Below are 70,242 nucleotides of genomic sequence, written 5' to 3'. Positions count from 1 at the left end.
AGTAAAATGACTTTCAGAAAGTGGAAAATAGGACAAGAAAGGGAAAAAGGCAACTTCAGACTTATGAAGCACATGACAGACTTCACAACGCTGGCTCTTACCACTGAGAAATGGGTGCAGGTAGGCTGCATGATCTTACTTCCTTGGAGGAGGTTTGTTTGGGGCCACACCTGGCACCGCTCAAGGCTTACTCCAGACTCTACACCCAGAAATCACTCCTGGCAGGACCCTAAGGGATGCTGGGGATCGAACCTGGGTCAAATGCAAGCAAATACTCTCCCTGTCTCGAGCCCCACCCATTTTTTAAAATGTGGAAATTGAGGTTCAGAAAAATTGAACCCAGTTTGAACTTTCCAAATTTCCACACCTTCTGAAAAACAGAAATGGAATTCTAGACTGTTCCTTCTGTCCAGCTCCAGTAAAAGTGACCCTTCAGCCCCAATAGAGTCCTTCAGAAGAAACAGATGCAAAAGTCCCAGCAATAGTGGAAGGGACTCAGCAACTCAGAATTTCACAAAGTCTATTAGAAAGTGGTGAAGAAAATGATGACGCTTGATTTTGAAATATAACGTGTTAATACTTGAACCGTTACATTAAATTGGACCTGCATCAACTACATCTAATTAACATAAGCAGCTTCTGGAACTTCTAATTTCCCTCCTTTGCTGCAAAATTCATCTTCAAGTAGGCAATCAAGAAACTCTCCAGTTTAAGCTGGAGTTAACTCTCCAGTTAAGCTGAGAAGCTTCTGCACCTCAAAGGAAATAGTGCCCAAGATACAAGAGCCACCCACTGAGTGGGAGAAACTATTCACCCAATACCCATCAGATAAGGGGCTAATATCCAAAATATATAAGGCACTGACAGAACTTTACAAGAAAAAAACATCTAATCCCATCAAAAAATGGGGAGAAGAAATGAACAGACACTTTGACAAAGAAGAAATACAGATGGCCAAAAGACACATGAAAAAGTGCTCCACATCACTAATCATCAGGGAGATGCAAATCAAAACAACGATGAGATACCACCTCACACCCCAGAGAATGGCACACATCACAAAGAATGAGAATAAACAGTGTTGGCGGGGATGTGGGGAGAAAGGAACTCTTATCCACTGCTGGTGGGAATGCCGTCTAGTTCAACCTTTATGGAAAGCGATATGGAGATTCCTCCAAAAACTAGAAATCGAGCTCCCATACGATCCAGCTATACCACTCCTAGGAATATACCCTAGGAACACAAAAATACAATACAAAAACCCCTTCATTATACCTATATTTATTGCAGCTCTATTTACCATAGCAAGACTCTGGAAACAACCAAGATGCCCTTCCACAGACGAATGGCTAAAGAAACTGTGGTACATATACACAATGGAATATTATGCAGCTGTCAGGAGAGATGAAGTCATGAAATTTTCCTATACATGGATGTACACGGAATCTATTATGCTGAGTGAAATAAGTCAGAGAGAGAGAGAAAAACGCAGAATGGTCTCAAACATTTATGGGTTTTAAGAAAAATGAAAGACATTCTTGCAATAATAACTTTCAGACACAAAAGAGAAAAGAGCTGGAAGTTCCAGCTCACCTCAGGAAGCTCATCACAAAGAGTGATGAGTTTAGTTGGATAAATAACTACATTTTGAACTGTCCTAATAATGAGAATGTATGAGGGAAATTGAGAACCTGTTTAGAGTACAGGCGGGGGTCGGGTGGGGAGGAGGGAGACTTGAGACATTGGTGATGGGAATATTGCATTGGTGATGGGTGGTGTTAAAAAAAAAAAAGAGAAAAGATATACATAGAAATCAGAAAAGATTAGTACTATATCATTTATGGTATAAAAAAAGCACCTAAAAAAAAAAAAAAAAAAAAAAAAAAAAAAAAAACTCTCCAGTGTTTGCCTTTCATGCAGAAGGTCATCAGTTCGAATCCTGGGGTCCCATATGGTCCCCCGTGCCTGCCAGGACCAATTTCTGAGCATGGAGCCAGGAGTAACCCCTGAGCACTGCCAGGTGTGACCAAAAAAACCACAAAAAAAAAAAAAAAAAGAAAGAAACTCTCCAAATAAAGTCCACGGGTATGCATGGATGCATACAGATATACAACATAAATGAATATTAGAGAGCAGTAAATATTTGATAGCAGTACTTTATTTTGTTTTTGCATGCAAATGTACAAGTAATAAAATAGGACTTCCAGTAGGAAATAAAAAGTCTGCCATATTCAGAATGAACCATCCAAAGTTTCACTTCCCCATCCATAATCCCAAGGGTACAGAATACACAAGTCAATAAAGTTCTTTTCGGCAGAGTATGGTTTGAGCTGCATTCTCTGCACTTGCAATACAGGATGTAGAGAACCAATACTCAGAGAAATCAAAGTTGACCCTCAGGGCCAAGAAGCTGGCTCAAGTGATGAGCTAGTGAGGGAGAACCCAGGGTTAGATTCCTGCCTGGCCTACAACTACCAGCACTTAAGGTGGCCTCTAAAATAAAAACAAAATAAACAAATGAATGAATAAAATTAAAAATAAAAGTAGGGCCCGGAGAGACAGCACAGCGGCATTTGCCTTGCAAGCAGCCGATCCAGGACCAAAGGTGGTTGGTTCGAATCCCGGTGTCCCATATGGTCCCCTGTGCCTGCCAGGAGCTATTTCTGAGCAGACAGCCAGGAGTAACCCCTGAGCACCACCGGGTGTGGCCCAAAAACCAAAAAAATAAATAAATAAAAGTAAAAGGGACAGAGAGGCAGACCAACAGTATAAGAAGGTAGGATACTTGTTTGCCCTGCACGCAGCTGACCTGGGTTCAAACCCCAGCATCCCATATACCCTTGAGCCAACCAGTAGTGATTCCTAAGTGGAGAGACAAGAGTCAGCCCTGAGTAGTGCCAGGTGTGGCCCACAAGCCAAGCAAAAACAAACATACCCAAAATAAGGGGACTTGAGAATGACCCCCCCAGGTAGATCATCTGCCTTAGATGCAGGAGGCCTCAAGTTCAAATCCAAGCACAGTCCCAGAGGTTTCCAGGAAGACATAACTAGACTCAAGTGGATTTCTGCTCTGAACGTGAGGCCTACTGGGTCCTCAGCACTCCAAGTTCTCTCCCCAGCACACCCAGGTGGAACCCCAGGTTCAGCCAGGTGTGGCCCAGAAACTTTTCTTTAAAAAGGCTCAATGAAAGTAGGGAGAAGGGCCGGGCGGTGGCGCAAGAGGTAAGGTGCCTGCCTTGCCTGCGCTAGCCTTGGACGGACCGCGGTTCGATCCCCCGGCGTCCCATATGGTCCCCCAAGCCAGGAGCAACTTCTGAGCGCATAGCCAGGAGTAACCCCTGAGCGTCAACGGGTGTGGCCCAAAAACCAAAAAAAAAAAAAAAAAAAAAAAAAGAAAGTAGGGAGAAGCCAGCTGGAACCTGCACCACGCAGCTGACTGGCTCCCCACTCTTGCTCTCCCAAGTGTCCCACTCCCCCAGGCGGGCAGTGAGCTGCAGGCTGGAATTACATCCCAGACACCCTGTCTGTCTGCATCCAAGGCCTCCTGGGCTAGGCACAGAGCAGGTCCTCTGGGCTCCCCAACCCAGATCAGATTCCAACCCACTTCCCACCCAGAGCACTTGTAGCCCCATCTCACAGACAAGGGTACTGAGACTTAGTCTAGGGGCCCCTCACTGCAAGACCTGGAGGCACAGGAGGTATAGAACCCATACATAAATGGCTGAATCCAACCAAGCAGAAAACAAAGGCTGCTGGGTTCTGAGTGAGCCCTGAGCAAGCTAGAGCGACTCTGGGTACCAACCAGAAAGCATAGTCATCCCCTCTGGTTGCTAGCAGGGGTGCATGAAAGGGGCATGACACCAGTCTTAGGAATCCAGGTACTGAGGCCAGAGCAATAGTATAGCAGAGAGGGTATTTACCTTGCATGTGGCTGACTGGGGTTCAATCCTCAGAATCCCATAGGGTCTCTCCTACCAGGAGTTGATTCCTGAGTGTAGAGTCACCAGGAACCCTGAGCACCTCCAGGTTTGGTCCCAAAACCATACACCACCAACAACAACAACAACAACAAAAACAACAGGTACTGAGCTTGCCTTGCACATGCCTAACCTGGGTTCAATCCCTGGCACCCCTTAGGGTCCTCTAAGCCTTGCCAGGAGTGATCCCTGAGCACAGAGCCAGGAGTCAGACCTGAGCACAGCAAGCAGAGGTTTGAAAAATAGAGAAACCAAGAAACTGGGGGCCGGAGAGATAGCACAGCGGTGTTTGCCTTGCAAGCAACGGATCAAGGATCTAACGTGGTTGGTTCGAATCCCGGTGTCCCATATGGTCCCCCGTGCCTGCCAGGAACTATATGTGAGCAGATAGCCAGGAGTAACCCCTGAGCACTGCCGGGTGTGGCCCAAAACCAAAAAGAGAGAGAGAGAGAGAGAGAGAGAGAGAGAGAGAGAGAGAGAGAGAGAGAGAGAGAGAGAAGCCAAGAAACTCAGGGATGAGACCAAGGGAAGCAACAGGACTGAAGTACGAAGTGTAACTAGCAATAGATGCACCCACAGTGCAACATGGGCCGAAATCAGAGAAAAACGCCCACGACATGGCACTGGGGGGCAGGGTTTCACCCTGACTCTGGTCTGGACTCCTACACTGCAGAGGGGGGGCAAGAAAGCCAAGTCACAGAGAGGACAGAGCAGGGCCCCAGCTCACACCTTACCAGGGAAGCCACAAGGTGAGCTGGAGAAGCACGTGGTCAGCTGCTAAATGCCTAAGAACCCCCCAGCAAGTCCTGGGACAGAGTAGTCCCATAAAAAAGATGAACAAAAAAAAAAATTTTAGGGGCCAGAGCGGTAGCACAAGTGGTAAGGCACCTGCCTTGCCTGTGCTAGCCTAGGATGGATTGCGGTTCGATCCCCAGGCATTCCATATGGTCTCCCAAGCCAGGAGTGATTTCTGAGTGCATAGCCAGGAGTGACCCCTGAGCATCACCGGGTGTGGCCCAAAACCCCCCAAAAATTTTTTTTAAAGGGGCTAGAGTGACAGTACAGTGGGGAGGGCATTTGTCTTGCATGCAGCTGACCTGGGTTTTATCCTTAGCGTCCCCTACGTTCCCCTGAGCCTGCCAGGAGTGATTCCTGAGTGCAGAGCCAGGAGTAAGCCTTGAGAACTGCTGGGTAGGGCCCCCAAAAGAAAGCACAAATAAATAAAAGGTGAACAAAGTGCCATCCAGAACTCAGAGTGACAGAGCAGCCAGGGACCTTGGTCTACAATAAGGCCACTCCTGTCCCCAGGCCAGGCCACACCAGCAGCAACAGAGCCACAAAGCACTCAGCTGGTTTTGGTTTGGTTCCAGAACCATACCAAGCAGTGCTCAGGAGTCACTCCTGGTGGGTTCACGACACACCGTGCCCGGGATAGAAACCAGAGCATTTGTGCTTTATCTGCAGGGACAGGTATGGTGGGCCAGGGAGAGTCTAAATGAAGGGTTGCAGTAGGCACCCAAAGGTCTCCTGATGCTCTGGTTCCTCCTGCAACCTCATAGTCTTTTTTTTTGGGGGGGGGGGGGGGTAGGGGGGTGTGGTGTTAGGCCACACCTGGCAGTACTCAGAAGTTACTGCTGGCTCTGCACTCAGGAATAACTCCTGGTGGTGCTTCAGGATGCATATGGGATGCTGGAGATCAAACCTGAACCAGTTGCATGTATGCAAGGCAAACAAACACCTTCACCCTGTGACACTGCTTCAGCCCCATCCTGAGTCTTAACCTAATGAGAAGCCACATATGGCAAGAGGCGTGGATGTACCAGGGCCAGTGAAGACCAGCAGAGACTGGCTGGAGGGGAAGTCCAGCAATGGGGTGCCCTGGCTCAGACTCTCTGGGGTCCAGTGGGTGCCCTCATCTCCACCTGACAGCACTTCTGGCTGAGGTACCCTACCTTGGCTCTGTCTGGGGTTCTGGCCAAGGGACATGGCTGGCAAAGGACCCTGGGCTGACACAGGGTACCCCAGAGGCCCCAATTACCACCAGATGCTCCTGCGCTCAGAAATCGCTCCTGGCAGGCTCAAGGGACCATATGGAATGCCAGAGATGGAACCCGGCTCCGCCCTGGGTTGGCCATATGCAAGGCAAATGTCCTATCACTGTGCTATCACTCTTGCTGTTTTTGGAGCCAAATCCAGCAGTGTTCAGGCCTTACACCAGGCTCTTCACTAAGAAACCCCTCCTAGCAGTACTTATAAGATCCTAGGCAGTGGTTGGCAACCTGCAGCTTGCAAGCACTCTTTACACTTTTAATATGGCTCTTCTGTGTGCCAGGCGGCCGCTCCAGGAGTCAGGACTCTGCTCCTAGCCTCTGTCAGTGCGCACCCTGTGTGGCTCTCAAAATAAATTTCAATCCTGGTTTTGGCGAAATTTGGCTCAGTTGAAAAAAAAAGGTTGCCGACCACTGTTAGGGTATGCCTGGATCGAACCCAGGTCACCCTCTTGCAAGGTAAACACTGTACCATCTCTCAGAACCTTAATCCTAATGTTTTTCCTAAATGATTAAGTAAAATGAACTTCCCTGAGCTGGAATGCTAGAACAGCAGCTAAGACTCTGGCCTTGATGCAGCTCACCCTGTTCCAATCCCAGAACCCCTACAGAAGTGACTTCCCTTTGCAAACTATTTTCCTGAGGATTTCACTCTGCATTGTGGTCCACTGGGGTCTAAATTTACCACTCTAGACAGACAATCCAAAATCTCTTCTACCTTACTACTCAGAGCTCTAGACCAATCCTTAGAACTGGTCTAGTGAGGCCCAATCTTCTGGAGCAGGTATGGTGAAGTGATTAGGGAGTGGAGGGTCTAATTAATGGTAACTGACCCCTCTACTATAGATATTAAATCTAGTACTAAAGATCTGGAGTAATAGCACAATGGGGAAGGTGTTTGCCTTGTATGTTGTCAATCTGAGTTTGATCCCTGGCTCCCCATATGGTCCCTCAAGCCTGCCAGGAGTAACCCCTCAGTGCTGCTGGGTGTAGCCCAAAAAAACAAAAATTAATTTAATTATGGGGCCGGAGAGATAGCATGGAGGTAGAGCATTTGCCTTACATCCAGAAGGACAGTGGTTCGAATCCTGGCATCCCATATACCTGCTAGGGGCGATTTCTGAGTGCAGAGCCAGGAGTTACACCTGAGTGCTGCTGGGTGTGACCAGAAAACAAAAAATTAGTTTAATTTAATTTTAATTTTAAGGACTAAAATTTAGGGGGCCAGAGCAATAGTAGAGTGGGGAGTGTGTTTGCCTTGCACTCAGCTGACCCAGATTCAACCCCCCACATCCCATTTGGTCCTGCCAAGAGTAATTTCTGAATGCAAATGCAAATCCAGGAGTAATTCCTGAGTGCCATAGGGTGTGGCTCCAAGACAAATAAAAACAAACAACAACAAAAACAACAACATGCAGCTGGGGAAATAGTACCATGGGTAAGACATCGGTTTCACAAGCAGTCAACCCAGATATAGCCCCATATGTTCTCCAGAGCCCCATCAGAAGTAATCCCTGAGCACAGAGCTGAGGAGTAAGCCCTGAACGCTGAAAACCAAAAAGCACTGAAAAAAAAAAAGAAAAAGAAAAAGAAAACAGCTGCCTGGTGAGCTGCCCTCCTATCCTGACCCTCCTCATTACCACACTTCCCAGAACTTCTGAGCACCTCCCAGAGCACTGTTCCAGCAGAGACTCGTACTAGCCCAGCAATTCCGAAACCATTCCTGAGGGGCAAAGCGTGGAGCTGAGGGTCCCGGATGACAGAAATGCAGGTGGACAGAAGGCCCACCAGTGGGAACCACACGCTGCACCACTGCAATTTGGTGCTTTAGTTTGCTCCACTAGGAAAAAAAAAAAAAGAAAGTGAGGGTGCAGGCCCAAGGCCCAAGGACCCCAGCAGCTTATAAATTCACGCCCTTAACAAGGGCAGCTTTTAACAACCACATAAACTGAGCCCAGCAGCCCAGGTTCATACACGGCCAAGGGCAGCTCAGTTCACCCTGAAAACAGAGGCCAGAAGTTTAGGAAAGACACCCCTGGCTCCCGACACGTGAACTCAAACAATAGGGCCCAAATTCAGTCCTTAGTACTTGGAGCCAGAGTTTTTCTCTCAGCTGTGAGTGAGTGAGTGAGTGAGTGAGTGAGTGAGTGAGTGAGTGAGTGAGTGAGTGAGTGAGTGAGTGAGTGGGTGGGTGGGTGAGTGAGTGGGTGAGAGAGAGAGAGAGAGAGAGAGAGAGGAGCCCCAGTGTCTCTGTGTGTGTGTGAGTGAGAGAGAGAGAGAGAGAGAGAGAGAGAGAGAGAGAGGAAAGAAGAGAGAGAGGAACCAGAGTTTTTCTCCCAACTGTTAGAGAGAGAGAGAGGAGAGGAGAGAGGGAGGAGAGAGAGGAGAGAGATTAGAGAGAGAACACACAGAGGGGGGAGAGGGAGGGAGAGGGAGAGAGGAGAGAGAGAACACACACAGAAAGAGAGAGAACACAGAGAGAACAGGGAGAGGACAGAGAAGAGAGAAGTGGGCAAAGAAAGCCACAAAGCCACCAATGCAATGCGGGCCTGGCACCCGTGTGGGTTCGCTCCCCCAGCGCGCCGCCTCCTCTAAATCTTTACCATCCATCCTCGCACTCTCCAAAAGCACTCTTTCCACCCTTGTCTGCCGCCGCCCCCCCCACACACACACAGTCACCCCGCGACAGCCGGAGCCCCAACTCAACCACGGCTAGGATTTTCCCATGGTGCAACGCAACTTCCCCAACTTTTCCGGGCCCGGAGTTTGTTTGCAGAGGCCGAGCAGGCATTGTGCGCCCCGGGTCCGTTGCAGGAGGGTGCGCGCGCTCGTTCGCTCGCTCGGGGTGGGGGGAGACGGGGAACAACAACAACAACAACAAAAAGGCACCCGTGGGCCTCAACGCCGAGTGGCAGAGGCCAAAATTAAGGCGCGCCAGCCCTGGAGCCCGGGGTCCCTTCTCCTGGCTGGGCCTGGAGCTTTGGAGCTCGGATCCGAGGCTGGCAAGGGGACCCCCAAGCCATCTGAGAGTGCGAGGGGGCTGAAGGAAGGGTCTGGGAGAAGAGCGCGCGGAGGGTGATCCGGGGGGGGTCCGATCCCCCCCACCCCGGATCCAGAGGTTGGAGTGGTTCCCGGGGAGGCAGGCAGAGGAGGTGTGGCATGATCCGGGGTGGGGGTCCCCGTCCCGGGGTGCCGCGCCCCGCACTCACCCGCGCCCTCGGCGCCGTTGAGGTAGAGCAGGGGCAGCAGGTGGGGCTGCGTCTTCTCGAGCGCGGCGCGCAGGTCCGGCACCGGGTCGCGCTCCTTGGCCAGCAGCAGCTTGAGCAGCAGCTCGGCGCGGGCGCCGTCCGCCTCGTCGTCCAGCTGACGCCGCTCGGCCGCGCTCAGCGCGCCCGCGGCCTGCAGCAGCCCGAGCACGGCCTCCAGCTCCGTCATGGCCTGCGCCAGGCTGCGCTGCCACGGCCCGAGCAGCTCGCGGGGCCGCGGCTCCATGGCGGCCCGCAGAGGGAGGCTCCCCGGGGCCCGCGCGCACCGGCTCGGGCTCAGCAGCGGCCGCCTCCCGGGCTCCGGGGCGCAGCCATGTTGGCGGCGGGACTGCGGGAGGAGGCGGAGGAGGAGGAGGAGGAGGAGACGGAGGAGCTGGAGCAAGAGGAGGAGGAGGAGGAGGAGGAGGAGGAGGAAAAGGAGGCGGAGGTGGGGACCGATCGCGGTCCGGGCGCGCCCCGACGCCCCGCTGCAGCCCGGCCGTGCGTTCCCTCCTCCCCCGCCGCCGCCGCCGCTGGAAAGAAAACTCCCCGAAACGATCCGGGGAGCCGCACCCCGACGGCTGCACCCCGCTGGCCTTGACCCCCAGCGAGCGCCCCAAAGGGATGCACCAGAAGGAAGCCCCCCTCTATACACACACACACACACACACACACACACACACACACACACGCACCAGCACTCCTCTCCTCCCCAGGCCCAAGCTGCAGAAAAGGGGGCGTTGCACAAAGAGTCGGGGACCCCCACCCACCTTCACCCCGCGGCTAAGCAGCCCGCACCGGGTTCCCTCCACTGGGCACGCGGCCAGCCCCGGCAATCGGAGACACTTCCCCGCCAACAGCGCCCTGCCCCCCAGTTCCTCGCAGGCTCCTGATTTTTTTTTTTTTTTTTTTTTTTGAAAACTCCTTAAACAAAGCCTGGAGAGGCGGCTCGAGCTTCAAGGCTTCAAGGCCGGCCTGCCTGCCTGCCTGCCTGAGCTGGCAAGGGCATTCGTTTTGGCTTTGCACGCGGAAAACTCAACTCAGGTTCGATTCCCCAGCCCTGAGCCAGCCTGCAATGATTCCCCGAGGGTAGAGGCAGGAGTGGGCTCTGAGCATCACCCGGTGTGACACCACCCGACTCCCCACCCCCAAAATAAAAAACGTATAAACGCCTGGAGATGAGGAAAGGAGGCCTCTAAATGTGTGCTTCTCCAAAGAAGACCTGAGATGTGTGGGCTTCAACATACCCTGACCATTCACCCTGTCACACCCTCACCCCAATTTAATACCAGTTAATCTCCAGAGTCTAAAGGGGGTTGACAGATGGGGCTGCCAGAGGAGGATGAGAGTGGCTCTTCATGGGGTCTGAGAGTGGCACAAGCAGTAGGGCATTTGCCTTGCACTCGGCTAACCTAGGATGGACCATGGGTTCGATCCCCCCGGAGTCCCATATGGTCCCCCAAGCCAGAAGTGATTTCTGAGTTCATAGCCAGGAGTAATCCCTGAGCGTCACCGGGTATGACCCAAAAACCAAAAAAAAAAAAAAAGTGAGAAAGAGTAACTCTTCAGTGAGGCTCTTGATCTCTTTTGCATAGCCTCCCAAGATTCTAGCTACACCACACACACACACACACACTAACACACCACAGAGCTGTGTTAATTGTTCTCTGGAAGATAAACTTGGAGCCTCAAGTTCAAGACAGACTTTATCCACTGTCAAGGCCTTGTGAGCACATCTCAGACCACTCAGAGCTGGGGGCAGAGAGAGAGCACAGTTTCTAAGGGGTTTGCCTTGCATACAGCCTACCCAAGTTCGATATTCGGCATCCCAAAGGATCCTCTAAGCACCAGCAGTGGAGTGTGGTCCAAAAAATAAACAAAACATAAAGGAGTCCAGAACCCACCAGGGCTAGAATGATGGATCAGAGATGAAGGAAGAGAGGGCACTTGCCTTGGGTTTATTTCCCATCATCCCATATAGTTCCCTGAGCCCACAAGAGTGATTCCTGAGCACAGAGCCAGGAATAAGCCGTGGACACTGCTGAGGGAGGGAGGGAGGGAAGGATTGAGGGAGGAAGGGAGGGAGGGAGGGAGGGAGGGAAGGAAGGAAAGAAGGAAGGAAGGAAGGAAGGAAGGAAGGAAGGAAGGAAGGAAGGAAGGAAGGAAGGAAGGAAGGAAGGAAGGAAGGAAGGAAGGAAGGAAGGAAGGCACACCCCACAGCACTCAGGGGTCGGGGGACCATATGGGATGCCGGGATTCGAACCACTGTCCATCCTGGATTGGCTGCATGCAAGGCAAATGCCCTATCACTGTGCTATCTCTCTGGCCCGGGTCCTGGTTCTTTAAAAGGCGGAGTAGCTTTGATTTGAGGGAAACAAACGTGTGTGTGTGTGTGTGTGTGTGTGTGTGTGTGTGTGTGTGTGTGTGTGGTGTGTGTGGTATGGTGTGGTATGGGGTGGGGTGGGGTGGGTGTGTGTTTGAGTGTGTGTGTGGTTAGAACAACAATATCCATATTATTTGCACTTGGGTTGTGGATTATTTCCTTTCCCTTTAGCTTCATAACATGAAAAATCAGTCCTTGGGCTGGCCTGGGTGTGCTCAGGAAATGAGTGTGGGAAGCTTGTCCCATCAGGTTGTCTGACCCAGGTCTGGGGATAAACTCAGGGCTGCCAGTGGGATCAGCTTAGCTCCCTCTAGACGTGTCTGTGCTTTTCTGAGTTGCAGTCCAGACTTTGTGTTTGCTTTGCATACCTGGGTTGGATCTCCGGGATCCCATATGGTCCTCTGAGTACCACCAGGAGTCAGCCATTCATTCCTGAGTGCAGAGCCAGGAATCAGCTCTGAGCTTTACCGATTATGACCCTAAAAACTAATGTCTCTACTCAGGGTTGGAGCAATAGTACAACAGAGAGAGCACGTACCTTGTATGCAGCTTATCAGATTTGATCCCAGGCATCCTATATGGTCCCCTGAGCACCACCAGGTTTGACCCTGAACTCAGGAGTAAGCTGTGAACATGGACTCACAGCTATGAGCATTGGACCAGCCCCCACCACCCAGAATCCTCAAAATAAGATTCTCGCCCGGAGAGATAGCACAGCGGCGTTTGCCTTGCAAGCAGCCAATCCAGGACCTAAGGTGGTTGGTTCAAATCCCGGTGTCCCATATGGTCCCCCGTGCCTGCCAGGAGCTATTTCTGAGCAGACAGCCAGGAGTAACCCCTGAGCATCGCCGGGTGTGGCTCAAAAAAAAAAAAAAAAGATTCTCTACTCAGCTAGTCTGAGTTTGTGACTGAGCAGGGCTATAGGGCAGAGGAGAGTGAGTCCTCTGAGACTGTCTCTTACCTCATCAACAGTGCCCTAATAGGGGCCGGAGTGATAGCATAGTGAGGACAGCGCTTGCCTTGCATGCAGCCTCCCTAAGTGTAGAGCCAGGAGTAACCACTGAACATTGCTGGTGTGCCCACAATTCCCAAAAATTACTTCTCTGCCCATTGCAGAGGTTGAAACTCATGTCACCCCTGATCAGGACATTGATCCTCACTGGATTAACTAGAAATTTCAGGGTGAGAGGAGGAAATGAAAAGGTTATGATTCGAGCCTGCTGAATCCTGAATCCCAAGAGCGCCTGTGACAGAGGCAGGAGGGGCACTGGTTTCCAGTCCTCTGGGTTTGTGCTTGGCCAGCAGGGAGAAAGTCCATCCATCCCTCCCGCAGCAGGAGGATGTGGGGAAAGGCACAATTGGGACCTTGCCTGGAAAATTAAGATCAAGAGGTAATTTATTTTTACCAATGTATTGTTTTTTTGGACCCCAAGGTTCTTTGAACAAGGATTTAGGTTGGGCAGAGCAATAACACAGTGGTAGGGCATTTGCCTTGCATGCGACCAACACCAGACTCAATTCCCAGCATCCCATATGGTCCCCTGAGCCTGCCAGGAGTGACTTTTGTGACCCAAAACCCAAAATAAAATAAAAGGATCTTGGATTGCCCTTTTTTTTTTTTTCTTTTAGTGTTTGCACCACACTCACTATGCTCAGAAATTACTCCTAGCAGTGCTGCAGGGATCCTGTGAGGTGCCGGGGATTATACCTGGATCAGTCATGTGGAAGATGTGCAAGCACTCTCCCCACTGTGCTATCTCTGATGGCATTCCCTGTATTTCCGTAGCACCTTCCTACACGTGATTCTGGGTCCATTGTGCCCCCGAATGCCCAATGAAAGAATGTTGAAGTCCTAAATCCTATACATGTGACATCCTTATTTGGAACAAGGTCTTGGCAGATGTAATCAAGTTAAAATGAGGTTGTACTAGGGGCTGGAGTGATAGTACAGTGAGTAAGGCATTTGCCTTGCACGTAGCTGATTGGGTTTGATTCCTGGCATTCTATATGGTCCCCTGAGCCTGCCAGAGTGATTTCGGAGCCCAGATCCAGGAGTAACCCCTGAGTGCCACTGGGTGTGCCCTCAAAACCAAAACCAAAATAAAGTTGTATTGGGTTAGAGTGGTCCCTCAGCCAGTAAGGGTTATGTTTAGACTTGAAGACTGTGCATGTATGCACACATGACACACAACACAAATCACACACACACACACACACACACACACACACACCAGATTTCTGTGAGGCCAGAGGCCAGCTGGGACTGATGCATTGATTATCAAGGCCAGCCCAAGACCTTCCAGAACAAGATGTTACAGATTCTCCCTCTGAACTGTCAGAAGGTACCAATACTGCCTCTGTACTCTCACCCTCAGAACTCAGGGTCAGCACTTGTCTGACCTTCCACACTAGGAACCTGCTACTCCTGGCTGCCCCTGCTAAAAAAGACTGAGCCAAAGGGAATAAAGATACTGTTCCCCAGCTCTGCCAAGAGTGATCTCTGAGCATAGAGCTAGGAGTCAGTTCCTAAGCACAGAGCTACAAGTGATCCCTGAGCACAGAGCTAGAAACAAGCACTGAGCACAAAACTAAGAGTGATCTCTGAACACAGAGCTAGGAGTAAGCCCTAAGCATCACCAGCTGTAGTCCCCAGACCAAACCAACAAAAATGCTAAAGTGCCCTTAGTGAAGGGAACTCTGAGAGCTGGGCTGTGGGCTTCCTCCAGCCTCTGCAAGTACTGTCCTGCACCCATCCTGTCCTGTCCTGCCCCTGTCCTGCCCAGTGTACTGGCCCTGACTCAAGACCCACCTCCACCATCAGCTTAGCAGGGTCCTGTTTCAGGAAGCAGCTGGGGAGACTGCACCAGATTGGGGCACAGACTTCGCATGCACCTCACCTCAGCTCAGTCCCAGCTCCACATGCTCCTTTGGCTCAAGACTCCAGGCCTAGAACCTCTAGCACCACCAGATGAGGCTCTGGCGGCTCTGAGCAGCATCCTCGGCCATTGCCTGGAGTCATCTGACCTGTCTGCCTGCGGGTTGCCCAAGCATTGCCAGAGGTCACACTGTCCTCAGAGAAGCCAGACCTGTCTGACAGGCCACTACAGTCCGAGGACAGTGCCGGGGGCACTGGCCTTGCTTGTGGCTGACCCAGGTTCCATCCCTGAGACCCACCTGGAGGGATGCCTGAGGTAGAGTCAGGAATCAGCCCTGAGTACTGCCGGATGTGGCCCCAAACCAAACCAAAACAAAACAAGAAAATTTGTCTTACTGGAGTGAGTACACAGCAGGGAGGATGGTTGTCTTGCACATAGCTAACCCAGGTTCAATCCTCAGCACCCTATATGGTCCCCTGAGCACCACCAAGAGTAATTCCTGAGCACAGAATGAAGAGGAATCCCTGAGTATTGCCTGGTATCACCCAAAAACCAAATCAAAACAGAAAAACTTGCCTTACTAAAAGGCGGGAGAAAGTGCAGCAGGGAGAGACTTTGCCTTGCACAGTGCTGACCCAGGTTTCATCCCCTGCGATGTATATGGCCCTTTGAGCACCATCAGGAATAATTCCTGAGCTCAGAGTCAGGAGTCAGCCCTGAGTACAACTGAGTGTGACCCAGAAATCAAACCAAAACTGAAAATCTTGGGCCCGGAGAGATAGCACAGCGGTGTTTGCCTTGCAAGCAGCCGATCCAGGATCAAAGGTGATTGGTTCGAATCCCGGTGTCCCATATGGTCCCCCGTGCCTGCCAGGAGCTATTTCTGAGCAGACAGCCAGGAGTAACCCCTGAGCACCGCCGGGTGTGGCCCAAAAACAAAAACAAAACTGAAAATCTTGTCTTATTAAGGGCTGGAGAGAGAGCACAACAGGGAGGGCGCTTGACATGCACCTGTGTTCTATCCCCGGCATCTCCTATAGCCCCTCGAGGATTGCCAAGAGTAATTCCTGAGCACAGAATCAAGAGGAACCCCTGAGCATTGCTGGTTATGTGTGGCTTGTCTTAGTGAGGGGTCTTTCAGAAAAGCTGCTGATTTTGTTCCTTGCTCTCAGACCCCTTTATTTGTTTTGTTCGTTTGTTTTTGTTTTTGGGTCACACCTGGCAGCACTGAGGGGCTACTCCTAGCTCTACACTCAGAAATTGCCCCCAGCAGGCTTGGGGACCATATGGGTTGCCAGGATTCAAACCACCATCCATCTGCATGCAAGGCAAACACCTTACATCCATACTATCTCTTCGGCCCCTCAGACCCCTTTATTAACATGCTATCTCTCCGGCCCCTCAGACTCCTTTATTAACATCTGAGCTAGATGGAGCCAGAGAGATAGCACAGTGGTAAGACGTTTGTCTTGCACGCGACCAACACAGGATGGACGTTTGTTTGAATCCTAGCATCCTATATGGTCTCCCAAGCCTGCCAAGAACGACTTCTGAGTGCAAAGCTAGGAGTAAACCTGAGTGCCACCGGGTGTGACACCCCCCCCCATATCTAAGGTGTCCAAAGAGACAGCACAGCAGGTAAGCTTTTAGACTTGCTCACAGCAGACCCAGATTCCATTCTTTGAGCACATATGATCCCCCCAAGCACTGCCAGGCAATTGTGATTCCTGAGGTCAGTCCCATAGATCTCAAAACAAAACAAAACAAAACAAGGTGCAGAGTGAGGATACAAGGATTTAGGTACCAACTTGCACACAGTCAACATCCATTCAGATCCTGGCACCTCACTGTGGTGAGTGATTCCTGGCCACAAGCCAGAAGAAAGTCCTGAACACTGCTGAGTGTGAGCCCAAAACAAACAAAAAATAAAAAAAAAAAATCTGTGAGACACCATGAACACTACTTAGTGAACTGTGCATAAACTTTCCTGGGACAAAATCTGAATTTAAAATGACAAGTTTGATTTAGTTTAGTTTTTTGTTTGTTTGTTTGTTTGTTTGTTTGTTTTGTTTTTGTTTTTGGGCCACACCTGGTGTTGCTCAGGTTACTCCTGGCTGTCTGCTCAGAAATAGCTCCTGGCAGGCACGGGGAACCATATGGGACACCGGGATTCGAACCAATCACCTTTGATCCTGGATCGGCTGCTTGCAAGGCAAACGCTGCTGTGCTATCTCTCCGGGCCCTGATTTGGTTTAGTTTTGGGGTTACACCTGGTGATGCTCAGGGCTTACTCCTGCTCAGGAAACCATATGGGGTTCAATCCCAACTGGCCATATTCAAGGCATTTGCCCTTCCTCCTGAACTATCTCTCTGGCCCCCAAGGTGCAAGCCTTGTTGTAAATTGGGAATGAAACATGTATCTGTTTACTGAATGCTTCCATGTAACAGGCACTAGGGTGGGTGGGTCCTGATAAGCTATTTCTTGTGCTGAGAAGGTGTCAGACCTTAGAACACATGCTCATTTGCTGTCAGGGTTCGGGTGGGGGGTACATCCATCTCTGATGCCCCTTCCTTTGAGCCCTCCCTTTAACTTAGGCTGCCTACTTCAGGCCTTAGTTCATGTCCCCAATACAAGATGCCTGTAGCAACCTGCAGGGCCTGTGTCCTAGCTCACTTTTCCTCTCTCCATTCCACTTCCATGGAAATCAGTCTAGGTGACTTTAGAGAACATCAACTAGAAGAACTTCTGGGTCAACTTCCCAAATGAACAACTTCTGGGTCAATTTCCCAAAGTCCCTTGTTCTTAGATGACAAGGAAGTGACCTCAGGGCTCAGTGGACCCAAGTGTTCAGGGGTAGTTCTGGGCAGTTCCTTGTGGTCCATCTAGTGCTCCATCCTCACTTTGTGTATTACAGGAATCGCTCCCTGTGCTGCTCCTTCAAGGGGTCACTGGTCCCATGATATCTCCAGAGATGGACACTAGAGATGCTACCTCTTCACACTAAGTCCTACTGTTCCTTTTCTCTGTGGATACCAGGAACTTTCACCTGATCTTCCCTGGATGCCCCTACCTTGGCCTCCAGAGGCTCTTGTGCCTTTACTCACTGCTCCCTTGTGTCCTTTCTTATAAATGATCAGAACTCTCAGGACCCCAGGGTTGGGCCTCAGTGTCCAGAGCCACTGGATATTGGGACTGTGCTGCGATTCTTTTCCTCCATCCCTCTGGGTTCCGATCGTGTGGCTGGAGCAGGGATCAGAGGAAGCATAGGCTAGGCTGATGGCATATAGGAGTCCTGGCTCCATCCTGCTCTACATGGTCCTCCAAGAACAGAGTTGGGAGTGTTCTCTGGCATTGCTGAGGCAGGACCTTCCCCAAGAAGAAATGAGAAAGGAGTTCTATCCCGAACGAATAAAACTGAGGCCAGAGGGGCCAAAGCAGTGGTGCAGAGGTAGGGCGCTGACCGAGGACGGACCAGGGTTCGATCCCCAGTGTCCCATATGGTCCTCCAAGCCAGGAACAATTTCTGAGCGCATAGCCAGGAATAACCCCTGAGAGTCACTGGATGTGGCCCCCCAAAAAGAAAAACCAGAAAAAGAACTGAGGCCAGGTAAGGCAGTTCTAGCACTTTGTTTGTTTTCCCTCAGGTATTTTTGTGTGTGTGGTGGTGGTGGTGGGGTTACTGCTGGGGGCGAGGCCTGGAGCAACTCAGGGATCGGTTCTGGCAGGCAGATCAAACCCAGGGCCTCCCAGCAACCAGGTAGCTCTGACCCTCTACCTGCTTTCAGACCAGCTTCAAGGTCACTTCAGGGTTAGACTATCCAGGTTAGTCATCAACCCAGATACCAGAGTCGGGTCTAAGCAATTCTCCCTCCTGACCTGCATGACTGGTAACCTAGTGCAGGTCAGCACCTCAATCCTGGGGGTTGAGGCCCACGAACACCTCATTCTCTGTGTCTGGCCAGAGGCCCCACACTTCTTCAGCCCACTGCATCCTTTCCAGAAAAAAATCATTCAGCACCCCCACCCCAAATCTACCTGCTTGAAGGTGTTTTTTTTTGGGAGGGGGGCACACCTGACAACACTCAGGCTCTTACTCCTGGTTCTGTGCTCAGAAATCTCTCCTGAGTGTGCTTGAGGGACCATGTCAGTCAGCTGCATGCAAGGGAAATGTCTTCCCTACTGTGCTATCACTCAGGCCACTACCTATTTTAAGTGCCTCCAGAAGAGACAACAGTGGGTAGGGCACTTGCTTTGAACCAATGGGGATTTGAGGGAAGGAAAGGGAGAAGAGAGGAGGGAGAGAGGAGGAGGGAGGGAAGAGAAAGGAGAGAAGAGAGAGAAAGGAGGAGGGAGGAGAGAGGAAGGAGAAGGGAGGCAAGGGACTTGGGGTACGATTCCTAGCATCCCTGAGCATAAAGCCAGAAGTAAGCCCTAAGCACTACCAGATTTGGCTGATAAATGAGAAGATAAATCCAGGCACCAGTACCCTTTGCTCATTCTTCTTTTTCTTTTCTTTCTTTTTTTTTGATGGTGGGCGGTGTTGCTCACCAAACACCCAGAGATGCTCAGAAGTTACTACTGGCTCTGTACTCAGGAATCCTTCTGGCTTCTGGGGGACTCTAGGGACCATATGAGATTGAACCCGGGTTGGTCGTGTGCAAGGCAAATGCCTTCCCCACTGTGCTCATTCCACACCCACCTTTGCTCATTCTTATTTGCATGGTTTTGTTTCTTCCCATCTCTTGCTCCCTCCTGACTGGCTAATTGCTTTGTGACTCCATTTTCTTTCCTTTTGTTTTTGGACCTCACCCTCACTCAGCAAAGTTCAGGTTAATTCCTGACTTTGCACTCAGGAACTAATCCTAGCAGTGCTTGGGGGACCCTGTGGGATGCCAGAGGGCTGGCTACATACAAGGCAATAATTTTCTCTATTGCTCTATTGCTCTGTCCCCATGTGAATTCACTTTTTTTTTTTAACCTGGGAAATACAATGGTGGGGCCCAAGAAGATAAAAAAAAAAAAAAAAAAAGGGACCAGAGTACCTGCTGTGAAAGCAAGAGATCCTGAGTTTGATGCCCAAGATTGCCTGGTTCCTTGAGTACCCCAACCCACTTATGCACTATCGGGGAGGGGGGCCCAACCCAAGAAGAAACAGAATGGAATGGGATGGTAATTCTATGCACAGATGTTCAGGGGGAGCCTGGATTGTGGGAAAGCACTCAGGGTGACTCCTGACTCTCACTGGGTGACCCAAGAGCAGAGTTGAAGAGCCCTGGACTCACCCACAATGTTCCAGTTTTTTTGGGGGGTCTTTTTGGGCTAATACACAATGGTGCTCAGGGGTTACTCTGGGCTCTGTACCCTGGGATGCTGAGAATTGAACCCAGGTCCGTCCTGGGTCAGCCGCATGCCAGACAAATGCCTTACCGTTGTGCTATTGAACCAGCCCCTGTATTCTCTTCCTTTTTTTTTTTTTTGTATTCTACTTCTTTTTTATTTTATTTTATTTTATTTTTTGTTTTTCTTTTCTTTTCTTCTTCTTCTTATTTATTTATTTTTTTTTTTTGGTTTTTGGGCCACACCCGTTTGACGCTCAGGGGTTACTCCTGGCTATGCGCTCAGAAATCGGCCCTGGCTTGGAGGGACCATATGGGATGCCGGGGGATCCGTCCTACGCTAGCGCTTGCAAGGCAGACAACTTACCTCTAGCGGCAGCTGGGGTGAAATCACACTGGGCAGTACTCAGGGGCACTTCTGCTCTGCACTCAGAAACTGCTCCTATTGAGGCTCTGGGCCCTCTATGTCGGGGATTGAATCCAGGTCAGTCACACACCTCGGCTCCATTTTATTTTTTATTTTCTCCCCCCTTTTTTGGGGGGTCACACCTGGCCATACTTAGGGCTCTGCACTCAAAAATCATTCCTGGTAGGCTCGGGGGACCCTAGGGGATGCAGGGGATCGAACCCTGGTTAGCCTTATGCAAGGCAAACACCCTCCCCACATGCTAAAGTTCTGGCCCTATCCAGTTGCTATTTGAGCCCACAGGAGGCCTACAGACACAGGAGTAATGCTAAGAAGCCTGAGGGAGAATCGAGCTGTAAAAGGCAAGTTTTTCTGAGGACAGGGGAAAAAAGGAGGGTGCAAAGAGGAGGTAGGCAGCTCCCTGTCCCTACCTTGGCTTCTTTCCACCCTGCTCCCCATCCCAACCCCTATCTTTGCCATGACCCACCAGACTCTGCCTGTGGCCTCCATTTGGCTGGGGCGAAGTTGGGGACAAACTCTGAAGCTGCACTGTGCCTGGCAGACAGCTGTGCCCCACCTGGGTTGCCTCACTCGGGTGTAGACCAGACCAGACCAGACCATGGCGCTGGGGTAAAGCTACAGAAAGGGCCAGGATTAAGGAAGGATTGAAGTGAGGAAGTGAGTCAGCCTGCGTGCTCATGTCTTAGGAGTTTTGAGCCACCTGTGTCCCCAAACCCCACTGTAGCCCTACTGGCCTGGGCCATGCGTGCTAAAGGTGCCCTACTCCTGGATTTGTTTTGCACAGGACACAGCTGGATGGAGAAGTGACTGCAGAGAGTGGTTAAAGGGACCAGGAGAGGCGCATGTCCAGCGGTTGCCTTACCACTGCTTTTCTGCAACAACAGACATGCTTTTCTGCTGGCAACCTGTACCCGGTGGCTGATGGAGGGGCTTGCTCACAAGCCAGAGACAGCAGAGCAGCCCTCCACGGAAATGGAGGTGGCCCTTATCTGTCCTGCTCCCTCTGGAGAGCGCCAAAATGCTCACACTGCTTCTGCAGGTCTTTATCAGCCCCCTCACTAGGCCTCCTGGTCACCTCCACACTAGTAGATATTCAGGGTTCTCCGCACTGTGCCCGCCCCTCAGGGGTGTGGGAAGAACTTAAGGGGAGACAGTAGCTCCAGGCAACACATGGGGCTTGCACCCCTCCTGGTCCCTTCAGCCTCGATCTGCATATCCTCAAAACCCTTTCCTGCCTGCTCACTCTATTCCTGCCTGTCTGGCTCCCCCCTTCCCGGGCTGATCCACCTGGTAATGATTTCCTAAGAGTCTCGCCTGTCTCTATGGGGACAGCTCCTGCTCCTGTCTCCATGGCAACCCTTCCTGTTGCCATGGTGACACTGAAGTGATTATTTGGAGACCCTTAAATAAATCACTCACGGTGGGATATGCTTCAAGCACTTGGCTCCAGCTCTTGTGTTTGGAGCCAGGAAGGGGCCCAGCCAGAGGCAGGAGTGGAAGTGGGAGGGGTCTGGGGGCGGCCGTGGCCCTGGACTTCCCGGCAAAGGCAGCGAAGGTAGGGAGACTTACTGGCAGTACAGGGATAGAGGGGCATCGTGCAGTCCCCAAGCTGTGGGGGAGGGCATGGCAGGGAGGACAGGGTCCGAGTCAGCTGCTGTAGAAAGTTCAGGAGCTATGAGGGAAATGACCCACATTCATACACAGAAAATACCAAGAGGCTGAATCAACTGTTTTTATTTTTTAGTTTGTTTGTGGTGTTACGCTCAACTGTGCTCAGGCTGGGGTGAGGGGAACCCTATGGAGTATTGGAGAGGGAACCTGGGGTGACCTCATGCAAGGCACTAATGGCCACAGTTGGGGTTTGTGCATGAGACCATATCTTTGGCCCCACTAATGGGCTAACGGTGAGTGCAACCACCCAATACTGCTTTACTTCTAGAACCTTCTACAGTGCTTGGCATGGCTGAACAGAGTTCATCCAGAACCTGATCTGACCAGGGAGCCCTTGCTGCTGGTTCAGCAGACACCAGGAACCCTCCCTGTGTATAGGTGAGCCATGGGGCTAGGCTGTATTGATTGGTAGTGGGGACAGGACAGTGCCTGCATGTGCTCAAACTTCATGAGGAAGAAATTTCCCCTCTGGTGAACCGTGGTGGAAAAAGTGTAGGCTAACACCCAGGAAAAGGAATCAAGAGCAAGTCAGGCTCAATCAGACAAGTCCAGCCTGGGCTGAAAAAGGAGCCATGCTATGTATGCCTTAGACACATGCACTGGACCTTCCACAACTTTGTCTGCTAGAACCCTGACCAGACAGGAAGGCTGTGACCGAGTCAGCTGTTATTCCTTTGTATAAAATAAGCTGAGGGAGAGTAAAAGGCACTAATTCCCAGGCCAGAAAGAAGTGTTGGCTAACAGAGGCAGAATTTTCAAGTTTTATTTCTTCCCCAGAGGTCCGAAGCAAATTCCAATCTCTCCCAAGGAGCCCAAGTCTAGGACAACCAGGGGCTCTGGTATGCACAGGGAAGCCTCACAAACCAACCTCCCTCCAGGCAGCCTTAGAGCTTGGTGGCATGTCACTAAAAATGATGTTTATCTCTTTAACCATCCAAACCAGCCTTCCACTCAATGGCGAATTCACATCTCTTTGGTTTGGACCATTGACAAACGTGGCTGGATACAGAGAGAAAAACTTGGGAGCTGGGGAGGAGGGACCAACAGGGCCTGATCTGAGGGCATCTGGCCTCCAGTGTCTCTAAGGATCCCCAAAACCCAGCAAGAGACCAATGTTCCCGGGAGTGTGCCCCTTGCTGCTTGCCAATGACAAACCACCAGGGTCCTCCCACTCCTCTTAAAACCCTAGCAGAGGTGGCCATAACCAAGAGCCATAAATAAGGCCCCTGCCCTATTCTGCCACAAGGGCCCTTTGACTGCTCATGGGATATCCCACCCTGTGCAGACCCCCTCCTGCCATTTGGCCTCACTGGTCAATCTGGAGACATTGGACATAAACCTAGCCAGCTTAGGGGCAGATAGGTATGGACAGACCCTGCCTGTCTTGTTTTCTAAAACAAAACACTTTAGAAACACTCGCTCTGACCCCTCCAGAGGGAGCCAATAAATATATCAGTCAATCACCAACCAATATCCACACCATGGCACAAAGCACTGGGCATCCTGGCTGGGGAATGTCAGCCAGGATAGGGCCTGGCTCTTGGGGAATTGTGTGGTCCCACTGAAAGCAAGTGGGAAGGATGAAGGACAGAAGGCAGCTAGGCAGTACCCCCCCAGTCCAGACCGGTTTCTAGAACAGATAAGGCTTGTTTATCCAGCACATGAGACCCGGTGGCTGCTCCACTCTGGGTCCCCTTTCCAGATGGAGAAGAGGCCATGGTGGAGGCCAGACTACGTGACCAGGGGGATGTGGAACTCGTTGGTGTCGAAGATCAGGGGTCTCCGGGGAGGATTGGGGTCCCTGTTGGCTTTGTGGAGCAGCTTGAAGAGTCCAGTCCCAATGTTCATGGGGATTCCCATGATAATGCACTCAGAGACTCCTGGGACAAAACAGAGAGGTCACAGGTCAGAGGCCCAGTCTCCCTAGCACCCTAGCTGCTGACCGAGGTTAGTGTCCAGCGTTGAGCCAGAACTGCTGGCCACCAACTCCCAGCAAGGCAGCCTCGTGTCAAGGCCCAATTTGTGGGACTCAGCAGACTGGCTTATCTCTACATAGATCCTAAATGACATCCCAGGAGCCCTGAGTTTGCCACAAGCACTTCCTTCAAGTGGGGCTAGAAGCAAAGAAGGTAGCAGATGTGGCTGGGCAGACACCGAGTTGGCTGAGAGAACATGAGGAGGCTGCAGAGCGAGGGTGGGAGGTAGGAACAGGTCATGGGGGTGTTCAGGGCACCACTCGCCTTGCGTCCATTGCCCAGCAGAACCTACTTGGCTTTTAGCCTCCCTGTAACTCAACTGTCTTGATCTCACACACATGTGTAAGTTCTCTTTCCCCCAGTGCAACCACAGCCCCCATCAAGGATGGAGGGTTCATGTTCAGAGCTAAAATAGGGGTGTGCTGCTCTGGCCGCCAATCTGCAAAGGCACACCGGAGTAGGAGATAAAGCAGCCAGGGGTGAGCAAGGAGGCAGAGGACACTGAGGTGGGGGAAGACCTTCGGTTCACTAGGGGCTACCTGGGGGATGGTCTGGGGTCATATATGCAGCAGCTTTCATGGGACAGAGCTGTGCCTCCTGTCCTTCCCCCCCCCCCCACACTTTCAACTACTCAACCTCCTGGAACCCACCACACACGGAGTCCTTCTGGCCGAAGTAGGCGGCGTCAAAGAGATGGTCAGCCGTCTTCTCGAAGGACGCCAGCATGAGCACGCTCTCCTTCATCTTGGCCAACCCAAAACGCGTGATGCCCAGAACTTCACCCTGTGGCACAGCCCAGGACATTTAGGAAAAAAACTTAAGGCACAAGGGCACTAACAGAACCCAGCACATCCCCTTAACATTGCGATTCCAGCAGAGGCCACGCTGCCAAAAACAAAGCATCCCCCGGACATGGTGGAAGAGATCCCACCACCTTCCAAGGAGGATGCTGGCCACATGGCCAGGGCACTATTATGAGGGTGATTCTGGGCAAGAGACCTATGGCTACATAGCCACAGGAGAACAAGGAGGGTGCCTGCCTGGCAGACAGGTGTCCTGGTGTGGTCACAAGTATCCTGGTGTGACCAGGAGGAATTCCTGAGCATAGAGCCCCAAACATTGCTATGAATAAGCCCCCCACCCCAAAATAAAACTAAAACCCAGGGGCCAGAGTGATAGCACAACAGGGAGGGTGTTTGCCTTGCATGTGGCCAACCCAGGTTTTGATCCCAGGGTTCCCTGCGCACTGTTAGGAGTTTGAGTGCAAAGTCAGGAATAACTCCTCAGCGCTGCCAGATATGGCCCCCAAACAAAAACCCAGTAATCTCTGGGCTCCTATTCCCGAGGGCTTTGGGCTTTGCTTGAGAGCCAACATCCTAAAAGACCCAGGGACACCATGCTGTGGCCAATGTTCAAGTTGGGCTTGGGCTCGGTGGGAGGCGCCACCTTGTAGGTCATGAGGTCTGAGAGCAGCATGACATGGCGGCGGTCAATGCTCATGCCGTGGTTAACCATCGTGTACTGGATCTCGTTGATGATGGTGGTGCGGGCAGCCTCAATGCCCAGAGTTTTCTCCACCTGCAGAGACATGTATGAGTATAGGGCTAGGGATGTGAAGGATGGACTGGGGGCAGGACAGGGGTCACACCTCATAAGTGTTGTTAGACGTGGTCCGTGTGCCTTTGATGCCATGGGTAGCCATAACGGCACGTAGGTTGTCCCCTTCCACCAGGAGCTTGTACTTCTCCTTCCCACTCTGTTCGTCGATGTGGATGACAGCCCGGGACACCTCAGGGATGCCCTGCACCACCACCTGGGCAGAGACAAAGCAGCTCAGACACCCAAAGAAACTGGATGGGCAAGTGGGACACAGGTCCGAGGGGGTGAAGGACCCACAAGGGAAGAGGCAACCCCGGCCCTCCATTCTTTCCCTCCCTCCTGGCAGGGAACCTTGGGGAGATCTTCCTTCAGGAACTGCAGCACGTAGTACATGGAGCTCTTGCTGTTCTCCCGGGGGGTGATGCACACCACAGCCTCCCCGTGCACGGCTACGTCACCCGGCTTCACACGCAGTTTGGACATGCATATGGAATAACGCACTGTCTCTGCATTCACCTGCCAGAATGTGGGGCTTATGACCATCAGGAAGGACAGACTGCGCTTTCCCTGCTCCCTGCATGGCAGACAGCCCCCATGCTGGAGATACTCATACACGCTGGGTTCCCCACACCTCATTCCTAAACCATTTTCTGCCCTCCCCTGTGGAACCTCACACTCAGTTTGTGGCCACTCACACAGGCTCTGAGGGAGCAGGAGAGCAGGATGCCCGGACAGCATTCTGCTCATCACAGCCCAACTAGTGGTGCTAAGTCCCCAAGGAAAGAGCCACATGGGAAGAGGTCCATGACCAGCTTGGAGGAAAGACCACTCGGGAGGGGAGAGAGGCCACAGGGAGCTGGTGGACACAGGCATCCTGCAGACATAGGAGAAGGGGCTCGTGGATTTGCAGAGGGTGAAATGGATCTCAGTTCCCCTAGAGGCATTAGCAAGGGGCAGGAAGTCACTGGGTTCACGTCTTAGCTTCTGCATGAGCTCTGTTTAGGGTGAATTCTCCATCCAGGGATGAAAGCCACCATCATCTACCTCAGACTATTTTCTGAGCAGGCCGGGCATTGTACTAAGGGGCCCTATGGTCCTTCTAGACCCAATTCTTTTTTCTTTTTTTTTGGGGGGGGCACACCCGTTGATGCTCAGGGGTTACTCCTGGCTAATCACTCAGAAATCGCTCAGAAATGGCTTGGAGGGACCATATGGGACGCCGGGGGATCGAACCGCGGTCCATCCTAGTCTAGCACTTGCAAGGCAGATGTCTTACCTCTAGTGCCACCACTCACGCCCCCAATTCTTTTTTTTTTTTTAACATTTGAGTCACACCCAGTGGTGTTCAGTGTTTACTTTTGGCTCTGCGCTAAGGAATAACTCCTGGTAGGCTCGGGAGGGACTTTATGGGATGCCGGAGACTGAATCAGTGGCCATGTGCAAGGCCTCCCTGTTGTACTATCACTTCAGCTCCATAGACCCAATTCTTGCACAGAACTGTCACAGTGAACAGGCAGGGTGAACTGTACAGAATTATGAGTTTCCTGTGACAATATGGCTGTGAATGTCTGTGTTGGGATCAGGCTAAAGAGAAACTGTGAAGGCAGAACAGGTGCCCTTCGATGGAAGACAAAGCCCTGCTGGGCTGGGTCTACCTGGCTTCCTGTCTACCATGCCTTGGTTGACTCACCTCCAATCTTAGCAGCCTGATCCGCTCCAGGGACAGCTTGACAAGGATGAAACAGTCGTCAGGGAGAAAGACCTCCTCAATGTACTCGGAGATCTGCAGCAAAGAGACTAGAGGTTAATTGTCTCCCCCCAAAACAGTACACACTGTGCCTCTCACCTCTCTGTAGTGCTGGGGATTGGACCTGGGGCCTTGCACACATTTGCTACCTCTTCCCAGCTTTCCCTGGGCTTTACTTGGCACTCTGTATTTTTTCGTTTTGGGAGGGAGAGAGATGGCAGCATTCAGGGCTTACTCCTGGCTCTGTATTCAGGAATCCTTCCTGGTAGTATTCAGGGGACAATATGGGGTACTGGGAATCAACAACCTTCAACCTTGGTTTGGCCCTGTGCAAGGCAAGTAGGCAAGTACTTTAAGCACTGGATTATCTCTAATATGGAGAGAGAGAGAGAGAGAGAGAGAGAGAGAGAGAGAGAGAGAGAGAGAGAGAGAGAGAGAGAGAGAGAGAGAGAGAGAGAGAGAGAGAGAAAGAGTGTGTGTGGTGTGTGTGTGTGTGGTGTGTGTGTGGTGTGTGGTTGGGGTGTGTGTGTGTGTGTGTGTGTGTGTGTGTGCGTGTGCGTGCGTGCGTGCCGGGGCTGGAGAGATAGCATGAGGCATGGAGGTAAGGCATTTGCCTTTCATGCAGAAGGACGGTGGTTCGAATCCTGGCATCCCATATGGTCCCCCAAGCCTGCCAGGAGCGATTTCTGAGCATAGAGCCAGAGTAACCCCTGAGCGCTGCCGGGTGTGACCCAAAAAACAAAACCAAAACCAAAATAAATAAATAAATAAATAAGCCTGCCATGTTCTAAAGCAATAAACAACAGAGAGGGTACTGGCCTTGTACGTAGCCAACATGGGTTTGCCCCCCACCCCTGACATCCCATATGGTCCTTTGAGCTCCACTAGAAGTGATCTCTGAGCACAGAGCCAGGAGTCAGCCCTGAGCACTGCTAGATGTAGCCCCCCGCCCCCCCAAAAAAAGGGCCCGGAGAGATAGCACAGCGGTGTTTGCCTTGCAAGCAGCTAATCCAGCACCAAAGGTGGTTGGTTCGAATCCCGGCGTCCCATATGGTCCCCCGTGCCTGCCAGGAGCTATTTCTGAGCAGACAGCCAGGAGTAACCCTTGAGCACTGCCGGGTGCGGCCCAAAAACCAAAAACCAAAAAAAAAAAACCCAAAAAAACAAAAAACAAACTAAAATACATCTGCTTGTTAAAGGGGAGAGGGTGAAGTATACACATCTCAGTTTAGATGCATCTAATCTCCAAGTCAAAGAGGATCCCATTTTGGTTTCCTTTTCATCTTTGATTTTTGGGTCACACTTGGCAGTGCTTAGTAAGTTAGTCCTGGCTCTGTGCTCAGAGATTACTTCTGGCAGTGCTCAGGGGACCCTATGGGAAGCCGGGGATTGAACTCCAGTCAGCCCCCTGCAGGACAAATGCCCTTTGTTCTGTCTTGTCCCTCTGTTCTCCCCTTCTGGCCTTTGAAAGAAGGGGAGGTGAGATGAATCCACTGATATGGGGTGTGTGTACCTACTTCCCATCACTCACCTCGCCGAGGAGGGTTTTCTCGATCCTGCCCTTCACCAGGCGAGCATAGTCGGCATCGTCGTCCTTATCCAACTGGGCTGTGATGATGGGTGTGCTGGGGGCCATGAGAGATGGTCATGACACACGCTCTGTCTAGGGCTGGGCTTCCCCAATCTTACGCTCTACCGAATAACAACGACCTGGGAAATGCTTCCCTGCTGGGGACTCTACCGAAGTGTTCTTTTCTTTGTTGTTGTTTTTGGGGAGCTACAGTTAGTGGTGCTCAGAGATGACCCCTGATGGAGCTTGAATGACCTTACAGGGTTGTCGGAGATGGAATCCATATCGTCTGGTGCGAGGCTAGTGTCCTCCCTAATGGACCATGTGGCCACAGTAATTTTCTTTCTTTTCTGGCCAAAATGGCACAGCCTGGGATCTAGGCCACTTGGTAGACATACCGAGTGGAGACTAAGGGACATGGCAGATGACCATGACCCATTTCTTGGTTATCTTGGTTGCTCTCTGTGGCCCTGGTTTTAAAGAGCCGCTGCCTCATTTCTTACTGCACTCAACCATTGCTCACTTGTTTCTCTGAGTGGGTTTGGGGGCATCTGAGCCCAGGACCATACACACATGGCTGTCGGCTCTCAAACATTTTGCCTTGGTACTTGCTAGTACTGGTATACTCGGCTGCTGAGCAGTGGATGTTGCAGGATGTTCCCCAGGGCCCGGGGAAGCCCTGAGAGAGTTGACATGCCTGGCTGGGCAAGGCAGACTGTGATGGGATTGAATTTACAGCGTTTCATCTGCCAGTGAGCTGTACTATACCTGGGCCCACCATTTATTTTCATTTCATTTAATTTTTTTCTGTTTTTTTTTTTTTTTTTTTTTTTTTTTTGCCATACCTGGTGGTGGTACTCAGTGGTCATTCCTGGCTCTGCACTGAGTAATCACTCCTGATGGTGCTTGGGGGACCATATGGGATGCTGAGGATCAAGCCTGGGTTGGCCGCATGCAAAGCAAATGCCCTCCCCACTGTACTCTCACTCCAGTCCCAACTGCCTTCTATTTTATCCCTTGGTTTTTGGACCACACCTGGCTGCACTCAGGGGTTACTCCTGGCTCTGTGCTCAGGAATCACTCCTGACAGGCTCGGGGACCATATGGGATGCCAGGAATTGAACCCAGGTCCATCCTGGATCAGCAGCATGCAAGGCAAATGCCCTACCGCTGTGCTATTTCTCCAGAATCAACTGCCATTTATTTATTTATTTATTTATTTATTTACTTATTTATTTATTTATTTATTTATTTATTGGTTTTTCGGCCACACCCGTTTGATGCTCAGGGGTTACTCCTGGCTAAGCACTCAGAAATTACCCCTGGCTTGGGGGGACCATATGGGACGCCGGGGGATCGAACCGCGATCCTTCCTTGGCTAGCGCCTGCAAGGCAGACACCTTACCTCTAGCGCCACCTCACCGGTCCCTACTTTTAAAAGATAAACAGGCGTCCCAGCTGGGTAGTGCGGGGATGGGGCATACCTGATGGCCTTAGATGCGTTGATGATCTCCTTGATCCGGGGGACCCCCAGAGTGATGTTCATGGAGGCCACGCCAGCGAAGTGGAAGGTCTTCAGGGTCATCTGGGTGCCTGGCTCACCAATGCTCTGTGCACACAGGGCCCCCACAGCTGAGCCAGGCTCCATCTGGGCCCTAGAAGGAGACATGGAACAAGGGAAAGCTTGTTTGTGACTACTGCTGGGGGCCATGCCAGGACCTGGCACCTTGTGAGTCACATTCGGCAGTGCTCAGGGCTGACTCCTGACTCTATGCTCAGGATTCCTCCTGATGGAACTCTATGGTGTGTCAGAGATTGAACCTGGGTTGGCTGCTTACAAGGCCAGCACTTCCTGCTGTGCTAATATTCCGGCCCCAGATGCTGGAAGTTTTCAGAAAAGGCACAGGGACCCAAGAGGCTGTCCACGGCTCCAGGCAGGGGTATGGAGTCCCCCTGGTCTGCCTGGTCCACAACCTGACAGACATGGCTAGTCCCAGGGCCCCCAACCCTTGGCTGAGAAAGGCTCCCTGGCTGGCCCTGGTGGCAGAATTAGCATTCTTTTTTCTATTTTTGGTTTTTGGATCACACCCAGCAATACTCAAGGGTTACTCCTGCTCTATGCTCAGAAATCATTCCTGGCAGACAAAGGGGACTGTATGGGATTCCAGGATTCGAACCACTGTCCTTCTGCATGCAAGGCAAATGCCTTACCTCCATGCTATCTCTCTGGCCCCAGAATTAGCATTCTTACCTCATGTACTTGTCTCTACAAGTCTCCAGAAACTTCTCTATTTGGGTAGGGGTGATTCGGTCCAGCTGGTAGAGGACGCGGGGCTGGAGGGAACAAAGCCAGGGTTGTGAGGGCAGCATCATGTCAGGCTGGACTGGCAGCAGCTGAAGGGCCCAGGCCCAGGACTAGCCTCTGCCTCTTACCTCCGTGGTGCCATTATCATTGATGCCATACTTGTCTCTGGTCTTCTTGATCTTCTCAGAAACCCCCTTAATGAAGCTCTTGATCTCCTGCAAGAGGACATGTGATGGCTGGGTAGGCTGCTCCTCCCTCATGATGTGGGCAAGACTCGGGTCAGAAATGTCTAAAACACTTTTAGATTGGTTCTTTTTTTTCTTTTCTTGGTCACACCTGGCAGTGCTCAGGGGTTACTTCTAGCTCTATGCTGAGAAATCACTCCTGGCAGGCTCGGGGGACCATATGGGATGCCGGGATTGGAACCACCGTCTTTCTGCATGCAAGGCTAACGTCTTACCTCCATGCTATCTCTCCAGCCCCTAGGCTGTTTCATTTTTGTTTGTTTGTTTTGGGGCCATGTACAATGTGGCTCAGGGCTTACTCCTGGCTCTGTGTGCTTAGGAATCACTCCTGGCAGGCTTAGAGGGACCATATGGGATGCCAGAAATTAAACCTGGGTCAGTTGTGTGCAAGGCCAATGCCCAACCCAAACTTGGTTCATTTTGAGGGGTTTCTTTTGCTACTTCTTTTTTGTTTGTATGCTCAGTTGTTTGTATACTCCTGGCTCTGTGCTCAGAAGTCATTCCTGATGGTACTTGGGGGACCCTATGGGATGCTGGTAATAAATCTGGTCACCCACGTGCAAGGCAAATGCCTTCCCCGCTATGCCATTAATGCTCTAGCCCCTTCTGGTGTTCTATTTATTTATTTATTTTTGGTTTTTGAGCTACACCTGGCAGCGCTCAGGGGTTACTCCTGATTGAAGCCTGATTGGCAAATACTTTCTACCCACTGTGCTATCGCCTCAGCCCTTTTCTAGTTTCTTTGTTTGTTTGTTTTTTGGGTCACACCTGCTCTGGCTGGATTGACTCCTTAATCCATATACAATCCCCTCCCCCCCTTTTTTATTTTTGGGTCACACCCAGTGATGCTCAGGGGTTACTTCTGGCTCTATGGTCAGAAATTGCTCCTGGCACAGGGGACCATATGGGATGCTGTGATTGAAATCACCATCCATCCTGGATCAGTTGTGTGCAAGGCAAAGGCCTACTGCTGTGCTATCTCTCTGGCCCCTCCCCTTTTGGTATTTTAAATATGAAAAGGAAAATCATAGGTCTGCATAACTGAAAACAACCAATTAATGTTCTGTTTGCAACAGCTTTTGTTTTGTTTGTTTCTGGGCCATACCTGGGGCTGTGCTCAGGGCTGACTCCTGGTTCTGTGCTCAGGAATCACTCCTGGTGGGGCTCTGGGGACCCTATGGGCTGCTACAGATCACAAAGCTGGGAATGTTCCCTATTAACAGAGCTAGCTGTCTAGCCCTGAACTAAGACCTTGTAGTTTTATGAGGCCACATGAAATGGTATTCAGTGTTTAATGCTGGCTCTATGCTCAGTGGCATCTTTTATGGGTGGAGGCTCAAAATGGGTTTGGCCAGATGCAAGGCAGTGCCTTGACCCCTGTACAAAGCTCGCTGGCCTTCCTGAAACATTGTTTTACCAGCTCCATGTCATTTTTGTTAGTGTTTGTTTTGGAGCCACACCCAACAGCTCTCAAAGGTTATGCCGGTTCTAAGCTCAGAAATCACTCCTGGGAGGCTAGTGGGAACAATATGGGAAGCCTTGGAGATTGAACCTGGATCAGCCATGTGCAAGGCAAATGCCCTTCCTGCTGTTCTAATGCTCCAGTCCTCATGTTTCTCTCTTCATCTGTGAAAGGCCCAAAGGGACCAATCCCTTCCTGCACTGACTTGGACTCTTTAAGCTGTACACCAAGGAAACGATCACAGATTTCTGGAGGACTCTCTCCTTTTGAGCATAATGAATGGGACCAGGATAAAGCTGCCATGAGGCCAGTGAAATGAAACCAAACCAAAGATAAACCAAGGAGGGCCTGACCTGCTCTCCTGGTAACTAATGGTGCCTGAAAAGGACGAGAGGGAGAAATAAAAAACAAACAGCAGGGGAACAACAGCACAAGTAAAACCACTGAAACCTACAATAAATTGAAAACTGCCTTCCTTCATGAGGGCCCATAGGAAGAGAGACAATAAGATCCCATCTATGGGATCCAGGGATTTGGCTTGAGAGGCAGAGCACAAGGGAGGCCCTGGGCCCTGCTTCCAGCAGCTGGTGGCTCCTGCAAGAAGGTCCCACCAGGCTGGGCCCTTCCAATGTAGCCAGGAGGAACAGGCCCTCTTCCATAGTGCATCATAGGTCTTGCACTCACCACTTTCCTTTGGAGGAGAAAAATGTGGACGTGGGGCCAGAGAGATAGCATGGAGGTAAGGTATTTGCCTTTCATGCAGAAGGTCATCAGTTCGAATCCCGGTGTCCCATATGGTCCCCCGTGCCTGCCAGGAGCAATTTCTGAGCATGGAGCCAGGAGTAACCCTTAAGCACTGCCGGGTGTGACCCAAAAACCACACACACACACACACACACACACAAAAAGAAAAATGTGGATGCAAGACCAACCGTGCTATGAGGTCTTCCTGTGGGCTGGGGAGAGTCTGACTGTGGAGCCAGGAGGCCCTTACTGGTCCCACCTCTCACTCACCTGCAGAAAGCTGTCCTGGCAGCACAGGAACTCGCTCTTGCTCATGATGGACTCAGTGGTCAGTGTCAGCTCGTTCTTGCTGAGTGCAGGCTCATTCCTGCATGGAAACACTGCCTGGACAGGCAAGAGGAACAGATGTGAGGCAGGAAAAGACTGGTCCTCCATGGGAAGTTTTGGGATGGGACTTTTTCCCCCACAACCCTCCCCCAAATTATTTTTGGGTTTTGGTTCACACCCAGCTAATGCTCAAGGATTGCTCCTGACTCGGTGCTTCGGGATCTTGGCAGGGTTTGGGAGAACCACATAGGTTGTCGTAAACCGAACCCAGGTCAGCTGTGTGCAAGGCTAGTACCTTCCCTGCTGTACTATCTCTATGGTTCTATTTTAACTGTGAAGATAGAAACAGGATAAACAGATCTTTGTCTTCTATAGAGATGTCTGGACAAATCAGGGGTTCTGCTCCAATTATTACTCTACCCTGAATTTGAATTCAAGAGATACTTTTTGGGGAACCAGAATGAGAGCACAATGGGTAGGGTGTTTGTTTGCCTTGCACGCAGTTGACCTGAGTTCAATCTCCAACATCCCATATGGTCTCCCGAATCTGCCAGGAGTCATTTCTGAGTGCATGAGCCAGGAGTAACCAGAGTGCTGCTGGCAAAAATTTTAATTAAAAAATAAAAATGGGGTTGGAGAAATAGCCCAGTGGTAAGGTATTTGCCTTGCATGTGGCCAACACAGGACAAATCCAGGCATCCCATATGGTCCCCAGAGCCTGCCAGGAGTGACTGCTGAGCACAGAGACAGTAGTAACTCCTAAATGCTGCCGGATGTAACCCAAAAACAAACAAACAAACAAAATATATATTCTTTGAAGGGTTGGTTTGCTTTTGGGCCCCGCCTGATTTATTCCTGGCTCTATTCTCAGGGATTACTCCTAGTGATACATGGAGGTCTATATGGCGTATCAGGGGTTGAACCAACCAGGTTGGCTGGATATAAGGCGAAAACCCACTCTGCTGTCTTGTCTCTCCAGTGTATCCTATCTCCTCAACCCTAAGCACATGGGATTTTCATAAAGTTCATTTCTTTGGGATTGGGGTCTGGGCCACATCCAGCTATGCTTCATGATCATTCCTGCCTCTGTGCTCCAGGATCACTCCTGGTTCTGTGTTCAGGTATTACTCCTGGCGCGACTCCCATGACAATATGTGGTGCCAGGAATCAAATCTGGATTGTTTGTGCCAGACAAGTTCCTTCCCCACTGTCTTACATCTCCAGCCATTCCCTATTGCTTTAATACTTGCGTGTAACCCTTATGTTCACAGGGAGGCTTTGATGGGGTTATTTGATGGCTCATCTACACTGGCCCAGTTTGAGCTGGGCAAATCTTCCTAACCAGAAGCTGCTGGGTCAAGAGGACCCTGAATTCCCCATTTAAAGAGATCTGCAGGCAGGAGTAATAGCACAGCTGTAGGATAGTTGCCTTACATACTGCTGACCCACAATTCGATCCCCGGCATCCCATATGGTCCCTCGAGCCTGCCAGGAGCTATTTCTGAGGACAGAGTCAGGAGTAAACCTTGAGGGCAGCCAGGTGTGGCTCCCCCCCAAAAAAAAACCCCAAAATAAATAAATAAATAAATAAATAAATAAATAAATAAATAAATAAATAGAGATCAGGGACCTGGGAGAAAACTCTGAAAGCTAGAGTCAGTACTGCTGTGCATGATGGAAGTCTGGGTCTGATCCCAGTAGCTGCACAATTCCCTGAGCACTGAACTGGGAGCAGCTGGTATGGCTACAAAGCCCAAAATCCGTGAAGTGTTTCTGAACCATATCCCTGAGGGCTGCTCGAAATCAACATCCCTATCAGGAATGAGAACTGAAAATGCATCTTGGAGCCTTTCTCTTAAAGCCTTTCCAGAAGACAGGGAACAGAAGTCACCTTCCTCTGTGGGTATTTGGTTTCTACCAGTACACAAAGTGGGACTGGGCTAAGGCATAAGTGGGCAGGTGTGCCCGGAGTACGGGATGGGGTTAATGCCACAACAGGAACCTGCAAACACCCCCTCCCCACAGATATTGGCCCTTTAATTACTCTGATGTTGTCCAGAACCCTGCGGAACTCCAGTGGCTCGTCTTTGCCTTCCATGGCAGCTGGGTCTAGGCCATCACCCCCGTAAATGAACTGGATAATGTCCCCCGTGGAGCTGCGGACGGTCAGATCATACTGCGAGCAAAGGTCTTCCAGAGACTTGACGAGCCTTCGCTAAGGGGACACACAGAGAAAACACAGTCAGCTGCTCCGGTCACATGCACCTAGAGTGTGTCACCACTTGAAGTTCCAAGGACATGAAGCATTTTAGTTGGGTCAAAACCACTGTGTTCTTTTTTGTTTGTTTGTTTTGGGCCACACCCGTTGACGCTCAGGGGTTACTCCTGGCTATGCGCTCAGAAATTGCTCCTGGCTTGGGGGGAGCATATGGGACGCCAGAGGATCGAATCATGATTCATCCTAGGCTAGTTCTTGCAAGGCAGATGCTTTACCTCTAGTGCCACCGCTCTGGCCCCCAAGCCACTGTGTTCTAAATCCCTTCATGAGGCCAGAGTGAGAGCACAGTGGGGAGGACATTTGCTTAGCATTTGGCCAATATGGGCTTGATCCTGGCATGCCATAGGGTCCCCTGAGCCTGCCAGGAATGATTCCTGAATTCAGAGTTAGGAGTGAGCCCTGAGTGCCATTGGTGTGAACCAAAAACAAAAACAAAACAATTGAATCACTTCAAATAAGGCCCAAGACAGGCTCAAATAAGGTCCAAAACAGGCAAACACTTAATTGGCCAACATGGTACCAGCCAGATAAAGCTCGAAGTATGGCAAGTCAGGGATATGAACTCCTGTCCCTCTCAGAGGACTCTGAGGGTTGGCTGTTTTGCCCACCACGTCCCAGTCTTTTCTCCCCAAGGTTATACAAAATAGTGTCAGTTTTGCAGTTCTAAACACAACTTCATTCTGGACTCGTTTCCTTAAAGAGGTATCACAGAGGGTTAAGCACAGACTCTTGTGTTAGGCCAGAGTGCTGTCCCGAGCAGCAGGCAGTGACTTCACTCTCAACACTAAGGGATGTCCACACAGTAGTGCCAATCCACAGAGCCCATGGGCTCAGTGCAACGGCCCGCATCTTTCCCCTCACCTGCATGTACCCAGTTTCGGCCGTCTTCACAGCCGTGTCCACCAGCCCTTCTCGGCCAGCCATTGTGTGGAAGAAGAACTCGGTTGGGGTCAGGCCAGAGTAAAAGCTATTGGCCACAAATCCTTTGGCAGCTGGGAGCTAAGGAGAGACAAAGCGGGGAGAAAATAAAGAAAAATCAATGACCCCAAAGGTACAAAGCCATGACTCCAGTTTCCAAACCCTGCCCTGGCACTGAGCCCAACACCTCCCCTGAGTCTGAGGCTCAGACATGACACTCTCACACTCTCATCAAGGGGAACTTCACACACCCAACAACTTGCCTGAGAAAGAGGAGGTAAGGACACAGACAGAGCAGATACTAATGCCCAGGGCAGGCAAGCAGGCAAAGCCCTCAGGCACCAGCATGGAAAGGAGCCTGCCTAACTCTTGAATAAGGCCTGACACCTTCCCCATGGACCAGACCACACCTTGCTGTTAAGAGCACCAACAACATCTGGGATGTGTGATGGGGGTTTGTACAGGCTCGGAAGTTAAGACTAAGATGATGGTATATGCCAGATCAGTCAACTGCACACCCTAAAGGGTAACACGATACCAGGCATGACGCAGCTCATTAGCTGTGCAGGAGAAAAAACGAGGGAAAAATACTATAGAAAATGGCATTGTAGGGGCCGGGCAGTGGCGCTAGAGGTAAGGTGCCTGCCTTGCCTGCGCTAGCCTAGGACGGACTGCGGTTCGATCCCCTGGCGTCCCATATGGTCCCCCAAGCCAGGAGACTTCTGAGCGCATAGCCAGGAGTAACCCCTGAGCGTCACCGGGTGTGGCCCAAAAACAAAACAAAACAAAAACAAAAACAAAAAACAGAAAATGGCATTGCAAGTGCAAATGGTGCATGGTTTGAGTGGGGCTTAGCAAATGATCCAGACTAAAGAAAAGAGAAAAGTCAATCTCTTGGCTTCTTTTTTTTTTTTTTGGTTTTTGGGTCACACCTGGCGGTGCTCAGGAATTACTCCTGGCTGTCTGCTCAGAAATAGCTCCTGGCAGGCACGGGGGACCATATGGGACACAGGGATTCAAACCAACCACCTTTGGTCTTGGATCGGCTGCTTGCAAGGCAAACACCGCTGTGCTATCTCTCCGGGCCCAATATCTTGGCTTCTTTTTTTTTTTTTTTTTAAATATGGAACGCTTCACTAATTTGCTAATCTTCTCTGTATCGTTCCAATTTTAGTATATGTGCTGCTGAAGTGAGTACTTCTTTTGTTTTTAATATTTGTTTTTGGACCATATTCAGTGGCCCTCAGGGCTTACGCCTGGCTCTGCATTCAGAAATCACTCCTGGTAGTGCTTCGGGAAGCTGAGGATCAAACTCAGATTTGACCACATGCAAGGCAAACACCCTTCCATTGTGTACCTTCCATTGTGTAATCACGCTGGCCCCTCTAGTTCTTTTTTTTTTTTTTTTTTTTTTTGGTTTTTGGGCCACACCCTGTGCCGCTCAGGGGTTACTCCTGGCTATGCGCTCAGAAGTTGCTCCTGGCTTCTTGGGGGACCATATGGGACACCGGGGGATCGAACCGCGGTCCGTCCTAGGCTAGCGCAGGCAAGGCAGGCACCTTACCTCCAGCGCCACCGCCCGGCCCCTTTTTTTTTTTTTTTTTTAATTGCTTTATTTATTTGTTTGTTTTTGGGTCATACCCGGCAGCACTCAGGGGTTACTCCTGGCTGTGCTCAGAAATCACTCCTGGCATGCTCCAGGGACCATATGGGGCAGCTGCATGCAAGGCAAACACCATACCGCTGTGCTATCTCTGCGGCCCCAAGCTTTATTTATTTATTTATTTTAGTTTAGTTTTTTTTTTTTTTTTTTTTTTTTTTTGGTTTTTGGGCCACACCCTGTGAGGCTCAGGGGTTACTCCTGGCTATGCGCTCAGAAGTTGCTCCTGGCTTCTTGGGAGACCATATGGGACGCCGGGGGATCGAACCGCGGTCCGTCCTAGGCTAGCGCAGGCAAGGCAGGCACCTTACCTCCAGCGCCACCGCCCGGCCCCTTAGTTTAGTTTTATATTTGTTTTATTGATATTTTGGGCCACACCCGGCAGTGTTCATGGGTTACTTCTGGCTCTGATCTCAGAAATCACTCCTGGCAGTGCATGAGAGAACCTCTGGGATGCCAGAGATTGAACCAGGGTTGGTTGCATGCCAGGCCAATGTACTCCCCTCTGTATCGTTGAGCAAAACAATCCCATAACCATTCACTATATCCTGATCCCTTATGGGAACTTGAGTTATTAGGTACTTGCAAAAATTATTGGGAAAACGGGCCCGGAGAGATAGCACAGCGGCGTTTGCCTCGCAAGCAGCCAATCCAGGACGAAAGGTAGTTGGTTCGAATCCCGGTGTCCCATATGGTCCCCCGTGCCTGCCAAGAGCTATTTCTGAGCAGACAGCCAGGAGTAACCCCTGAGCACTGCTGGGTGTGGCCCAAAAACCAAAAAAAAAAAAAAAAAAATATTGGGAAAACATGCTGCATCATTAAGGAGGCTGCACAGGACTTAATACCTGCTTAAGCTCCATGTGTTGGTATACCAGTTCACAGTTCTTAAATATGAGCCCCATTCTCCCCACACTCCGAACTACAATGCTCTGTCCAACTCTGCCTTATAAGTAAAAAGGGGAGATATAGTCATGGCTAAAGACAGAACAGGGCTTTGCTGCAAGCCATGGCAGGGCCCACATCCTGCTTCCCCCAAGCCATGTCAGCAGACACAGAACACTGCACATCTGAAAAACACCAACTGGTAGGCAACAATTAATGACCTTTCAGTTCTTCCTACTCTTCCCACACATGGGCAATCTCATCTCTCCTATTGTTCATGCTTCTGTAATAATTATCCCATCCCCACCTGCAATAAACGAGCTCTAACACTGTATTGTTCCCAAAAGGTCAATCGTGTTTCCGCACCCCATCCTCCGCTCTTCACCCTACACTGCCTTTCACCCCTCCCCAGTGGAGTAACTGTTCCTTCCAGTGGGCCTGGTCTGGAATAAGCCTGGGGTTCTCCATTGATTGCTCCAGCTCTAGCCCCTTGCACGCTGGTCCAGAAGAGCCTCTGCTTACCTTTGAGTGCTTCTCAAAGTGGGGCAAGGAGCGGTGCTCAAAGCCGTCAGGTACACGGGAGCCGCTGATGGCCTGCTGGCCCACGCATGCAATCATCTGCGAGATGTTGATGAAGGAGCCTGGGTGAAGGGTCCAGGAATGAGTGTCAGTGTGTGCAGGAAAAGAGCTGCACAACGTGCTGCAGACGTGCTCAAAACAAGCTACACACAGCTAAAGACAGGACAGGGCCAGCAGGGAGACAGGTAAGGGGGTGAGCACCAGAGAAAACTGAGCACCCCAAGCACTTCAGGATCAGAGCCGATACTCCTGGCTGAGTCTCCAGGGTGTTAGCAGTGTGACCCAACCTCATAATCCCCAGTAAACAACCCCCCCCCCCAAACATTGTTATTCCCATCACTACAAATAATAGGTAAATGCTGTTAAAAATAGAAAACAGAATTAGCATGGGGGAGTTTTGAGTTTTCAACTTCAGAGCACTGCCAATAGAGTCACAAGTTTCTGACTAAATCTCTTCCTGAAAGAGAAGTGGGAGCGGTGGCCCTGGCAGCAGGTAGGCATGCTCACCTTTGGAGCCACACAAAGCCATGGTGAGGGGACTGTTGCTCTTGTCCAGCTCACGGAGGCAGGCGCTGCCCGCGTGATCACGGATCACAGAGAGCTCCTTCAGGATCAGGGCCTGGTGGGCAGGGAGAGGCATGAGCTGGTGTGGGCTGGTGCAGGTTGAGATCCCACATGGCTAGGAAAGGCCCCAAATATTTAGGCGAGATTGGGAGTGTTATGAAAGGCCATAGTGTTGGGGAGAACCAGGACGGCAGGCCTGTGAGGACCCATATCTCTGAAGGGTAAGCAGTGGTATGTGGAAGGTGGAAGGAGGCTTTGGAAAATTCTGTAAGTGGTGACCGACCCCTTAAAACTCTTCATCTGTAAGTGGTGACCGACCCCTTAAAACTCTTCATCTGTAAGTGGTGACCGACCCCTTAAAACTCTTCACCTCCATCAGAACTCCCAAGGCATCCTAAAATACCGTCAGCTTTTCCTCACCCCTAGAGTCCCCTAATCCTGGGTCCCTCACCTCCAATGTCTCCTCAGCTGTGCAGCCAGGTTGCTGCTGCAGTTTGCCAGTATTGAGGGCCTCAATGTAGCCATCGCACTTCTCGTAGCCGGCGTTCAGCAGCTCGTTCTTGGCCTTCAGCAGTCCCTGGCCAGGGGTGACATCGCCAATCCCAATGGAGAAGCCGCGGTTCGCTGGGGATTGGGGAACAGAGGGTCAGGGCCCTGACACAATCTGACTCCACCCCCACGGGAGTGTATTTGTCTGCATTGTCAGGCTCCCCGGGTCCACACATGCTAACCTGGGGAGCCCATTGCAAACGAGGATGCATCATGGAGGTTTTTTTGTGTGTGTGTGCAGGACAGAGAAGCAGTGCTGACCAGTAAGCCGGCAAGACCCCAGGGTTTTCCTGACACAGACAGAGAGCTAAGAGGACCCAGGGACTCCCACAGATGGGGTGGGGAGAGGTGAGAGAGGTGAGACAGTGGCCCTAGCTGAGAAGCCCCAGATACTCACAGAGGTAGACAGGCGCCAGCCGGGCCAGCCGAGACATGGCATCGGCCGCTTCGTTCTGGCCCCAGTCGCGCAGCAAGATGTAGAAGATGTTGTTCTTGGAGCCCGAGCCCAGTGTGCCCTTGTCCATACTGCCACTCATCAGCTCACTGTTCTGGATGGTGACATCTGCGGGACCACAACATGCTTAATAGTACCCACTTCTGGGATAGCTACACTCAACAATACCGCTTTAGGTACAACCATGTTCATAACTGCGTCAGGGTCAACGAACAACACCTACTTAAGGGACAATCACATTTAACAACCCTGCTTCAGGGGAGAGATGGCTCATATTTACAAACTTTATGTAAGAAGAACTTGGGGCCGGGAAGGTGGCGCTAGAGGTAAGATGTGTCTGCCTTGCAAGCACTAGCGTAGGACGGACAGCGGTTCGATCCCCCGGTGTCCCATATGGTCCCCCCAAGCCAGGGGCGATTTCTGAGTGCATAGCCAGGAGTAACTCCTGAGCGTCAAACGGGTGTGGCCCAAAAACAAAAAAACAAAACAAAACAAAACAAAACAAAAAAAAAAAAAGAAGAACTAAACTCATATTATCTATCAGTCTTCAGGTAAACAGAATTCAGCTTTTAGTACCCACTTTTCAGTACTTGTTCTTTTGCACCCGGGTATGTCCATTAGATATAAAGAACAAACTGCAGACCTTAAAAAATGGAAGCCTTCTATGAACAGCAAGAGAAACACATACCCAAAAACATACAATAGAAAAGGTACGGGCCGGGCGGTGGCGCTAAAGGTAAGGTGCTTGCCTTGCCTGCGCTAGCCTCGGACGGAGCAGTTCGATTCCCCCGGCGTCCCATATGGTCCCCCAAGCCAGGAGCGACTTCTGAGCGCATAGCCAGGAGTAACCCCTGAGCATTACCCCTGAGCATTACCGGGTGTGGCCCAAAAACCAAAAAAAAAAAAAAAAAAAAAAAAAAAAAGAAAAGGTATGATCAAAGCAATTTCAGGAACTGAAAGCAAGTCATGTCAGACAAAGACAATACTCTGCCCCTGCCTTGTGGCACTCCGTGACCTCTGCCCCTGAGAGTTGAGGATGAGGAGGCACCTCGGAGGGAGCAGCATAGGGCAGCTGAGACTCACAGGAGTCATTGGTGCATAGGTCCTCGCCTTTCCCACAGTACTGCTTCCCCTTGGTCCGAAGGTTGGCGCGCACTGGGCTGTCTTCACTGGGTCTGAGGATGATGCTGAAGATCTGCTTTCCTGTCCAAAGGGTCACTGGCTGGGGAAGGAGTGAGGCCAGAGCAGGATTTAGTTGTGTCTTGTCACCACCAACCATGCCCGGGGACAGCACACACCTTTTCCTGTACATACCCCCCACACACACACACCTTCAATATCGCCGGTGGTGGGAGACGGACTTTAATTTTCTCATCCTTGCCAACCAGTACTGAAGCAATAATCTGACAGGCTTTGGCTCGGTCGAAGAAAGTGTCCTTGAGAGTGAGGAGATAAGCTCCTAAGAATGTGAAGAAAGAAACAAATCAGGGGCCAGAGCAATAGTACAGCAGATAGGGCTTTTGCCTTGCACATGGTGCAAGCTGGGTTCAATCCATGGCATCCCCAGCCAGCCAGGAATAACTTCTGGGTGTGGTCCAAAAACAAAGAAATCAGAAGAAAGAAGGTGAAAAATCCAGTGGTTTTATGTTATTTAATTTTTTTTTTCTTGGTTTTTGGGCCACACTTGGTGGTGCTCAGGCCTTACTCTTAGTCATATGCTTAGGAATTACTCCTGGAGCTAGAGAGATAGCAGAGTAGAGTATTTGCCTGGCATGCAGTCAAACTGGGTTCGATCCTTGGCATCCCATCTCATGGTCCCTAAGCCTGCCAGGAACGTTTTCTAAGTGTATAGCCAGGAGTAACAGAGTGCAGTTGGGTGTGGACAAAGCAAACAAACAAAAAAACAAGCAAACAGAAAAAACAAATCATTCCTGGTAGGCTTGGGGGACCCTATGGATACCAGAGTCAGCTACATAAAAGGCAGGCATCCTCCTCACTGTGCTGTCATTGAGGACCCCATTAATTTGATGATCAACTTGAGCAATTACTGAACAGCGAGTACGAAGAGAAGCTGCCAGGCCTGAGAGATGGCTTGAAGGGCTAGATTGCATTTTGCATCTGTGAGTCCTGGGCTCAATTTCACTTAGGGGAGCACTGGGGATCCCTAGACCTACACAGAGCAGCCCCAAAAGCACCCGTGGAAAATAGAAAAAAAAAAACAAAACCAAATATGCAGCTGTGTATCAGCTCTGTCTGTAAAGGAAGTGTTACGGAGCTAAAGCATAGCAGGGAGGGCATTTGCCTTGCACATGTCTAACCCAGGTTAAGTTTCTGGCATCCTATATGGTCCCTGAGACTGCCAGGTATAATTCCTGAGTGCAAAGCCAGGAGTAACCCCTGAGCACAACCAGGTATGGCCCAAAACCAAACCAAACCAAAAAATAAAAAAAATCTGTTGTGTTCACTGCCCTAGCACCAGGGCATAGACAAATGGCCTAACTGGTGGCAGGAAATAGCAAGCACTCAATCTTCAGCAAGGAAGATCTGAAGTGGGTGGATGGACAAGCAGAAGGAAATGAAGATGCTTTCACAGCTGGCAGTGGCATCACTGTGCTCCATGACTCACCTGTTAGGAAGTCCTGGATAGCAGCGATTAGGGGCTCTCCATTCCTTGGGGTCACGAGATTCGCTTTCGTCTGCAGAAAAAATGCACACATTGAGTAAGCCAATCCTGGAACTAGGACATCAGAAATGGCCCTGGATACTCAGAACCATCAAGAATAAAAAGCAAGAAAAGAAGCAAAAAAAGAAAAGGAGCTGGAGGTGAGGGCTTAATCCCAGCATTGGGGGGTTAGGGATTGGTGCTGCAACTGAAAAGAGTGTGAGCCCTCAATGTACAGGGAAAAAAGGTCCTACCTAGCAGGGCTTAAGGGTTGCTGAAAATTAAACCCCTTTCAGCCTTATGCAAGGCAAATGCCCTTCTTGCAGTGTTCTTGTTCTGACCCGCTGCACAGGTTTTAACAAAGAACTGGCAGTTTCTTTCCCTGAAAACCTGAATGTCACAGACACAACCTGTCTTTAATACACACAAAACAACAGTCACCAAGAGTCTATGATGGTGGACAGATGAGAACAGGTAGAGTAGAAACTGTGAGTCCCAAGATCCAACCTTCCTGGGGATGACAGAAAGTTTACAACAAAAGGAGTAAGAAAGCAGAAAATGGGAAATAGTCACAGATCTTCATCAGGGGACATGGGAGAATGGATAGGTATGAGTGGGAGGAGGGGGGGCCTGGATTGGGACACACACACAAACAGGCAACTCCTTCCGCTAAGGAACATGGAACACACTAATGGCACACATACCTCCAACATGTTCCATATTTAAGGGGACAGTTGTTTCAGGGATGGGGGCCCAGCACTTCCTTTCCCACCACATCTGACAGGCCAATTCCTGCTGCTGTGTTCACCCACAATTTTACTGGCCAGATAAGTCTGTACCCCACATAGCCCAGAGGACACCTCCTGTTGCATGAGAGCCCTGGCTTGTATCTTATTGGGGTGAAGGTGCTTGTCCTGGGTTCAACACCTAGCACTGCCAAGGAGTATCAGCAGGTGACTCGGGAGCACAGATAGGCATGCCCTACCATCATTCCTCTTTCCCACCCTGACGTACTCCCATTAGGACAAGTGCCTCTGCCTTCGCTTCTTCTGTCTGGGGAAGATGCAGATTCATTTCGTCCCCGTCGAAGTCAGCGTTGTATGGGGTGCAAACACATTCATTAAAGCGGAAGGTTCGGTGAGGCTTGACCCGAGCCTGTGGAGACAGAGGTGCTTAGGGCTTCAGTCCATGGCAACCCAACACCCCAGAGTGTCTTCCTAGCCAGCACATGCTGGGCTTAGGAACTGTGATTCTAGCATGTTCTGTTGAGTGAGATAGCCCTCAATGGCAAATAGCAAATGGCAATGACTAATGAAGCTACTCACACAAGTTCAGACCAGTGAGAATATGAATCGCAAGGCAAATGCCAGCAGAGGAGTTGCATGAGGGTGTCCCTCTCCCCCACTGGCCAATGCTCAGTTTGATGAAAAAAAAAACATCAGGGCTGAGCTGGACCATAAAAAACAGACTAATCATAAGCTTGAGCAATAGTACAGAGAGGAGGGCACTTGCCTTGCACGTGGCTGACCTGATTTCTATCCCTGGCATCCCATATGGTCCCCTGAGCCTGCCAGAAGTGATTTCTGAGGGCCAGAGTGGTAGCACAGTGGTAGGGTGTTTGCCTTGCTGACCCAGGACGGATGTGGGTTCAATCCCTGGCATCCCATATGGACCCCCTAGTCTGCCAGGAGTAATTTCTGAATGAAGAGCCAAGAGTGACCCCTGAATACCACTGGGTGTGGCCCCTAAAACAAAAACAAAACAAAACAAAAACACACAATGATCAAAATCACTGACAAGAAGAGCTGAAATAAAGAAAGCCCAGAGCTAAGGAGAAAACCAAGTTCTCATTTTCTCCCTTTCCAGCTGATGCTGATGGGAAGAGATTCAAGCAGACTGCCAAAACTCGTGTGGGAATTCAGGGTCTTCATAGGGGAAGGTCAACTATGGGGGCCAGCGTGGGGACAAGGGCCAGTTTGATGTGCAAGTCTAAAAAGAGTGCGAGATACTACAGGGAATAGGCACAGGTACTGAACAAAAGTCATATATATTATTACATGAAAAGGCATAAATGAAACACTCCAAAAGTCTCCAAGAAAAGGAAGTGTCACAATGCAAAATATGAATCATCACAAGAAAGTGATTTAAGGTCTCTGTTGGAAGATTACTGCAAAGAAAACAAACCAAAATAATTTTTTTTTTTAAATTTTGGTATTTTTGGGCTACAGCTGTCAGTGCTCAGGGCTGACTCCTGGCAGGGCTCAGAGGACTTTATGGGATGCTGCTATCAAGTCCAGGTCAGCCAAGTGCAAGGCAAGTGCCCTACCCACTATACTATCTCTCTGGCCCCTGCAAAGAAAGATTTTTTTTGTTTTGTTTGTTTTTGGGCCACACCCAGTGAAGCTCAGGGGTTACTCCTGGCTATGCGCTCAGAAATCACTCCTGGCTTGGGGGACCATATGGGAAACTGGGGGATCGAACCGCAGTCCGTCCTAGGCCAACACGCGCAAGGCAGACATCTTACACCCTGTGCCACCACTCTGGCCCCAGAAAGATCTTTTTTAAATACTGTCATTCTTTAGCTAATATGATAAACTTTCTCTCCTTTTTTGGTTTGTGGGCCACACCCAGCTCTGTTCAGTGCTATGAGCTCAGGGATCACTCCTGGTGGTGCTCAAGAAAATCATGTAGGGCCCCAAAAAACCAGGGTTCATGGTGTACAAGGTCAGCACCCTCCCCACCCATGGGACACTGGGCAGGAGCAGGTTTCACAGCACTGAGAAAAGGGCAGGTCCAAGTCCTGAGACTGTTGACCTGAGTCGCCTCTGCGGGGGTGGGACCTGGGCCTCACCAGATGCGCCATGATGCTGAGCTTGTGCAGCGACGGCTGCCGATTGAACAGCACCACGTCCCCATCGATGAGATGCCGCTCTACAACATCGCCGAACTTCAGTTCCTGCGCCATCTTCTCCCGGTTTCCGTACTTGAGGAACCTGAGGGAGCTTCTGTGTGAGGCTCCGTCATGCACTCTCATGCACACATTTTCACGCTCATTCTCTCACTCTCATCCTCACATACATTCCTACATTACACTCATTCTCACACTAACACACTCACACATATGCACTTACTAACGTGAACACATCTCACATTCTCCCATGCTCCTATACAGTCATTAGTATTTACTCACATACATACATGCTCACTCTCATACACAATCACACAGACATTCACACTTGCACTCTTCAAAAACATGGATACTCACCCATATACTCACACTCACACACATTCATACATTATCACATGACGTGTGAGTGTGCTTGAGTTGTTCCCTGGACACCCGGCCTGAATGGGCAGCAGGCACTCCGCCGGGAGAGACCACAATTCTCTGTGCCCCACACACCTCCCTCAGACAACAGAACAGATGACAAGTCTCTGCCACCATGGCCATCGCTGTCCTCAGTCCAACCATGAGAAAGTGACCTCCATTGACCTCTCTCAACTTTAGTGTCATCCAAGTAGGAAACTGAGTTTTCAGAACCAAATCAACCCAGAATGCAAGAAACCACCTTTCCACAAGGAACGAGACAGAGGGTGAGCAGTCGGAGTGGGTGAGAGGTACTGAAGTGGCACTGTAGGAGGTAAATCTGGGCCTACACATTCCAAATTCTTCCCCTTCAGACAGACTCTGGGCCTGAATTGATTGGCTCATGTAGGAATAGGGGAACCTGGCCTGAGAAGACCCCACCACGTCCCCATCACCTCTTCATCTGTGTGTGTCTCTGCTGGATGAAATTGGCTCCAGGGTGGACTTCAGGTCCGTTGCGCACCAACTTCCTCAGGAAGTGGATGTTAGCCCTGTTCACCTGCAGAACCAAGAGAAAGAGACATGGGGAATCTTCCAGAAACAGTGAGATACCCCCACCTCCACCCAAGACCTAGGTCTGAAGCTGTACTTTCCCACCCTACATCTGGAGCAACAGACACCTGTGGCTACCTCTCTCCTCATCAGACCATTAAAATGAAAACCTGGGGTGGAAGGTAAGGGGACCCTATCAATCACTTAGATGACCTGGACCTTGGTTTTCTCACCAATAAAGAGAATTGGGCTAAACCGAACACAACATCTGGTGACTTCATCTGCAGTAGTTCCCGTATGGGCCATTGAGGTTTCAGGCCATATGTGCAGGACTCAGATGCTACATCCACCCATGTCTCAGATAACATAACAGCCTCTCAAGAGACTCGGACAACATAGGATGTTGGTCACAAGCTTTGCCAGCACTTCTTTTGTTTTTAGATTTTGCCACTTGGTGGCACTCAGGGTTACTACTGGCTCTGCACTCAGAAATTACTCCTGGTAGGCTTGGGGACCATATGGGATGCCGGGGATAGAATTCAGGTCAGCAAATGCCCTCCCTCCTGCCAGCTCCTCTTTGATGGATCAATTCTAAAGGTGCAAAGCCAAAACCTTGTTCTCAGTGAGCTGCAAAAAACAGTACTGGTGAGTCTGTCTTAAGTTCCTGTGAGGTCAGAAGGTACAGGTGTGATGTGTCTGAGAGGGGAAAGAGTGCTTATTCGCCTGCCAACTTTGGGCTGGCAACTGGACGAAGAAGTATGGGGCACCCAGCAAAGAACCAAGACTCACCTTCTCGGGAAAGGTCAGGATTTTGGCCACATGCACTGGCACCGCCACCTCATCGATCCGGAGATTGGGGTCAGGGGAGATAACAGTCCTACCTGAGAAGTCCACCCGCTTCCCGGACAGATTACCTCGGAAGCGACCTAGTCATGGGGAGATACCAGTGATGGGCTGGAATAAGTGCATGACAGGGCTCAGAGTGCTGGCTCCTTCCCTGGCCCTGTGGAGTCTTTACAAGTACCACCAGGGTGAAACGCGCACATGCGAACACGAGTACAGTACAGATGGTGTTCCGGGACGTGAGTTCATACCCTGCTTCCCCTTGAGGCGCTGAACAAAACCACGTGTCCACTTCTTGGGTGCCATGTTGAGGGGGATCCCTGAGAGCTCACTGTTGATATAGAGAGCGCACTGCAACTGTAGGAAGTCCCAGTCCTCCACAATCATCTGTGTCTTGGCCCCTGAGATCCGGTGCTGGTGGGGAGGGGTCAGGGGGAAAGTGTCAGTAGAGTAAGTAGAGTCAGTGGGCCAGCCTTGAGAAGATGCACCCTCTAACCTCCCACCCCCACTATCCTGACCAACTTTCTTTTCTTTTTTTGGGTCATACCCAGCAGCGCTCAGAGGCTACTCCTGGCAGGCTGGGGGACCATATGGGATGCCGCGATTCGAACCACCGTCCTTCTGCATGCAAGGAAAATGCCCTATCATTGTTCTATCTCTCTGGCCCTATTGTTTGTTTTTGAGTCACACACAGCGGTGCTCAGGAATCATTCCTGGCAGGCTTGGGGGACCCTATGGGATGTGAGGCCAGAACCTGGGTGGCTGAGTACAAGAGAGATGGCTGTCCCCACTGTGCTCTTGCCCTGACTGACCTTCTTAATGACGTCATTGAGAAAGATGATCTCTGTCAACTTCATGGTCAGGTCATCCTCGTTGGTGCCTGATTTGAGGTCACTGACCACGGATGGACGGATGCACAGTGGTGGAACCAAGAGGCGGGTGAGGATCAAGTCCGAGGGCTTCCCAGCTTCAGGGTTCATGAGTAACAGCGGGATGTCTTCAGCTGGGATTCGTCGAAACAGGTTCAGGACCACTAAGGGGTTCAGGTTTTCCTGCAGGGGACATCAACAAGGCCAACGAGTTGGGTTGGGGTCACTTTTCCCTCCAGGTGCTCAGCCCCCACTACTGGGCTTGGAGGGAATCCTGACACTTTCGGGTGAACTTAAAACTGAGAGCCTCATTGGAATCTGGGCCCGGAGAGATAGCACAGTGGTGTTTGCCTTGCAAGCAGCCGATCCAGGATCTAAGGTGGTTGGTTCGAATCCCGGTGTCCCATATGGTCCCTCATGCCTGCCAGGAGCTATTTCTGAGCAGACAGCCAGGAGTAACCCCTGAGCACTGCTGGATGTGGCCCAAAAACCAACCAAACAAACAAACAAAAACAAAAAAACAAAAAAAAAACTGAGAGCCTCAAAGTTGGCCATGGCAGAGCAGTGGAACCAGATTCAGCACCACAACCATGGCCTAGGACCCGACGGTAGAGGCTGGTAAGTTGCCCCCAAGGTTGATGAGTCCAGACAATTTGCAGCAATGTGGATGGCACTGGAGGGTCTCCAGGCCAGTGAAGCAAATCAGAAGGATGAGGACAAGTATTAAAGGGGGCTGGAGCAATAGCACAGCAGGGAGGATGTTTGCCTCGAATGTAGCCAACCCAGGTTTGATACTCGGCATAAGCATGCCAGGAGCAATTTCTGAGCACAGGGCCAGGAGTAATTCCTGAGTACCACCAAGTGTGGTCCCCAAATAAATAACAATAAACCTCCCCCCAAAACAAATGCCCAATGTTCCCATTATAGGGTAAGATAAAGGATAAGGAAAAGCAAATGGAGGGAACAGAAGGAATTAGACAGCAGAACTCAAGGGCTCCAGATTACAGAAACAAAGTGCCAAGGGGGGAGTGGGGAGGAGGGGACCAGGAGGCATCAGGATCAGACACGGGGGTCAGCAACAGGGTCCTGGGCTATATGTCATGAGTAGGATAGGACTGGCACATGCAGCAGCTGTTGGTTACACTCCAGGAGGGCCTTGCTGCATGAATGAGGTCTCATTGCCATGTGCCGGGCTCCCCAAGCTTCTCCCTGCCTTTGAGCATAGCCACTTCTCAATTAAGTTTTTGGCTGTGGTACATTCATAACCCTTTCACTGTTACTCGATTTGGGGCAGACCTCCCCTCTCAGCCCAATATTCAGGGGCAAGGCCCACAGTTATTTGTTTGTTTTGAGGGCACACCTGGTGACTCTCAGGGTTATTCCTGGCTCTGCACTCAGAAATTACTCCTGGCAATGCTTGGGGAACCATATGGGATGCAGGGGATCAAACCTGTGTTGGCTGTGTGCAAGGCAAACATCCTCCCCACTGTGCTATTGATCTAGCCCAGGACCCAGAGTTTTTAAGACACTTGAATTGAGATAGTGCTAAGGGGCACTAAGTACCCATCAGGCATAGGATAATGTTAAAACAAGACAGTCCCAAAGGTTCTGTCCCCTAGTAAGGGGCCCTACTTTCAATGGATTGGGGGTGTGTGTGTTGTTGGGCCACACTCAGCAGTGCTCAGGGCTGGCTCTTGGCTCTGCATCAGTGATCACTCCTGGTAGGGCTCAGGAGACCAATTTGGGATGTTGGGAATGGGATGGAACCTGGGTGAGTTACGTAAAAGGCAAGTACCTTAACTGCTGAACTATTATTATAGTCCCCTGTTTTTTTTTTGGGGGGGTCGGGCAAGGGGGTGGGAGGTTTTAGGCCACACCTGGCAGCATTCAGGGGTTACTCATGGCTCTAAATTTACTCAGAAATTACTTCTGGCATGTTTTGGGACCATATGGGATGCCAGGAACTGAACATGGGTTGGCCACGTGCAAGGCCATGTGCAAGGCTCTACCAGCTGTGCTACTCCTCCAGCCCCGGAGCCTAATTCTGGTCATAATAAAAACTTCTTTGCTGCAAGACGAAGCACATGACTGTCAGTGTAGAACAAGGTTACTCACCTGTCCCTTTGTTTATGTGTCACATGAAGAATGCCTAAAGTCTAAGTTCACAGAAACATAGCTGTGATGAAAGGCAGAGCAGAGGGATATGTGTGTGCACATGTGCATGTAATTGTGCATGATTCCTAAGCTCACCTGTGCCCTTCCAAGCAGGGGCTCAACTTCCTTGTTATGCTCAATGGCTGTCTCGAATGACTGAAGGAAACTGGAAACCATGGGGTCCACCACTTTCTTGTTGGTCTTGTACTTCTCATGGATGATTTTCAATAACCCACATTTCTTCACGGTACCTGGACAAGCCAATTTATGAAACTGAGGTTGAACACAGCAGATCTAGATCTAGGTTCCTGGCTTGGCCTGACTCTCCCCCAGAGCCTGCAGCAGCTATCCAAGAAGAGCTAGACACTGACACACCCTCCCCACCTCCATCCAGCCCAGCCCGGTCCGGTCGGGTCCGGTCCGGTCCCAGTGCCTCACTCACCATTGAAGGCACTGCAGTGGTGGCAGATGGTTTTCTTTCGGCACTTGTCAGAGATTTTTTTCTTTAGGCCACGCTTCTGCAGATAAGTGAGGCCGGGCCGCCTTAGGTACTCCAGGAACTGTTGCTTTTCCTCGGCTGACAGCAGGATACGACAGCAGGTTTTGCAGATCATCTTGGGGAGGGAGCACAGAAATGCCTCAGCAACATGGTTCATGCTCCCTACATCCTGGGCACAGCAGAGCTGCAGGAAGCTATGCCCAGGGGAGTCGAGGGGGTGGCACCTCAACACATGCCAGCACATTGGCTCTCTGTGGAGGCAACTGCTAACCGGGGCTCCATCCTGGGTGCCAGAGCATTTGCTTCACACCTGGCAGTGCTCGGGCTGACTCCTGGCTCTGAGTTCAGGGGACGACATAGGGTTTTTGAGTTTGAATCCAGACAGGCTGTGTATAAGGAAAGCGCCCTCCTAACTGGACTATTATTTCATCTCTTTGGTTGTTGTTCTAGGACCATACTCAGAAGAAATCAGTAAACACTCCTGGGTTTGTGCTCAGGTTCACTTCTGTATCTGTGCTCAGGGCTCGCTTCTGGCTCTAAGCTCAAGTCTCACGCCTGGCTCTGTGCACAATAATTACTGCTGGTAGTGCTCGTGGCATCATATGTGGAGTTGGAATGAAACCCAGGTCAGCCACCTGCAAGGTCAGCACCTTCACCCCCACTACTCTCCAGCCTGGCCTTGCTAGATGATTTTCTAGAAATGAAAGGACTGGGGAACCTCAGTGCTCAGTATTGCTCGCTCCCTGCCCCCTCACCTGCAGGACACCGATGACAGCTCGGAAGTAGCCCACATGGAAACATGGCAGCTCTAGGTCGATGTAGCCGTAGTGACCCAGACAGTCTGCCAGGTTCTTCCCACATGTTTCACAAGGCCGGTCCTTCTCGCTGGTGCCCTGAAAACAGACATGGTGCCTCATACTGGGAACAAAGCTGAGCTTGGGAGGCAGGGGGCACCCGCCCAGCCCAGATCAGATCAGCCCAGCATGCCACATTGGCACTGTCTTTTTCCTTTATTTTGGACCACACCTATTGATGCTCAGAGATCACTCCTGGAGGTGTTCAGGGACTCTAGGTATGCCAGGAATCAAACTTGGGTTAGTCACATGCTAACCTAGCGCCCTCCCTGCTGTACTATCACTCTGTCCCCTCTGAAGTTTTTTTGTTTTAGTTTTTTGACTTGGGGCCAGCGCTTACTCCCGGTTCATATGGTACTTCCGGACCATATGAGATGTCCAGGGTCAAAACCCAGGTTGCCTATATGCAAGGCAAATGCCCTCCCTGCTGTACCATGGCTCTGGATTTCACATGGCCACCCTAAACATGATGCCCTGTATGCCCAGCCTGGCCTCACCATCCTGTGGTCCAGCACCCCGTAGACCAGTGGAGCATGGTTGTTGTCCTGCCCGTACAGGTTCTTGCTCACCACCTGGATGTGGGCCTGTTGTCGCATCTCCTCGGGTGACTTCATCCCGAAGCAGATGTGGCTTCTGCAGACAGGGACAGAGTGTGCTTGGTTATTTTTGGGAAATATCCTGATCAGGTGGGGGGGGGGCCCACCATGTTCCCTTAGCCCTGCAGGGAGAGTCCCACTCTCCCTCCAGTGGCACCTTGGACTACACAGAGCCAGGGACCACCTGCTCAATGCCTGCTGCTCAGCAGAACCCATCGGCCACAGCTCTGTCCAGGAAGAGGTACTCTAGAAGTGCCAGAATGATAGCTCAGAAGGGAACACGCTGGGCTTGCACACTGCTGACCTGGTTCGATCTCCAGCATCCCATAGGGCCCCACCTCCCAGCACTACCAAGAATAATCTCTGAGGGCAGAGCCAGGATTCAGCTGTGAGTATTGCTGGGAATGGTTCAAAAACCAAAATAAGTAAAGGGGCAGGAGATAGCAGTAGGGTGTTTTCCTGGTAAGCGGCAACCCAGCATGGAAGGTGGTTTGATTCCCAGCATTCCAAATGGTCCCCCAGCAATTAGGATTAAATAGGATTAACCTGAGCATCATGGGATGTGACCCAAAAAAACAAACCCAAAATAAGTAAATAAAGTGCATCTTTTAAGAATCTTTTGTTGGGGCTGGAGAGATAGCATGGAGGTAAGGCGTTTGCCTTGCATGCAGAAGGACGGTGGTTCGAATCCCGGCATCCCATAGGGTCCCCCGTGCCTGCCAGGGGCGACTTCTGAGCACAGAGCCAGGAGTAACCCCTAAGCGCTGCCGGGTGTGACCCCCCCAAAAAAAATCTTTTGTTGTTGTTATTTTTTGGGTCACACCTGGCAGGACTCAGGGATTACTCCTGGCTCTGTGCTCAGAAATCGCTCCTAGCAGGCACGGGGGACCCTATGGGATGTCGGGATTCAAACCACCCTCCATCCTCGACCCGCTGCTTGCAAGGCAAATGCCCTACCGCTGTGCTATCTCTCTGGCCCCATCTTTTAAGAATCTTAAAAAAAAAAATAGGTATTCCCCCTCCCCCACCCGGATCCTTTCTCCCTCCGGTCCCTGAAATACTGAATTTCTATAGGGTCACCACCAAACCCCTCAGTCCCACTATTCTCTCCCGGGACTGCCTGAGTTAGTTCAGGAAAAGTTCAAGAATGCAGCCACACAGTGAAATCCAGGGCTCTCTATCCTGAGTTCAGTTCTGGGAGTCTGTCGCAGTTGATTTGTTATTATGGTTCATTTTGGGCCACAACTAGTGGTACTCAAGAGTTACTTCTGGTTCTGAGTTCAGGAGTTACTCTTGGTAGGGTTCAGGGAACCATTCAGGGTTCAGGGGTGCCAAGAACCGAACACAGGTCAGCTGTGTGCATGGCAGGCTCCATCCACACTGTGCTATGTCTCTGGCCCCTGAGCCAGCACCTCTTAAGCAGGATCAACTGCCTCAAATTGCTGGAAAGCACCTCCAAGTCCTGAAGGAATCTCCAGAAGGAGCCTCTAAGTTCCTTCCTGCATGTGTTTTGGAAGTTTCCTTGGACTGCCCATTCTCTTGGTGCAGAAGGCTGCAGGATTGCGACAGGATGACTGCAGAACCCTGTTGCCCCTGGTCCACGCAGCCATGACCCCGTCAGCCCTGAGCCCACTCCACCAGGGCTGCAAACACGGTGGCATCACTAAGTGAGGGGGGTGTCTAAGAGATCTGGGGGTCTCCTCCTTTCTAAGGGGGTCCAGAGGATGTAACCACCAAGTTCTGCAGCAAAGTCTCACGGATACCACGACCCACAGGCTCTCCACGAGCTTGCAAAAAAATGAAAATAAAATCAAGCCTCAGTTTGCAATTGGGGACGTGGGCTTGGGGGCCGCGGGGGCTCATCGCGTCCCCTTCATCTCTTCTCGGCGCGGCTGTCCAGCTGACCCGGAGCCCTGCAAGGCTCCTGGGGACCTGGGACACCCCCCCCCCCCGCCCCATCATCATCAGTCCTCGCCGCCTCTGAATCATCCTTGTCCCCGACTCACATCTTCTTGGCCACGTCTGTCTCCCGAAACTGCTCCTTCACCATGGTGACGGCGGCCCGGGAGAGCCTGTCTCACGTAATGCAGAACCGGCTCGGAGGAAGCCGGCGCCTTGCACCTTGCACCGGGCAAGGTGTGATCCGGGACTAGCAGCCAAGGAGCCACCGGTCGCTCTCGGCCACCGTAGTGCGTCCCACGTGTTTATTTCTACTTCCGCTACTCGCTGGTGCATCCTCTGTCTAGAGCGCCCTGGGAGGACCTTTTTTTCTCATCCCACACCGCCCCCTGGCGACTGATCTTTGAAACGTCATCGAGGCCTACGTTCTAGAACCCATTTCCTGGCCTATTTCTCCAAGGACCTCACAACCTGTCACAGAGCTTTCAGACAGGCCGGAGTTATATACACCAAGTACAAAACGCTTACAAGGCAATGCACCCTCCATCAACAAATTTATCAAACAACACATTTATTTTGGTAATGAGACTTTTGTCCAGGAAGGTGTATGACTTACAGAAATAGACTATTTTTGTGTGGTGGCAGAGATCAAATCCAGGGCTCTGTAACACACAAGCATGCTTTCAACTCCTGACCCAGGCTCCTGGAACCGAGAGGTCTTTCTATCTTTTAAAGTTTTTTTTTTAATTTCTCATTATTATTATTATATTCATTTGTTTGTTTTGCCTTTTGGATGACACAATTGATACCTAGAGGTTGCTCCTGGCCCAGGAGCACTCAGGAACTACTCCTAGGAATGCTCTGGAACCAAATGGAATGTCGGGGATCAAAGCTGGGTTGATATGGTCCTCTGAGCCAGGAGCAATTTCTGAGCACAGAGCCAGGAATAACCCCTGAGTGCTGCTGGGTGTGCCACCCTCTCTCCAAATTTTACCCTGGGTTGGCCACCTGCTAAACAGCTGCTTATCTTTCCAGCCCCAAATGTTCTTTATTTTTTAATTACTTTTATTTTTAAATTTTTCCTTCTTTTGGGTTTTGAGCTACACCTGGTTCAAAAGCTTATTCTTGGATTTGCACACAGAGACAGCTGACACTCCTGCAGTGCTTGGGGAATCATATGTGGTGGGTATTGGGGTGGCAGCATGCAAGGCAAGCCCCTAACCCCTGTACCAGCTCTCTGTTCCAAGTTCTTTATTTTTAATTAAAAACCTTCAGTAGAGGAGCTAAAAAAAAAAGAAAAAAAGAATACTTAGAATTTTTAAAAAGGTAAGAGTAGTGTGAAACTACAAAGCTTTGAATATTTATTTTTTCTTTCTTCTTTCTTTCTTTCTTTCTTTCTTTCTTTCTTTCTTTCTTTCTTTCTTTCTTTCTTTCTTTCTTTCTTTCTTTCTTTCTTTCTTTCTTTCTTTCTTTCTTTCTTTCTTTCTTTCTTTCTTTCTTTCTTTCTTTCTTTCTTTCTTTCTTTCTTTCTTTCTTTCTTTCTTTCTTTTTTTTTTTTTGGTTTTTGGGTCACACCCGGCAGTGCTCAGGGGTTATTCCTGGCTCCAGGCTCAGAAATTGCTCCTGGCAGGCACGGGGGATCATATGGGGCGCCGGGATTCGAACCAATGACCTCCTGCATGAAAGGCAAATGCCTTACCTCCATGCTATCTCTCCGGCCCTTTCTTTCTTTCTTTCTTTCTTTCTTTCTTTCTTTCTTTCTTTCTTTCTTTCTTTCTTTCTTTCTTTCTTTCTTCTTTCTTTGTTTGTTTCTTTCTTTCTTTCTTTCTTTCTTTCTTTCTTTCTTTCTTTCTTTCTTTCTTTCTTTCTTTCTGTCTTTCTGTCTTTCTGTCTTTCTTTCTTCTTTCTTTCTTTCCTTTCTTTCTTCCTTCCTTCCTTCCTTCCTTCCTTCCTTCCTTCCTTCCTTCCTTCCTTCCTTCCTTCCTTCCTTCCTTCCTTCCTTTCTTTCTTTTTCTTCTCCCTCTCCTTCCTTCCTTCCTTTCCTTCCTTCCTTCCTTCTCTTTCTTTCTCTCTCTCTTTCGAGAGATTGTCCAAAACACACTACCTTCCTTCCTTCCTTCCTTCCTTCCTTCCTTCCTTCCTTCCTTCCTTCCTTCCTTCCTTCCTTCCTTCCTTCCTTCCTTCCTTCCTTCCTTCCTTCCTCCCTCCCTCCCTCCCTCCCTCCCTCCCTCCCTCCCTCCCTCCCTTCCTTCCTTCCTCGAACCAACGTCCTTCTACGTCTAGGGCAAACGCCCTACCTCCATGCTAGCTCTCCAACGCTAGCATTTTTTTAATCAGGCAATGTCGCGGTCAGCCTCTACACTCAGGCCACGCCCCACACCGGCGCGCCGAGGGGTCCTTCGTGCGCGTTGATATGATTGGCCGGCGCTGGCAGCTTTCTCTTCCCCCCTGACTCTGCTGCTGCGCTGCCATCATGGTGAGTCTCTGCGGATCAGCGGCGCTATCCGCCGGGTATCCGTGCCATCCTACCTCCCCAGCACGTGCCGCTTGCATCGAGGCCGCCCGGAGCCCAGGCTCCGCGTCCTTGGTCGTGTTTGGCGGGTGGGCCCGGCGCCTATGGAGCGTGCGATGCGTTGCGGCGTTGGCGGCTTGGTTTTCCAGCATGAAAGCCCGACGGCAACTCCCGGCCCCGGGCGCCCGTCCTGTGGCTTCCGGGTTGGCACATCTCGGGATCCTAAATGCTGGACAGGGCCGGCGGACTGCCCCGTGGGAGCCTGCAGGGGTCCCCGCGTCTCTTGGCCCTCCAGGGCGCTGGGCTTGTGCTTGGGGTGAGGATCGCGCCCCTTTGAGCCCTTGAGGGTGGGTGTTCTATGTACCCGGAGTGTGGGGTGACTTGAATGGCGGTAAGAAATCTGCAAATGGGGCCGGAGAGATCACATGGAGGTAGGGCGTTTGCCTTGCATGCAAAAGACGGTGGTTCGAATCCCGGCATCCCACATGGTTCCCCGAGCCTGCCAGGAGCGATTTCTGAGCATAGAGCCATGAGGAACCCTGAGTGCTACCGGGTGTGACCCAAAAGCCAAAAAAAAAAAAAAGTAGATACTTAACTGTTCAGCATGGACATTGGGACTCTATCAGATGATGCTCTGAATCCCCAGTTCGCTCCCTAAACGGTGAGAAGGCCATCCCTGCAAATCAGTAAGTGGAAGACCAAAGTACAAGTGGGCTCTCTTAGTAGGAATCTGGAGGAATCTTTAAAGACACAAGCCCATTGAATGGGTGGGTTTGGTGAGACTACTGCACCTTCCCAGGGTACAGTACCAAGGGAGGAGAAAAGGCAGCCGAGACTCCATTAATTGGCATGCTGTGTTGTATCTTTACAGAACGACACGGTCACCATCCGCACCAGGAAATTCATGACCAACCGACTGTTACAGCGGAAGCAGATGGTAAGTGCCACCCCCCATACTGTCTAGTTGGTCTTGAAGGCCAAGTCTGGAGCTTTGATTAAGCCCCGAGGCCTTGTGGTCTTCACCCTCAGTCACACGGAGCTTGTCGTCTTCTCATAGGTCATTGATGTCCTACACCCTGGCAAGGCCACCGTGCCAAAGACGGAAATTCGAGAGAAACTGGCAAAGATGTACAAGACCACCCCAGACGTTATCTTCGTGTTCGGGTTCAGGACCCATTTTGGTGGCGGCAAGACGACTGGCTTCGGCATGATTTATGATTCCTTGGACCACGCGAAGAAGAATGAGCCCAAGCATAGATTGGCGAGAGTGAGTGTACTTCCTTGTCCCTCTGGCTTTTAAAAGGACAGTCTGCTGTCAATGGGGGGGGGGGCTCCTAGAGCTTTCAGAAGGTCTTTGAGATAAGTACAGAGTAGTGGGATTTCGATTGGAGTATGTGGCATTATTCTGAACAGGCCAGGCAGGTGCTGGGGGAAGGTAGAATGACTTAAGTGTTCTTGAGGTGGGGAGAGTCTGGTAGTGAATAGGGCAGCCCCTTTGCTTCTGTCCTGAGCTGGCTGCCCTCTGGAATACTGGTGCGAAGGTGGGCAAAGCGGGGTTTTGTGGACTTTACCGTGGCAGGAGCCTCAATGTGGCAATGAGACGGGAGAGGGGGTACAGGGGGTGGGAACAATGAGTGGGCTCTATCAAGGCCCAGGCAGATTGCTGTCGCATGTGTTCCATGTGTGGTGCCAGCCAAGGGCCACATGGTTGTTTCAGCTCAGGTGTTGTCTTCCAAGTGGAGTTGGTCTTAGACCAAAGGATCAGATGGTGGGTGTCAATTTGGAGTTTGCCAGTGATGTCTACTCCCCTTTTCCTAAATTTAGCACGGCCTGTACGAGAAGAAGAAAACTTCGAGGAAGCAGCGGAAGGAGCGCAAGAACAGGATGAAGAAAGTCAGGGGCACCGCCAAGGCCAACGTTGGCGCTGGCAAAAAGGTGTGTAAGGCTTAGGGTGGGGGGGCTGCTGTGGGATGATCCCCTCCCACAGTCTAGTAACACCTCTTCCTTTCTTCTCATCTCTGGAGTACAGAAGGTAACGCTGGAGAAACTGTGTAATGTACTGTGGCAGCCCCGTAGCATAGTTCTGCTCACATGTAGAGTAGCACAGAAAGCTTTGCACGCCCACTTCCTGCCCAACACCCCCACAGGTGCTCCCCTTAGTGCCAAGTGGCCACATTGGTTCTGGAATCTTCCTGGGGGCTAGCCAGAGCCCCATCAGGAAAAGCTCCTTTTGCTGCTGATTGGCAAAGCTTTGTCATGGGGAATACATCTGGGTTCCCCAAGCCTGATTGGAGCAGCAGTGAAATCAATGTGGCCCAAGGCTCGCTCGCACTCAGTAGGCTGAAGAGGGGGAGTAGGTCTCAGTGGCCTCTCTGATGCTAGCCATGAGCTATATTCTCTCCAGCCAGCAGCCCTGTACCAGCTTTGCTAGCCAACTGCAAGTAGTTGGTTGAATGGAATGAAGGCAGGGGGTGGGTAAATCAACAAATAATCAAGTGTTCTGTGCACTTTTTTGTTTTTTTGCCTTTCTCTACGTGCTTGGATTTCTTGCTCATCAGAAATGAAGTGCCTGGCAGGTACTGAGTATGGTGTCTACATTCGCTTTTCCTGTTTGCATGTTGATTGGATGGTTTTTTGGTATTTCCATTCTGTCCTGTGAACACGCAGAATTCAGTAATCACGTGTGGTGTGGAAACTCACTGTGCATCTGTGCATGACTGTTCTGTTGTGAAGTGAGTGCAGAAGCTGGGTCACCATGAGTGCTGGCCATGCATTCTGTGGGGGGGGGGCAGCATTCCTAAGCTCTTAATGGGCACACCAGATACTCACCCAGGTTCTGGTAACAACTTGGATATTTGTCCAGGAAATCTGTTCTAGCAGTTTTATACTGAGGGCCCTCTATTACTGCGGGGGAGGGAGGGAGACATCCCATCCCAAGCAATGATGGGGCTCCAGCAGTGTTGCCTGATAGGACATTTGATGCTGAACTTGAGGCCTCATTTCCTTAAAGGCCTGAAGGGTCCCCATCCTTCAAATCTCAATCTTCTCTTCCAGCCTACCCCCCCCCCCCCTTTCTTCACTGACTGAGATGATGACCTATCCATAGGGAAACCTGAGAGCTTCTCTCGAGCTGAGGAGGGGGAGTTCCTTGGAGTGCTGAGGGGAACAGGGGAAGAGATGGTAGCTGCCCTTTCTCAGTGAACTGAGGTGCCTGCCAAGACTGGCCTTGGGGCAGCCCCATCAGTTCATAGGTGCAACTTCAGGGCTAGAATGAGCACTGAGGAACGATCCCTGGTGCAGACTGAGCACTGGGGACACTTAATGCTTCCTCAGGCTGCTCAGGACCACTGGGAGGGCGCTTGATTTGCTTGTGACATACCTGGGTTCTATCCATTGCATCCAGAGTGACCCCTGAACAGAGCCAATAAGCCCTGATCTGAATACAGTCAAGTCTGGCTACAAAACTACATAAGTTTGTTTGGACTTTTCTGTTTTGGGGGCACTTCTGGTGGTAAGCTTAGCCCTGTTAGCAGGGTGTGGGTGTGTGTTAAGAGTTTGACCTCGGGCCTGGAGAGATAGCACAGAGGCATTTGCCTTGCAAGCAGCCGATCCAGGACCAAAGGTGGTTGGTTCGAATCCCGGTGTCCCATATGGTCCCCTGTGCCTGCCAGGAGTTATTTCTGAGCAGACAGCCAGGAGTAACCCTGAGCACCGCCGGGTGTGACCCAAAAACCAAAAAAAAAAAAAAAAAAAAGAGTTTGACCTCGGATGGGCTACAAGCAAGGCCAGCGTCCTCCCTACTCTCCTATCCCTCAACCCCCTTAGGACTTTAGTAACCAAGTGGTAGTGGAAAGTTAGAGGTCCTGGGCATATTTTCACTTGAGTTCACTTCCTTCTGCCTTCTGAAATCCTAGTGAATGTGTTGATCAAGCATGAAAGGGAAGCAGCTTTGTTTGGAGGGTGTGGGACCAAGTCTGCTGCACTTGTCACATCTGTGAGGCCCATGGGAGTTTTCATGACCAGCACTATGGGCTGCCTCCTTGGGGAAGTTGTTGAGAGGAGCAGAGGAGGGCAGCGTTGATCCCATCCTCAGCCCAAAGGAAGCAGCCTGGATACCTCTTACTAGCTTGGGGAAGAGATCTCGCCATCCTGGCCTTGTGTGCATGGGAAAAGTGATGGCTTTTCACAAGACCAGACTGTTTCTCCTGAGGCACTTGCCTGCATGCACTGAGATGCTGGATCTGAAATGGAATAGTATTAACGAAATGTTTTATTTTTGCTCTTCCCTCCTTCCCCCCCTTTCCCTGCCACTGATTCAGTGAGCTGGAGATTGAAGAACAGGTATAAGTCACGCTTTTCATTTGGGGTCATTAGACGTAGCTCACTGAAGTGAGAATAGAATTGTCTGTACTAATAGTGACGTAGTTTATCCTAACTTGAATGTCTGTGCTGCATTTGTTGTTCACATTGTTACCATCCCACTAATTTAACACCATCTGGCACCATCACTAATGTATGTTCTGCATGGGTTTCATTCATTTCGAATTTGAAGTCTTTAAACTTGAATGCTTTGAAGGGCTAAAGGCATTTGCTAATTAGTGTTTTCTTTGTTTGATCCACAGAAGGAGTAAAGATTCTGCAGTGACTTATATGGTGATTGTGCAGATTTTTTCACGAGGATGAATAAATTGTAAAAAAATGAAAAACTTACATATCTGGTTTATTGAAACTTATTTGAAACTTTTGGGGTGTGTTCTAAAATTGGTCTGTTCCTAAAAACAGTTTTAGTTGGCTCATGATTGAGTGAAGGATTTGGCTAAAGCTTGGGAGAGTGAGGGGAGGCCGAGCTGGACTAGGAAATGGCAACAGGCAAGGGCCTGGCATTGTGCAAGGGGGTGAGAATTTGCCAGCATGTGTCTCTGGGCTCTTGAAATGACTTGAATCTGAGTTCCACTTTGGTCTTGGTAATCTGCTTAGTACTGGTCACAGGGAACATTGACCAATGTCAGTGGGAAATAAGGAAAATAGGACCTGCCTGTAATATGTGCTGTTTACCAGGGGAGTATGGAAAATAGTTCACCTAGCGGTCTTATTCGTGGCCAAGGGCTTTGTGAACAGCTCTGGCTGACCTCGTCTACTTGGTGGAATGTTCCAGAAATTTACTGTGGCAGTCTCAGCAGTAAACATGTTGGGAACAGTTTGAAATTTACATTTTTTCATAAAGGTCCAAATACTGGCCTTGAGACGGAAAGGGTCAAGCTTTCCTGCTTGTCTACTGGCTGTTAGGTGGCCTCTTACAATGGGCTTCCAGTTCATCCAGTCCCTCTTTCTGCCTTGCATTTCACCTTTGTGCCCCTTAGCCTTCTCTGGCCAGGCCAGTGGGTCTTCTGGTCAACTTTTTTTTTTTTTTAATATTGGGTGCCACACCTGCCTCTGCACTCAGCCTTCCCCCTGGTAGGTTGGGTTGTGAAGACCATTTTGGGTGCTGAGATCAAACCCTCATCAGCCTTGTGCCAGTCAAGGGCACTGCCTTCTATCTCTGGTCCAAAGTTCTAATTTGTTTGATTTTGGGCCACACCTGGTGGTGCTCAGGGTTCTGTGTTCAGAAATCGGTCCTGGCAGGCTTGGGGGAACCATATGGGATGCTGAGATTAAACACAGGTTGGTCCTGGGTTTGCTGCATGCAAGGTAAATGCCCTACTGCTGTGCTATCACTCTAGCCCCCAACTTTCTAGTCTTAGTTTTCTTATTTTGTCTTTGGGCCATATCTGGCTCTGCATTTCAGGGTTCACTTCCGGGCTCAGGGCACCCTGAGGTTCATGGGATGCTAGGAATTGAAACCGAGTCAATCATGGAGGGCAAGTGTTGTCCCTGCTGTCCACTTTACCTGCCCCTCTGTTCTTTAGTAGGGTTTGTGCCCATCAGTGGGGCCCACTAGGGGTGTTGGGTACTAGGGATTGAGTCCTATGCTTTGCACATGTCAGACATGTGTCACTTGAGCCAGTCCCCCTGATTATTCCAACTGGGTTCCAGGGGTTGCTACCATAGATCCTGAAGTCTTAGCCACTGGGGTATGGAGTGAGCCCAGAGAACTGACTGTCCAGCACAGTCAAGCAGTTGGGCTGGAGTATTCTGGGAAACTTGTACTTGGATCCCACAGTGCCTGGGCCAAGAAAACCCAAGCAGTTTTCATTGTGTTTATTGTCCTTCACAGGCCACTCCATTTGCCTGCTTAGGGCTCTGCTTGGCTCTGCTCTAAGCAATGGGGTACCTGTGGGTGCTGGAGATTTGTTTGTTTTTGGGCCACACCCATCATTGCTCAGGGGTTACTCCTGGCTGTCTGCTCAGAAATAGCTCCTGGCAGGCACGGGATTCGAACCAACTACCTTTGGTCCTGGATCGGCTGCTTGCAAGGCAAACGCTGCTGTGCTATCTCTCGGGGCCTGGTGCTGGAGATTTGAAGCCACCTTTAAGGTGGCCAGCATCCTACCAGCTGTGCTCTCTTGCCCCACAGTGAACACTTCCCGCTCTGGTGATCTAATGAAGATGGGCCTGACCCACAGCACAGCGGGTGGGGTGGGGTTTGTATGCAGCTAACCTGGGTTCTAATCTCAGCATTCCATATGACCCCTTGAGTCTGCCAGAGAAGTATGTGTGTCTTCCCCATCCAAAGAAAGGACACGGGGTCCATCTTAGTGTGGCTCCTGGCTTTGCCTACCCTTTCTTCCCTGGCAGGTTGATTCCATGGTACTCCCCTTGGAGGCCAATGCACCTCCCACTTTGATGCACCCACTCACTCTCAGGGAGCTGAAGATGGGCACCGGGTGGGGTGGGGTGGTGTCTGCCTATTGTACATTGTTACCAGCGCCCACTGGCCACATTTCTTCACTTTAGGAAGTTCAGCAGTTACACAGGTATTTCTGGGCTTGGGGATGTGTGATAGTGCATGAGGTTCGGGCCCAGGATTGTGACTTCATGATCGGACCCACCAACTCCCAGTGCTTGAGCTGGCAGCTTTTTCTGCATGCACTCCGGTCAGGATCTGAAGCATCTGACCCAGCTTCCAGGCCTCACTGCAAACAGGATGTGATGGGTTTAGTAGGAACCCAGAGGAGAGGTTCTAGGTGAGGTGCATGGAACCCTATAGAGGACCCCAGGGACGGATAGACGGCCCAGAGTCATGCCAGAGCAGGGGCCATGCGAGGGAAGTTACAGCCTCTGCCTATCCCTGTGGTGACATGGAAGGTCTGCAGGGACTTGGCCTCTGGGGGTTTCTGCACAAAACACTTTGGACCGAGAAACTCCAGTCCTGTCCCAGAGCAGAATCCAGATCCCTTAGGAGAGCACAGGACACCAAACTTGCTTTCCAGTGCTGGCAGAGTAAGCGGTGGTGATTGAACTCTCTCTGAGACCTTGCCTTGCCCCATCACTTGGCTTCAGGTGGACTTTAATAGTAGGGCATAGGACTGGGCAGGCTTGGGGTTCAAATGCCTTGGAAGGGGGCAGGAAAAGGGAGGGAGAGAGGAGAGAGCATGCATGAGTGAGCCCAGCAGGGAGGGTTTCTTCCCACACAGCCAATCTGGGTTCCATCCCTAGAAGACAACATGGTCCCCTGAGCCTTGCCGAGGAGTACAGGACCAGGGACCAACCTTGGGCATTGCCTGGTTTGAATAAAACCATGCTCATTGGGGCTAGGATGATAACACAGTGGTAGGATGTTTGTCTTGGACACAGATGGGAACCGGGTTCAATCTCAACATCCCATATGGTTCCTCAGCCTGCTAGGAGTGAGCTCTAAGAGCAGAGCCATCAGTAACCCCTGAGAGCCACCGGGTGTGGCCCCAAAACAATGCAAAACAAAGGTAGTTTTACCAAAGTCTGTCGGGGTGTATCAGAATTATTTACCCAATTCATCAGCAAGCTGTCTGATGCAGTACAGAGGCAAGTTAAGGGACAAGAGGTCCAGAATCATTTAATAAAGGAACTCGCTTTTGAAAACGTGAATGAGAACTGTCAGGCTGTATTAAGACCTATAAGAGAAAGAGAAGACATAATGGGATTCCTCAAGGCATGCTAGAACATTGGTTCCACATGAGTAAATGCCCTTGAGGCATATTCAGTCCAGAACAAGCTAGGAGACCAGGATACCAAAGGAGAGAATTTAGAGCCCCACCCAATTATACATTCTCAAGGCTACCACCTGGACCTAATTTAAAATGCAATAGAGCAGGGGGTCTCAAACTCGAAGCTGCGGGCCGTTTTCGGCCCTAGATTCCTAGAGGAATCTTTTTTTGTTTTGCTTTGTTTTAGTTGTTTGGGTCACACCCCAAGGCTTACTACTGACTTTGCACTCAAGGATCACCCTGACTTTGCTCCTGCGGCCCCCAGGTAAATTGAGTTTCAGACCCCTGCAATAGAGGCAATTACTGGGCAAGAGATTGCTGATCTACCTATATAACAGAGGACAGCCCTAGACCTCTCAAATCTGGGTAGAAGCTTTAATTATGACAAGTTTGGTCACTACAGGAGAAAAAGTGGGGCCCTTCCTACCCCCTCAATCTAGAGACCGCCAACCAGATTATGTCCATGATGCAATGGAGGGAACCATTGGATGAGAGATTGCCTTAGTAATGTTCAGCAAATGCTGGGAAACTGGGCAGAAGGCCTACCTGTGGCACTGCAAAATCTCAGGTAGCAAGTCATGCAGTCCTACAACCTGTAAACTCGCTACAGCCCACCACTGCTGTAAATGCCGCTCTAGACATAACTTGCCTGGATCATATTACCCTGACTCCAGCACAATGGCCATACAAACTATGCTCAGGCATAAAGGAACCATCAGGCACAGTCGGTCTGCTGTTTGGTAGAAGCAACCTAACAATAAAGGTCATTAATGTTCACATGGGGATTATAGACCCAGATTATATGGGAGAACTAATAATCGTAATAACAGTGCCTACAATATGGACTTTTAAAAAGGGTGAGAGAACAGCACAACTCCAACTTCTCCCATTTCTAATGCCAGGTCACTCAATTGCCCAAGGATCAGAGGATTTGGCAGCATCAATTCCTTAGCAGCTTCTATAGACCCTCTGGTGGCATTCACATATAGCCTGCTCAGTAATTCTAGAAATTTATGACAAGCAATTCAGGGGTATGATTGACACAGGGGCAGATCTCTCCATCATATCTACCAGATACTCGCCTCATAATTGGGCTCTACAGATTTCTATGGCTTGCAAGGAATAGGCAATATGACTTTTTCCTCCATTTAACAGAATGGTAGGTGACTAAAAGCCATTACCACTGAAGGACATATAGCCACATTTCAACCTTATCTGGCTCTTGTGCCCTGAATCTATTGGGATGGGATTTACACAATCAATGATATGCTGAATTCATAATTCATTCTGTAAATCTACTTGCCACTTCTCTAGCTCATAATCCAAAGGACTTGCATTTTCTAATTGAGGTCACCTAGTTCCAGCACCCATCAAAACTCTGTATTTAGTGGAAATCTAACCACTCTGTATGGACAAGTCAGTGGCCGCTTAATGAACTAAAACTAAGGGTGCTTACAAATTTAGTAGAGAAATAGTTAAAATTGGGACACATAAAAACATCATTTTCTGAATGGAACTCTTCTGTCTTTGTTCTACCGAAAAAAATCAGGCAAATGGCAGCTATTGACTGACTTGCGTAATGTTAATGCCACAAGATTCTGATGGGAACCCTCCAAACTGGCCTTCTTTCTCCTATAATGATTCCTAGAAATTGGCATCTGGTAGTGATTGACATCAAAGACTGTTTCTATAATATCACCATTCACCCAGATGACCATCCATAACTGATTTGCATTCTCCATTCCTTCTTTAAATCATAAGACATTATGTGCAGATTTTAGTGGATTGTTTACCTTAGGAAATCACTAACTCACCAGCTACATGTCAGTATTTTGTTGATTTAGTTCTACATCCTTCCCGTGCAAGATTTTCTTTTTCTTTTTTTTTTTTTTTTTGGTTTTTGGGCCACATCTGGCGGTGCTCAGGGGTTACTCCTGGCTGCTCAGAAATAGCTTCTGGCAGGCACAGGGGACCATATGGGACACTGGGATTCGAACCAACCACCTTTGGTCCTGGATCGGCTGCTTGCAAGGCAAACGCCGCTGTGCTATCTCTCCAGGCCCAAAATAATTTTTTTTTTTTTTTTTTTTTTTGGTTTTTGGGTCACACCCAGCAGTGCTCAGGCTCGGGGGACCATGTGGGATGCCGGGGTTTGAACCACCATCCTTCCACATGAAAAGCAAATGCCTTACCTCCATGCTATCTCTCTGGCCCCGCAAGATTTTCTAATGCTTTTTTTTTTGTTTTGTTTTGTTTTTTTTGGTTTTTGGGCCACACCCGTTTGACGCTCAGGGGTTACTCCTGGCTATGTGCTCAGAAATCGCCCCTGGCTTGGGGGCACCATATGGGACGCCGGGGGATCGAACCGCGGTCCTTCCTTGGCTAGCGCTTGCAAGGCAGACACCTTACCTCCAGCGCCACCTACCCGGGCCCCTTGTTTTTTGTTTTGGCTTTTGGGCCACACATGGTGACACTCGGGTTATTCCTGGCTATGCACTCAGAAATCGCTCCTGGCTTGGGGGACCATATGGGATGCCTGGGATTGAACCACGGTTCGTCCTAGGTCAGCTGCTTGCAAGGCAAACACCCTACCGCTGCACCACTGCTCCTAATGCTTGTGTTATAAACTACTTGGACCGGGGCTGGGAAGGTGGCGCTAGAGGTAAGGTGTCTGCCTTACAAGCGCTAGCCAAGGAACGGACCGCGGTTCGATCCCCCGGCGTCCCATATGGTCCCCCCAAGCCAGGGGCGATTTCTGAGCACATAGCCAGGAGTAACCCCTGAGCGTCAAACGGGTGTGGCCCAAAAACCAAAAAAAAAAAAAAACAAAACAAAAAAACTACTTGGACCATATTTTAATATCCTGTTCTAATGAGAGGGAACCTCAAAACTGTATGAGGATGTTATGACAAATTTGCCAGCAGCTGGATTACAAGTAGCAATATAAAAAAGTTCAGAGGATGCCACCATATAAATACCTGGGTTATGTTCTTGAATGCACAAGGGTACATCCTCAAAAAAAAATTTTTTTTTTTTGGTTTTTGAGTCACACCTGGTGGTGCTCAGGGGTTACTCCTGGCTGTCTGCTCAGAAATAGCTCCTGGCAGGCACAGGGGACCATATGGGACACCGGGATTCGAACCAACCACCTTTGGTCCTAGATCAGCTACTTGCAAGGCAAACGCCGCTGTGCTATCTCTCCGGGCCCACATCCTCAAAATTTTTAATCTACTGGAAAGATCTTAAAACACTCAATGATGGGGCCGGCGAGGTGGCGCTAGAGGTAAGGTGTCTGCCTTGCAATCGCTAGCCAAGGAAAGATCTCGACCACGGTTTGATCCCCTGGCATCCCATATCGTCCCCCCAAGCCAGGGGCAATTTCTGAGCGCTTAGCCAGGAGTAACCCCTGAGCATCAAACGGGTGTGGCCGAAAAAAAAAAAAAACACTCCATGAGTTAAAAAATTGCTGGGTGATATTAATTGGGTCCATCCCTTGGTATTCCTAATTTAGAGCTAACTAACCTGTTCCTTTCCTTACAAGGTGACACT

At 50.4% G+C, this 70,242-nt stretch overlaps 2 protein-coding genes across 2 annotated transcripts; one reads left to right on the top strand and one right to left on the bottom strand.

Moving 5' to 3' along the window:
- Window positions 1-22,881: 22,881 nt before the first annotated feature.
- POLR3A (RNA polymerase III subunit A) lies at window positions 22,882-56,325 on the bottom strand. Its single transcript, XM_049789607.1, has 31 exons — window positions 56,166-56,325; window positions 54,061-54,196; window positions 53,465-53,602; window positions 52,653-52,824; window positions 52,307-52,461; window positions 50,000-50,239; window positions 49,439-49,601; window positions 49,134-49,270; window positions 48,248-48,351; window positions 47,337-47,478; window positions 45,500-45,640; window positions 44,450-44,519; window positions 43,155-43,282; window positions 42,907-43,045; window positions 41,767-41,931; window positions 41,272-41,444; window positions 40,764-40,875; window positions 40,200-40,318; window positions 37,079-37,216; window positions 35,984-36,154; window positions 33,883-33,996; window positions 31,290-31,376; window positions 31,108-31,190; window positions 30,341-30,511; window positions 28,818-28,911; window positions 27,230-27,322; window positions 25,891-26,055; window positions 25,589-25,753; window positions 25,387-25,518; window positions 24,591-24,723; window positions 22,882-23,844 (listed from the first exon to the last, which is right to left on the bottom strand). The coding sequence occupies exons 1-31, from the start codon at window positions 56,207-56,209 to the stop codon at window positions 23,696-23,698; spliced, it is 4,173 nt and encodes a 1,390-aa protein (XP_049645564.1). The 5' UTR covers window positions 56,210-56,325; the 3' UTR covers window positions 22,882-23,695.
- Window positions 56,326-59,444: 3,119 nt separating this feature from the next.
- On the top strand, window positions 59,445-61,117 carry RPS24 (ribosomal protein S24). The gene is made up of 4 exons (XM_049789680.1): window positions 59,445-59,507; window positions 59,628-59,837; window positions 60,395-60,505; window positions 60,600-61,117. The coding sequence occupies exons 1-4, from the start codon at window positions 59,475-59,477 to the stop codon at window positions 60,771-60,773; spliced, it is 528 nt and encodes a 175-aa protein (XP_049645637.1). The 5' UTR covers window positions 59,445-59,474; the 3' UTR covers window positions 60,774-61,117.
- Window positions 61,118-70,242: the final 9,125 nt, after the last annotated feature.

Source organism: Suncus etruscus, chromosome 15 (assembly GCF_024139225.1).
Source record: "Suncus etruscus isolate mSunEtr1 chromosome 15, mSunEtr1.pri.cur, whole genome shotgun sequence".
Taxonomy (NCBI): domain Eukaryota; kingdom Metazoa; phylum Chordata; class Mammalia; order Eulipotyphla; family Soricidae; genus Suncus; species Suncus etruscus.
This window is presented reverse-complemented; position numbering and strand designations above follow the sequence as displayed.

Coding starts and splice junctions, on each gene's coding strand:
- POLR3A (XM_049789607.1), bottom strand. CDS start 56,209: ATGGTGAAGGAGCAGTTTCGGGAGACAGACGTGGCCAAGAAGAT. Junction 52,462..52,652: donor CCACTGCAGTGCCTTCAATG/GTGAGTGAGGCA, acceptor TGGCTTGTCCAG/GTACCGTGAAGAAATGTGGG. Junction 43,046..43,154: donor CACCACCGGCGATATTGAAG/GTGTGTGTGTGT, acceptor CTCCTTCCCCAG/CCAGTGACCCTTTGGACAGG.
- RPS24 (XM_049789680.1), top strand. CDS start 59,475: ATGACCAACCGACTGTTACAGCGGAAGCAGATG. Junction 59,508..59,627: donor TGTTACAGCGGAAGCAGATG/GTAAGTGCCACC, acceptor GTCTTCTCATAG/GTCATTGATGTCCTACACCC. Junction 60,506..60,599: donor ACGTTGGCGCTGGCAAAAAG/GTGTGTAAGGCT, acceptor TCTGGAGTACAG/AAGGTAACGCTGGAGAAACT.